General features: G+C 34.4%; 1 pseudogene; it reads left to right on the top strand.

The window, feature by feature from the left end:
* Positions 1-27,432: 27,432 nt before the first annotated feature.
* On the top strand, positions 27,433-29,543 carry LOC123637480 (annotated as a pseudogene).
* The last annotated feature ends 42,546 nt before the right edge of the window (positions 29,544-72,089 follow it).

Here is a 72,089-nt window from a genome sequence, read left to right as displayed (position 1 = left end):
TGAATCCCCCAATCAAACAACCATCTACCAGATGTTCCCCAAAGACATCTAAATCTATACGACAGCATCACTTTAGTTCAAGCTGGGACACGTACACAGAAGCACACATGCAACTATGCACATGCAAATTATGTGCTAAAATCCTGAATTGCCTCATCTCTTACCACAAACAAACAAACAAAAATATCCTTTATGACAAAGAAAGGCAATATCTCATCTTCTCAAGTTTCGGAAAGATCTGTCAGGATCAGGAAATGCAATTAAGTAGTTTCATAATTGCTGATAGCAGTCAACTTGATATCCTTTCAGAACATTTTAACAATCAAATTCACACTCTTAAAATCACCAAATTATTTTTTGTCCCAAATGGCTTGCTATCTTGGTACATTTCTTTAGCTGGCAGTAGATTACAAATGGGATGCTTCTAAAAATTGCACAGACAAGTAAATTGAAAACTCTTGTCTGAAATGTTAACTACTGCCTTTGCCTAGCAACGATAACTTGGCTTTCCACACTTTTTTAACATTTTTATGTACTACAAATTCCTCCTTAGCAGGAAACTGGAATTGACGGGGAATTTCTATGATCCTAGAATGTGCATGTGTCCCTTCCATGACTTACCGCAGGGACTAGTTGTACGAGCTGGAGTAACTTTTCCCAAAGGAAAAACATGAGCTGATGAAGGACAAATAAGGCAGTGCACTAGGCAGTTGTGTGCCCCAACTTAACCGTCATGCAAAAGTTGGGGCTGAATGTCAGCTCTGCCACAAGCTAGCTGTTTGATATTGGACAAGTTACTAGACCTCTCTGATTTTTAAGAGTTTCATAAATGAAATGGACACTACAATAGTGATGTTTTTTTGCATGTTCTATAGAGTTGCTGTGTGAGCATCACAGGAGAAATTTGGCATGGTAACCCAATGTGACACTAGTATAGTAATCTACGGCACAGCGTCGAACGAGGCAAGTGGATGAATCTTCTGGCATGGTGGGCCAGGAAACGTTAAAGCAGTTAAGTTGGAGTATGTAACAGATGATCCTGTTTTCAAAATCTCTATGGCTGCCTTTTTCTTCCAGAAATCCATGTTCTTTCAATTCCTGTGTATTTCCATGGAAAACATTTACTGAAAAAAAATTTTTGTTAAGAGTTTTGTGGACAGGGATCCACTAGATCATTCAATGAATTTGCATTAACTGTCCAGTGTGCTTAGAGCACTGGACAGGAGGCAGAGGACGCTGTGTTGTGCTGAACAAAATGGCCAGAAAACCTGACCTTATGGAGCTTTCAGACTAAGAGTGAGGAAAATATTTTTTCAAATATGATGCAAACATAAAATCATCCAGTAATGTAAGTACTGTGAGGGAAAAAGTATGGGGTACTATAAAAGAATATAATAAAGGGAGGTTAGAAAAGGCTTGTATTAGGAGGTTAGAAAAGGCTTTTCTGTGTGGCCCACCAGATAAGAATAGTTTGTATTTTTAAAATAATAAAAAAATAATCAAAAGAAAAATAATATTCTGGAACACAAGGAAAGTATAAGAAATTTAAACTTCAGCCTTCAAAAATAAAATTTGATTGAAACACAGCCATGCTCATTCATCTATGTCGCATCTGTGGTGGCTTTTACACCACCACAACAGACTTGAGTGGTTATAGCGGAGACCATTTTGCCACGTAAGGTAACATATTCACAGGATTGGGGGTTAGGACATAGACATTTTTCAGGGGCCATTATTCTGTCTACCACATCATCCTACATTTTAATAAATGAAGTGATGAGAGTACGGATCCCATCTTGTGAAAAGTTTCTCATACTAAACTGAAATCTTTCCAAGGCCAATTCCTTCAAGTCAATATAACAAATAATATCATCCTCAAAGTACTAGTTTCTAAAATTTGAAGACTAATGATATTCCCGCAAGTCATCTTCTATCCTCTAAGCTAACCTCCTTTGGACAAGCTATTTTCTTACCGCCAACATAATTTCAAATCACATCCTACTGGTCAGACTCCTTGGAAGTTGCTATCAGTCTGTCTGTGAAACCCAGAACACGTCATCTTCCAAGTGTGAGCTTTCCATCGATACACTAGGAGTATCTCAAATTTGAATTTTATATTGTTTCCTGTTTACTACAGACTTCGAAGTTATTTTATTGGAATCTCAACTAATCTCTCCTCGGCCTTGTTTTTGAATCCTGAATGCTGCATTTATAGCTTTAGTTATTCCTCCAATATTTAGATGACAAATAACAGTACTAGTGTCATAAGACAATTGTGGCAATTAATGGAATATTACATTAATGTATAAATTGCCTAGCATAGTGCCTGCCACACGATAAGCATCCCCAAACATTTGCTTTGCTTTGCTTTTTTTTTTTTTTTTTTTGAGACAGAGGCTCACTCTGTCACCCGGGTAGAGTGCACTGGTGTCATCATGATTCATTACAACCTCAAACTCCTGGGCTCAAGAAATCCTACTGCCTCAGCCTCCTGAGTAGCTGGGACTACAGGTGCACACTACAACACCCAGCTAACTTTTCTGTTTTTAGTAGAGACGGGGTCTCACTCTTGCTCAGGCTGGTCTTGAACTGCTGAGCCCAAGCAATCTGCCCTCCTCGGCCTCCCAGAGTGCTAGGATTACAGGAGTGACCCACAGCACCTAGCCACGTTCTATCTTTTTTATCCTTCAGTGTGAAATATTCACCACTGTAATATGTTTCTAATGTGGCTAAGGAATGAAATAAATTTGTACCTCGAGGGTTAAGAATTTAAATTCCTACAGAAGCCAGTTAGGCAACATTAATGCAGAAAGTTTGGACAGGCTTTAAAATGGCACAGAGCAGCAGGCTTCTGGCAAACTGGAAGCAACTGCACTCAGATGCATGAGTTTCCTGTGGGTCAAGTGGGCATCACAAATCCAGTCGGGCTGCAAACATTGTTTGCTGTCTTAGGCTGAGTTCCCTAGTGTAAAGCCTGAGACAAGGACTCTTGATAAATGGATACATGTGGGTGTGCACTCAGGAAATGAAGAGTGAAAGAAACAGAATAGTGTATTGGATTTAAACTAAGCAATAAGATGGTCTCAGTTGAAAAGTCACTTCAGTCTGATCTAGGCACATCTCTGTTGCAGGGGTCCATGCATGGGATTCGGTTTACCTCAGGACACAGGGTCGACCTTTTACACCACATAACTGTTAGTTATTTCTGAAGCCTGTGTCCTTCTGGGCAGAAGGAAGTATGGGGAGGGATGGGTCACAGCCTCCAGCATGAGGCAGCTTCTGTTTGGCCAAGAACAGTTCACCGTTAACAGGGTTTAGCTCTGAGCTGTTAGCTGCTAACTCTGTCGGGAGGTGGAGGTGGATGCACAAGCCAGACAGTTAGTGAAACTTGGTGGAACATCACATGTCCAATACGCTTTTTACTCTATCCTAAAAGGCTGGCAAGTCTTTTGCAGCAGCAAGAGATTCAGAGTATACAGCTGGACGTGTTTTTTCTTAAGGTGGGAAAGCAAGAAAAATCTAGGGAATGGACTAGTGGGGAGGCTCCTTAAAGAACCCCCCCAGGAATCCTCACATGTCCCCTGTGGGAGACTTAAAATATCACTAACTATTGTACAAAAAGGAGAGGAAGCCATTCAGTGTTAGACAAGAGAAGCAGAAACAATTAAGAAAGATGTCAATGGTAACTTATCCTAAAGAGGTTTTGTCACACCAAATACCCTGTCCTGTCACTTGAAGGAGTCAATGCCCAGGTGAGAAAGTCAAAGGAGATAGATCAGCTAAAAAGTGAGGGACAAGCAAGTCCTCAGTTGCTAAGCCTCAAGCCTGCTGGAAGGACAGAGGATTAAACCAGACACAATATGGGAATTTTAACTGCACAAATGTTTGATTAGACCAAGTAAATTAAAAAAAAAACCAGGAAGTTAAAAAACTTCCAGGAAGGGAGATTTAACTTGGAACATCAGAGATGAGTGAAGGAGAAGAATAAAATCCTCGGTTCTGTATGCTCCACTCAGTTGAGATTGTTCATGCAAATACCATGCCTCATTTACGGTTGGATTTAGAACCACCATGTCGTATGCCTGCCCATGAATTTGAGGGAAGCAAAATTATAATCTTATTAGGCCACAAGTAGGTTTAGGGTGAGAAAAATCCATCTTATAGAGGACGAGTACATGTGGCTTAGGAACACTGGTAAGCACTTCAAAATGCCGTTTTATTTTGTTTTGTTTTTCCCTGGATAGCGTTTTGAAGAAAAATATAGAAGATCTGAAGTCTTAAAGAGAAATAACAGCATGCTGCCAAAAATTTTCTTCCAAAACTGTTCTTGCCATCGGTGGAGAAATTATGTTTTATGTCTTTACATCATTGTATCTCTAGCAACAATCACAGTGCCTGAAACTCAATAAAAGAATAAAGTTTTGATAAATTAATACATTAATTTTTATTTTTTTTAATTTTTCAAATGAGGTCATTTCACTGAGTGTTGTATCACTCATTAAGTGTGAATGGAGAGCTGTTTTTAAGGTAAGCAAGAATTGGACCATTCAAAATGAACTGGTAATAAAATGTGTGTTGCTGCAGTAATGCAGCTATTACAGAACTGTATTTATTATGTATTTTCTTGTTAAAAGTACTAGATAGTGAACTGCTCTAAGGCCACAAAAAAATTGCATATTTACATTTACTGAGTTGCAACCTTTCAATGGAATTTGTAAAGTACTCTATCACATTATTTTATTAAATTCTTATAGAAATCTTTTGCAATTAATGTTATTTACCCATTTCACAGTTGAGAAAACTAAGGCTCAGAGAATTTACATATCATGCTTAATGTGACAGAACTGATAAATGATACAAGCAGAATTCCAACTCAGGTCCATCTGTTATCAAGTATATGAAATCCTTACAAGTCTCTGCTTTTTAGATAAGCATAAAAATCACACACTCCCACACTCTAACTTTCCCGAAGAAACTTCTTGGTTGGTGTGAATTCACAGACTTTCAATTAAATATTTGAATCACATTTTTGACATTTTCTGTATTTTGCGTTACAAAAATAATTCAGTTTTTTAATTATTTACATATAAATAGAACCATTTATTTCAAACCATTCCCAACTTAGGTTTCAGATAGATGTCTTTACCACTGCAAAGATAAGAAACACATTAAGCAAATGTCCTTGGATAATGTCAGCTGGCTGGCTGTCTGGATGGATGGATAGATGGATGGAAGAAAATGCACAATTATACATAGTGCCTGGAAAAGAATCATAAATGTGTGCTACCTAATAAAATTTAGGATGCAGTTATGACACTCACTCCAAATAAAAATAAATAAAACAAAGTTTCTTGGCATGACATGTCTCTTAAAAATGTCTCAGACTCTAGTTGTTTCTTCTACTCAACAACTATGGCTACCAAACTAGGAACTTAATTTCCAATTGGTACAACTGGCTTATTGAGGTTTTTTTTTTTTTTTTTTCACATAAAGATATTTTCTGAAAGCACAAGCTGTCTCTTCAAATAATCTTCTCATTTTTCTCAATGTCTAGGAGAAAAAGCAAGTATTTCTGGGGGAACAAAATGGGAAATCATCCATAGATAGCATCTTCAACAATAATGTTATTTCATTATATCTGCTAATTGGTACACTGAATTTGTCTATCTTTACTGTAGTTACTACTTTTGAAATGTCTGGAAAAAGTTAAGTTGGAAATATATACCATATATCTGATTTTGCTAATTAGGTAATTATGTCTTTTATTTCATGAAATAATTGTTCTGGAAAGACATCATCATTATTTATAAATTTGACACAGATATTTGAGCAAAGTGTATGATCACATTTACTTTTACTTATGTATGTAAATAATCCCTATATATTAAGATTCAATTTCCACAATGCATTAGCAAATCTAGGTTGTGCTATCTTCAAATATACCCAAAATTTATCATTTCACATATTGTTCACCACTGGCTGCCTGAGACCAAGGGACCATAGTCTCTCACTGAGACTACTGGAACAGTCTCTTAATTTTTCCCCCTCCTTCTCCCTTTGCCCATTTGCAGGTGTTCTTCCACACAGAAGTTAGATGGTTTCTTTGAAAATATAAGTCGTATCATTCCTCTTCTCAGCCCAAAGCCTCTAATGGATTCCCAACTTACTCTAAATTCAGAGTATCTCAGATTACAAGCCTCAATGTGACCAGACTCCCATCTAATATCTGACTTTATATTCTAGTACTATCAAGAATAAACACAGCTGGACATTAGTTAAAGCAAGCAGTGAAAATAAATTGACTTCATTCACTACTGATGGGAAGAGCTGAGCTCCATTTCAATTTGTGCTTAGGTGACTGGATGTTTAAAGGGAGAATCAAGACGTAGATAGGAGCAAGAGAAGAATCAGAGCAGTGAAAAGTTACAAAAAGTAGGGAGGAGGAGTTGGGTCCACGTGAAACCCATCTCGATTCACTAATTGGCACTTACTGAACTTAAGCTTGTATCCTCCCATCCCACAGAATCGGGGAAACAGGAATCTCCTCTCTTCAGGTGCTGACGAGAACAGTGAGTAAATTCTTCTGGCAGCCTTGAGTTTTCTCAGGCAGGCACTTTACGGGGCGTGGGGTGGAAGGGGAGAGGCGGGGCAAGATCCTGAGGATGCAGCCTTGAACTGTTGTAAACCATGTTAGTGTTTGTTCAAGTCTTGATAGGCCAGTGTTGAGGCCTCTTTGATAAAAGGCTTCAGAGAAGCCTGGTTCAGAGGAGTTGAGTAAAGGAGAAAATCTTTTTCATTATTCTTGCTATCCTCATTCTCCCACACTGGCCTCCTGGTATTCCTGGAACACGCCTATCATACTACTTTGCCCAAGGTGCTCTCAAGAGGGCATTTGCTCTTTTTCAACCTACTCACAGATACCCACACAGGTTTTCCCCACTCTCATTCAAATTTCTGCTTATTTTCCATCATCTAGAGAAGGTGCTTTGACGAGGACAGGGTCATAGTATCATTTATATCTTTGCTTACATGTTGAAGTTTTGTCCCCCACCCCCACCTTGGAGCCAGAGGGGTCTCTTTGCATAAATGAAATCTATTCATACTCCTCTCCTTCACCTTCTTACTCTCTATCCTTATTCAGATTACATGAATGCATTCTGACTATGTTAAATACTTTTCTTAACTTTATTTTTAATTGACAAATAGTAATTGTACATATTCATGGACTACATAGTGGTGTCTCCATACATATAAAGTCTAGTGATCAGATCAGGATAATTAGCAAATCCATCATCTCAAACATTTATCATTTCTTTGTGTTCAGAATGTTCAATATACTCCTTCTAGTTATTTGAAACCATATATTATTGTTAACTATCGTTATCCTACAGTGGCATAGAACACTAAAACTGGTTCATTCTATCTGTAATTTTGTAAATCTTGTATATTGTGGATTCTAATAGCACCACGTTTTTGTCTTCCTTAGCACACCTAGTCAAAAATGTAATGGAAATTTTCATTAATTTGAAATTTTATATGATTAAGATTAGCTTAATTTTGCTCATATAAAATCCATGAAGATGTGACCATAACTGATTTTTCCTCGTGGAGACCCAGTACACACCTGACTCAACACGCTTTTAACAAGTTAATTAATGAGTAAATATATCTAAATTGTATAGTTATAACATGTACAATATAGTAACCAAACCTGCATCTCTTGGCTCAAATTAAAATACAAGATCAGGAACAATAAAAGGTGCTAGAATAGCATAGGGAAACAACAGGAAAAAATATATATACACACATACTTTGGTGTGGGTATGTGTGTATATATTGAAATGTGTTCCAGTTTTCTAAGAAAAAGGGATATTATGGTTTAATCATATCTGGTTTATCATCTTTAATTGTATCTAAGAAAATATCCTACTTAAAAAGATACATATGTAAGCAACAAAATTATAAAAGCAGTTTATAGATTTTGTTTTATGCAATAACTAAATGATAAAGACATCAAATGGTTCTGACTTCCATCATTTACTTTGAAAGGCAATGACTTCCTGAGGAGTACTTATCTTGCAACTTGTTACTTTGACTTTCCTCACTGGAAAAAAAAAAATGTCATCATACCATGATAATTGGCCTTCCCTGTCTTATCAAATTAATTCTAGGATGTGCCTGAGGCATTTTCACACTTTTTCTTTTCTCAGCCAATAGAAGGCATATGTAGATGATTGCCTAAAATAGGCAGTAAGTACTAGATCTAGAGAAAGAAATGGGGCATGATATGGAACTAGAATAAGAAAAACAGGCAAGAAGAGCTTTTTTTTCTTTTTCAAATTAACTCTTAGTTGTACCAAAATCCATGGAATATACTATAATACCATAAAGTTACATGTGCCTCAAATAATATCCAGATGAATATAGAATTGGCAAACTGCAATGCTTTAAAATTGATGAGAATGTATAGTCAAGCAGTTCTACTTAACATATTTGTTTTAAAAACCTCAGCTAAGATGGCAAGAAGACAAGCGCCTAGCACTGGAGCCAGAGCATGGACATTGGCTTGATTTTATACTCTAATCTGGAATAAAAACTTAATTTTCCTGGAGACCAAACATAGCAAGAAGGAAACACAGCAATGCAAGCTAGGGAAAGACTATGGCCTTTCTTTGGGTTCCTTTGCTCAATTTTTCCCATTGTTATAGTTTACTTTACAATGAGTGCCAGCACCAACTCTGGAGTCTGATGTGTGACCTGAGGCAAATCACTTAAGGTTGGTGTTCTTCTGCCTATTTGTAAAATAAGTGCTGCAACATTAAAGTAGCTCTCTCTTATCTAAGAGGGATGCCTTCTAAGACCCCTAGTGGATGCCTGAAACCAAGGATAGCATGGAACCTTATATATAGTATGTTTTTCCTATAAATACATACCTATAATAAAGTTTAATTTATAAATTAGGCTAAGAGATTAACCATAATAATAATAAAATAGAACAATTATAACAACATGCTGTAATAAAAGTTATGTGAATATGGTCTCTTTCTACCGTGCCATCTCTCCCTGTCTCTCTCTTTCTTTCTCTAAAAATATCTTATTGTACTGTACTCATCTATTTTTGGACCACCATTGACCTCTGGTAACTGAAACCACAGAAAATGAAATTATGGTTAGGAGGGGACTACTGTATATTAAACAAAATCTCAGATTAATAATCTAAACTTTTACCTTAAGAAAAAAGAAAAAAAAAAGAGCAATTTAAACCCAAAGCAAGAAAAAAGGGGAATATAGAGTTTAGATAGGCAAAAAATAAAATTGAGAATAGAACAAAAACAGAAAAAATCAATGAAAACAAAAGTTTGTTAAACAAAATTAGCAAAATTGACAAACTTTTATCTAGCCTTACCAAGACAAAAAGAGGAAGATGCAAATTATAAAAACCACATATGAACAAAGAGACTCACTACAGTTTTACAAAATATAAAGGATTGTAGGGGAATTCTATGAATAATTATATGGCAACAAATTAAATAATGTAGATAAAATGAATAAATTCGTATAAAGACACAAATTGCTAAAACACTCAGAAAAAATAAAAAATCTGAATAGGCATACAGAAGGTAAGAGATTGAATTATTATTCAAAAACCTTTCCGCAAAGAAAAGCCCAGGGGCAGATGCTTTCACTACTGAGTTCTGCCAACTTCCCAACTCATTATATGAGGCTATATTATCCTGAAACCAAAATCAGACAAAGATAGAATAAAAAAAGAAATCTTCACCAAAATCCCCAAGAAAATACCTACAAACTGAGTCTAGCACCATATTAAAAGGATTATAAACCACAACAAAATGGGATATTTCCCGGGAATGCAAGGTTGGTTTTACTTACAAAAAAAAATCCTTGCATTGCACCGTATTATATTATAAAGGGCAAAAACATGATTATATCAATAGGCACAGAAAAGTATTTTGCAAAATCCAGTAAGTTTCATGATTAAAGCCCTCAATAAATTTAGAAAACAAAGTAACTTTCTCAACTTTAAAAAGGACTTCTTTAAAAAATCCATAACCAACATCATAAGGAATAAAGAATAAATACTTTCTCCCAATAATCAGGAAAAAGACAAAGATGGCTGCTCTTGCCACTTTTATTCAATGTTGTAATGGAGGTTCTAGGCAGGGCAATTTGGGGGAAAAATAAAAGTTGAGTATTCTTTATTCCAAAATGTTTAAGACAAGAAGTGTTTTAGATTTTGTAATTTTTTGAATTTTGGACTATTTGCATAAACATAATGAGGTATCTTGGGGTTGAGACCCAGGCCTAAACGTGCCCTCTATTTATGTCTTATGTACACCTTATACACACAATCTGAAAATAATTTTATATAATATTTTAAATATTTTTTTGTGCATGAAGCAAATTTTGTGTACACTGAACCAACAGAAAGCAAAGATGTTACTATCACAGTCACCATGTGAACAATCTAATTTGTTTGGCATCACCATCATTCATGACTCTGAATTTATATGCTACTGATAAGCAATCATTTTCTCACACTTATTCACACATAAGTACTTAACAGTAAAAATATGACACATCATTAATCTAGTGAAAAAATAAAGTGTTCAGAGTAACAGAACAGCATGTAGCATCACGAGAATATCTGTAACAGCTGTTAAACAATGGCAACAAAAATAATGGCAGATTTTTCTATCTCCACCTATAATACTATATTTTGATTAAAAGGTTACAGTACACTGCACTTTTTTTAGGTGAGAAAAAACATTAGAATCAGTTGAGGAACCAGGAAGTAGGTCCTCTAGGGACAAGGAGGTCTTCTACTGGATGGCTTTTTAAAATGTTTCCTCCAGAGTCATTGTCTCGTTAGCATTTTTTGTCTTAGAAGTCTCTTTGATTTTATAAACTGACATGATTTCTTGTTCTGGTATGAATGCATGCTTCAACAAGACCATCACACATTATCAGAATGTTTTCTGTAGGCACCTTATCTGCAATGTTAACAACATCACATTCATTGGCACTATTATCACAATCATCTTGATTCAGAACCATGTCAGCTATGTCACCATCGATCAATGAATGAACTGGAGCTTCATTGTTAAAACTTTTTTGATATCCACTTTTTCCAGATTAGTGATGGACTCTGAAAGTATACTTTTTGCATACATAATGAGGCCAGAGATCATTTTTTTTCTTATTTGACTTATGGAATTCTTCAAATTTACCACATTGTTCATCATCATCACTGAACATAGTTGCAGCCCAGAGGTTGTGCCTGGTGCATTCAGATATGTCTTTAGTCACTGTGTCCCAAGCACTGGAAACAGCATATACAGCACCCTTCATGCTAAACTCCTTTTGAAAACCTTCCACACCCACACCCTTGTTCATTGCTGCTACCATGTTATTCAAGGTAGGGTTTTTATATTTGTTCTTCATTGATCTAAAGATACCCTGGATACAAGGCTGAATTAAGGAAGTTAAATTTGGGGAAAAGTACATGGTATAAACATTATTTTTTATGAGAAAATCATCTAAAGAATGAGCACAACAGTTTTCAAAAAATAACAAAATCTTGCAGTCATCACCCAGTCCAGCTTCCCTACAAAAAGCATGAGCCACTGGTGCAAATGTTTGTGAAATCAATCAAAAAAGATGTCCCTGATGATCTATGCTAATAGATCTAGGCTAATAATGGATTGATAAGAAATTCACTCCTAGAAAACAGCAAGGACATAAGCTTTTGCCTATTATCGCAAGTTTATACTTAGGTACACTTATTGCATTAGCACATTCTAGCACAGTTATTCTATCCTTTGAAACCTTAATTCCTTTAGGGGCTATTTTATCAGCTGTAGTTGGTATCTTTCTGGAGCAATAACATTAAAACAGTGATGTTTAATCAGCATTATAGACTTGCTCTGGCATCAGATTTTTATCAGCAATGACCTTGGCAAACAAGTCAATGAGTTTCTTGGCTGCTGCTTCATGATCAGCAGATGCTTTATCACCACAAATCTTTCAAAATTTAATGTCATGTCTTTTCTTAAATTTCTGAAACCAGCCTGTTAAATATTTACAATTATCTTCAATCTTCAGTCCATCATGATACATCTTTGCTTGTTTCATAATTAGCATATCATTAAATGACACATGTTCATTGCTGTGCTGACAGATTCACACTTTCAATACACAATTGAGATCCTCATTTTTAGTGTTATGTGATGTTCTTCTATTTTTCATTAACTTCTGTTCATCACTTTCAGCATAGAACTTCAACAGTTCATCCCTCTCTTTCTTCAGGTCATATACAGTGGTCATTTCAATGTCACAGTCATCTGTCAGACATTTCAGACTTACTTCAATGACAAGTTTCTTCATAAGCTATGGATTCTTCAGTTTTCTGTGCTATAGATAAACACAACTGTTTCCTTTTTCTTATCACTATTACTCATAGGTAACATAGTGATATATGTAAGTCTTTCGAGACTTTCAATAATATATTTACAACACAGAACAGAAAATAAGCAGAAAACCACAGTGGGTAATGCACATAGGTCTTAGCCCAAAGTGGGGCACCATGGGGAACCTGCCCTTGGCATGTTTGGCCTGCGCACATGCCATTTATTAACGTTTGTGGGTGTGTTTGCATGGTGGAATCTGGGAATGTATGAAAAAGAGGTATCAGAACTCAAGGGGGCTTGGAGTGTCCTTTTTCCCTTGGTGATGCTGAATAAACTGTGTATTGTGCACCTCCGTTTTGACTGTGACCAGTCACATGTGGTCAGGTATGGATTTTTTTCACCTGTCACATAATGCTGGTGCTCAAAAAATCTCAGAGTTTGGAGCATTTTAGATTTTGAATTTTCATGTTAGGGATGCTCAATTTGTAAGAGGAAGTAACATTGGAAAGAAAGAAGTATAACTATTTCTATTCATCTGCAACATATTCTTATATATAAAAAAATTATAATCCACAAAAAATTACTGCTGGATCAACAAAAAATACTATTAGAACTAATAAACAAGTTCAGCAAAATGACAGGATACAAGACCAATGTACAAAAATTAATTTTATTTCTGTAATGTAATAATAAAATTTCTAAAAATTAAATGAAGAAAGCAATTTCATTTATAATACTACTAAAATAATTTAAAAACTTAAGAATAAATTTAACAAAATCAGTGCAGACTAGTACAATGAAAACTATAAAACATCACTGATATAAACTAAAGAAGATCTAAATATATGAAAATAACTTATTAAATATATTCATGAATCAGAAATTTAATACTGTTGATAGCAACTGTCTTAGTTTGGGAAGCTATAACAAAATATCATTACTGAATAGCTTATAAATAAGAGAAATTAATTTCATACAGTTCTGGAAGGCTGGGAGGTCCAATATCAAGATGTCAGCAGATTTAGTGTTTGGTGAGGCCTTTGTTCCTGATTCATAGATTGCAACTTTTCCCTGTGTACTCACAGGGTGTAAGGAACAAAGAAGCTCCCTCACACTTCTTTTATAAGGGCATTAATCCCAATTGTGAGGGTGGAAACCCATGTTCTAATCACCTCCCAAAAGTCCCCACCTCCTATTATTATCTTTGCATTTGGGATTAGGTTTTGAAATATGAATTTTGGGGTAAAGCATACATTCATACCATAGCACAAATACTTCCCAATCTGATCTACAAATTAAACATGTTCCCTCTTAAAATCCCAATAGTCTTTTCTCTCAGAAATGGACAAATTGACTCTAAAATTTATATGACATTTTAAGGAAATCAGAATAGCCAAAATAAATAATCTGGAACAGGAAAATTTGGAAGACTCACTTTTCCCTATTTAAAAATTTACCACAAAGCTATAATAATGAAGACATTGTGGACTCTGTAACAACAGACATATAGATCAAAGGACTGAAATTGAGTATCAAAAAAATAAAAATAAAAACATATCCTCAAAAAAACTTGTACATGAATGTTTGTAGCAACAGCATTATTTATTATAGTTAAAAAGTAGGAAAAAACCAAAATAACCATCAACTGATAAATGAATAAAAAAAGTTCTTTTCCATAAAATGGAGTATTATTATTCCATAAAGGAAAAGAAGGACTGATACATGCTAGGATATGAATGAACCTTGAAAACATCAAGCTAAATGAATGAAGCCATTCGTAAAGACCATATATTGTATGATTCTATTTATATGAAATGTTCAGAATAAGAAAAACCATAGAGAGAAAAAGTAGATTAGTGATTTTGGGGGGCGGTAGGGAATAAAAAATGAAGATTAATTGCAAATTGCTTGGGCTTTACTTTTTGGATGAAAAAGTTTCTAAAATTAGATAATGATAGTGTTTGCACTGTATTTTATACCTCAAAAGGGTTAATTTTATGACATCTGAATTATATCTGAATAAATTTCATGTACATTAATTATATCTGAACAAAACTCTTTTATTTATATATTTTATTAATGGAAAATAGTATAGCTTACATTTGAACACAAGCCTATATGATTCTAAAGTCTTCCAGATTCACACTATCAAATCATCTTACTAGGCTTACAAGGAAAATTACAAAACCCACCTATATTTTGTCAGCACCAAATAATTTATTACATAAAAGTATTCACAGTAGTTGTGCATATATATCCAAACTCCTCAACAGCTATTAATATTTGACACAGAACAATTTTCCAAATAATGATATTAGAAATGGGAGATAAATAAAGGATAAAAAAGGAAAACCAACCCTGTAAGAAAAATCTTTCCTTGTTTTCTATATCAAGCAATTCTCAAAGTATAACAATATATTACAAATGCTACTCTGGCATCCTAATTCAATAACTAAAGTTTCTCATGAAATGCCTTATGTAGAACTAGTGCAGACCAGCAAAATTTGAAATACATATAAATTCTTTGAAACAAATATTTTTCTTGATTTGGTAAGCATTTTTATTAAATATTTCAAGCATTGATGACATTTTAAAGAATAATTTCTTTCTCACTTCACTATCTCTCAATCCATCTTTTTACCCTCTTGTTTCTCTTGTACATGCACACATACACATAATGGAAGGCAACTTTATAATTTTGAAAGTTATTGTAATTATTAGGAAAAGTTATAGAAATTATATAATTGAATGATTGAAGTTGGTATTTGATAAGACTTACCAAAATAGAAAAAAGTAAAAATGTAATCATCATAAACTTTTACTGGATTACAGGAAATAAATAAAAGGATGAAAAATGTCAGAGGTTTGTATATTGATATTTTAATATATAACAGTAATCTCTTTTGGATAAAAACTTAATGAATATGTTTAGCTGTAAGATTAGAACTCTAAAATGAACAGATGTAATAGCATTTTTTTTTTTGTTTTTTTGAGACAGAGTCTTGCTCTGCTGCCCAGGCTAGAGTGAGTACCGTGGCATCAGCCTAGCTCACAGCAACCTCAAACTCCTGGGCTTAAGCAATCCTTCTGCCTCAGCCTCCCGAGTAGCTGGGACTACAGGCATGCGCCACCATGCCCGGCTAATTTTTTGTATATATATTTTTAGTTGTCCAGATAATTTTTATTTCTATTTTTAGTAGAGACAGGGTCTCGCTCAGGCTGGTCTCGAACTCCTGACCTCGAGCGATCCACCCGCCTCGAACTCCCAGAGTGCTAGGATTACAGGCGTGAGCCACTGCGCCCGGCCTGTAATAGCATTTTTGCCAACATTATCTTCAGTACATTTTTTGATAAAATGTTTACTTTAATAGAATAGTTATCAAAAAATTTTCCATTACTCTATCTTCTTTTGAAAATCATCTTTTAATGTCTTTTGCCACATTTTATGGTGTTTTTTAATTTTTTCTTGGTGATTTGCTGGAGTTCTTTGTAGATTCCAGTTATTAGCCCTTTTTCAAATGTATAGCTTGCAAATATTTTCTCCTATTCCGTAGATTGTCTATTTACTCTATTGGTTGTTTCCTTGGATATCCAGAAGCTTTTTAACTTAATCAAGTCCTATTTATTAATTTTTGTTGTTGCTGTGACTGCCTTTGGAGTCTTCTGTATAAATTCTTAGCTAGGACTATAGCTAGAAGAGTTTTTTCCAAAATTTTCTTCTAGAATTCTTATGGTCTCATGCCTTAGGTTTAACTCTATTATCCATCTTGCATTAATTTTTGTTCCCAGTGAGAGGTTAGGGTCCTGTTTCAATCCTCTACATGTGGCTATCTAATTTTCCCAGTACCATTTATTGAATAGGGATTCTTTCCCCCAGCACATGTTGTTGTCTGCTTTGACCAGATGGCAGTATGAGAATGATTTTATATATGAATTCTCTGCTCTGATCCATTGGCCTATGTCTCTGTTTTTATGCCAGTATCATGCTATTTTGGTTATTATAGCCTTGTAGTATAGCTTGAAGTCTGGTAAAATGATGCCTCCTGATTTGTTCCTTTTGCTTAAGGTTGCTTTGGCCATTTGGGCTCTTTTCTTGTTCCATACGAAACAGAATTATTACTAGATCTGTGAAAAATGATGCAGGTATTTTAATGGGAATTGCCTTGAATCTGTAAAGCACTTCTTTGGGTAGTATAGACATTTCAACAATGTTGATTCTGCCAATCTATGAGCATGATATGTTTTTCAATTTGTTTATAACCTCTGCATTTCCTTCCTCAACGAGTCCTAGTTCTCCTTTTAGAGGTCGTTCACCTCCTTGGTTAAATATCTTCCTAGGTATTTTATTTTTTGTTACTATTGCAAAAGAGTGTCAAGTCTTTGATTTGATTCTCTACTTGAGTGTAGTTGGTGTATAGAAATGCTACTGATTTGTGTACATTGATTTTGAGACTTCATTTAAATTTATTTATCAACTCTAGGAATCTTTTGGAAGAATCTTGGTGGTTTTCTAGATATAAGATCATATCATCAGCAAAGAGCCACAGTTTGAACTCTTCTTTCTCTATCTGGATACCCTTGATTTTATCCTCTTGCCTGATTGCTCTGGCTAGGAATTCCAATACTATGTTAAATAGAAGTGGTGATAGTGGGCAACCTTGTCTAGTTCCAGTTCTAAGTGGAAATGCTTTCAATTTTTTTCCTATTTAGTATGATGTTGGCTGTGGGTTTGTCATATATGGCATTTATAATTTTGAAGTTTGTTCCATCTATGATTATTTTCTTAAGAGTTCTTATCATAAAAGGGTGCTGAATATTGTAAATGCTTTTTATGCATCTATTGAGATGATCATAAAGTCTTTGTCTTACTTCTGTTTATGTGTCCAATCACATTTATGGATTTACATATGTTGAAACATCTTTGCATTTCTGGGATGAAGCCCATTTGTTTGTAGTAGGTTATTTTACTTTTAATTTTTTTATGTGCAGCTGAATTCAGTTTGCTAGAATTTTATTGAGAATTTTTTGCCTCTATATTAATAAGGTATATTGGTCTGTAGTTTTCTTTTTTTGTTGTGTCCTTTCCTGGGTTTGGTATCAAGGTGATACTGGCTTCATGGAATGAGTTGGGGAGGATTCCCTCCTTCTCAATGTTATGAAACAATTTCTGCAGTATGAGTACCAATTTTTCTTTGTAGGTCTGGCAAAATTTGGCTGTGAAACCATCTGGTCTGGGACTTTTTTTGTTAGAAGGTTTTTTATTGGTGGTCAATGTCATTACTCAATATTGGTCTGTTCAGGACTTGTATTTCTTACTGATTGAGCCTAGGGAGGTTGTGTGTTTCCAAGAATTTGTCTATTTTCTCAATGTTTTCAAGTTTATGTGCCTAAAGATTTTTATAATATTCAGAAATGATATTTTGTATTTCTGTGGTATCATGATAATATCTCCTTTTTGATTTTTGATTCACCTTATTAGGGTATTTTCTTTTCTGTTTCTGATTAATCTAGTCAGGGGTCTGTTGATTTTGTCTATCTTTTCAAAGAACCAACTTTTTGTTTCATTAATCTTCTTTATACCTCTTTGTTATTGATTTCATTTAATTCTGCTCTGACCTTAATTATTTCTTTTCTTCTGCTGTGGTTGGATTTGGTTTGCTCTTTCTTTTCTAATTCTTTGAGATGATTCATTAGATTGTCAATTTGTGATCTTGCTTTTTAATGCAGGCATTTAGGGCATGAATTTTCCTCTTAGGACTGCTTTTGCCAAATCCCACAGATTTTGATAACTTGTGTCCCTTTGTCATTTAGTACAAGGAATCTTTGGATGTCCATCTTAATTCCTCCTTGACTCAATAATTATTCAGCAATAGGTCATTTAATTACCAGAACTTTGTATAGAATTGAGTGATTCGATTGGAATTTATTTCTAATTATATTTCACTGTGGTCTGAGAAAATATATGGTATAATTTCTATTTTTAAAAAATTTGTTGGCCGGGTGCGGTGGCTCACGCCTGTAATCCTAGCACTCTGGGAGGCCGAGGTGGGTGGATCGCTTGAGGTCGGGAGTTCAAGACCAGCCTGAGCAAGAGCGAGACCCTGTCTCTACTAAAAAAAAAAAAAAAAATAGAAATTATCTGGCCAACTAAAATATATATATATAGAAAAAAATTAGCCAGGCATGGTGGCACCTGCCTGTAGTCCCAGCTACTCGGGAGGCTGAGGCAGTAGGATTGCTTAAGCCCAGGAGTTTGAGGTTGCTGTGAGCTAGGCTGACACCACAGCACTCACTCTAGCCAGGGCAACAAAGCGACACTCTGTCTCAAAAAAAAAAAAAAAAAATTTGTTGAGCCATGTTTGGTGGTCTAAAATATGATCAATCATAGAGAATGTTCCATGTGCTGATGAAAAGCACATATATTCGGTAGCTTTGGGGTAGAATGTTCTGTGAATGTTTGTTAGGCTCATTTGTTCTAGAGCTCCATTTAATTCCAGTGTTTCTTTGTTTATTTTCTGCTTGGAAGATCTGTCCAGTTCTGTCAGTGGAGTGTTGAAGGCTCTAGATATTACGATGCTGCTGTTTATCACTTTGTTTAGATCTAGTATGATTTACTTTGTGAATCTTGATGCATCTGTGTTAGGTGCATAAATATTTAGGATTGTTATGTCTTCTTGTTGAATTGCTCCCTTTACCATAATATAATTACCATTTTTGTGTTTCTTTACTATTTTTGCTTTGAAGTCTGTGTTATCTGATATGACAATGGTTACACCAGCTTTCTTTTTTATTTGCATGGAATATTGTCTCCATTCCTTCACATTGAGTCCAAATGAGTCCTTGAGGGTTAGATGTGTTTCCTGGATACAGAAGATACTTCACTTATTTTTTTTTTTATATATTCAGTCAGCCTATGTCTCTTGAGTAGGGAATCCAAGACAATCACATTTATTGAAAAAATTGATAAATGAGGTAGATTTCTGTTCATCCTGTTGAGTAGGACCTTATTGCTATGTTTTACCAGTTCAGCCATTATGGTATATGGGCTCTGAGCTTTAGCTTTTGGGTGAGTTTACACAGGTGAGTGTCTATTGTGCTGACCAATGTCTAATGAGGGTCTGGGTACTTACTGAAGAGCAGGTCTGGTCTTGACAAATTTCCTCAGTGTTTGCTTGTCTGAGAAAATCTCTATTTCTTCATCATAAAAGAAATTTAGTTTTGCAGTGTACAAAAGTCTAGGATGGCCATTATTCTGTTTGAGAATACTGATAATGGGGCCCCAATCTCTTCTGGCTTATAAGGTCTCAGCTGAGAAGTCTTCTGTTAGTCTGATGGGTTTTACTTTTACTTTGTAAGTTACCTGATATTTTTATCTTATGGTTCATAGGAGTTCCTCCTTCATGTTAACTTTGGACAGTCTGATGAGTCTGTGTCATGGTGATAGCCTCTTTGTGATGAATCTCCTAGGAATCCATTGAGCTTCTTGTACCTGGATATTTAAATTTCTACCAAGACCAGGGAAGTTTTCCTTAATTATTCCCTCAAATAGGTTTTCTAACCCTTTTGTATTATCTTTTTCACCTTTAGAGATGCCTATGATTCTTATGTTAGTCCTCTATACATAATCTTCTATTTCTTGTAGGCATTGTTCCTCTTATTTCTCTGTTCTTTGTCTTTGACTGACTTGTTTAATTCAAGGTTGTTGTCTTCAAACTCTCATCTGCCTGACCTAGCCTGTTAAAGCTTTCCACTTTGTTTTGTATTTCCTTGAATGAATTTTTAATTTCCAGAAGTTCTACTTGATTTTTTTAATGATTAATTTCTTTAATAAATTTTTTCATTCATTTCTTGTGTTGTTTTTGTGGTTTCTTTGTGTTGGGTTCCTTTTCTTTTGTACTTTGTTGAGTTTTCTTATATTCCATATTTGAAATTTTTTATCAGTCATTGTGATATATTATTTTTTGGTTGGTATCCTTTGATAAGGAGTTATTGTTTTCTTTTAGGGATGTCCTTTCACTCAGATTTTTCATGTTTCCAGAGTTCTTTCACTGACTCCTCTCATCTGGCATCTCAATTAAGATGTGGGAGGTGCTAGGCCTGCCTTGAGGGAATGTCTCTGAGTCCCCCAAAACCAATCCCTGATCATGCCAGGCAGAGCAGTCCTGGTCCTGAGTTGCCTACGGCGTGTTCTAGGAGGTTTTAGAAACTGCTGAAGTTACCTCTAACTTGCTGTCTTCACCTCTTCTCAACAGTGTGAAATGAGTTATGTCCTACAACTTAACCTCCAAGATGATAGGTTGTGCTTGTGAGCACAAATCAGCCTCTCTCTATTTGCTTGACTTGGAAGGCATTATGATTGGCTATAGAGTTGTGCCCCTATTATTTGTTGATGTTTATATAGAAGAGCCAGCTGCTGAGATGTTCTTTTGAGCTTGCATTAAGCTCTGGTCCCACAGGTGGGGAACACGAATGCTCCAAGCTTTAGGAGGGAACCTGTAGCTCCCAGCAGGTTACTTGATCTCTACTTTCACTGAGGTTGGGGAAGAACAAGATGGACTGTGGCCAGATTGTGAGAGCCTGAAAGGCTTTGCAAAGCCTTGTTGGGGCTCAGAGTTTGCTTTTATGGCCACTAGGGGAAGCAGCTGGTATGAGGTTTATGGCAAACTCTCCAAACTCTTCAGGGAGGGGTCTAAAAACTTGAGTGCTAATGGCCAATAAACTTATGAAAAAATGCTCAATGTCTCTACTCATCAGGAAAATGCAAATCAAAATCACAATGGGATATCACCTAACTTCAGTGAGAATGGCTTTTATCAAAAAGTCCCAAAACAAGGGGCACTTGTATGGATGCAGAGAAAAAGGAACACTTATATACTGCTGGTGGGACTGCAAACTAGTGCAACCTCTGTGGAAAGTAGTATGGAGATACCTCAAAGAACTAAAAGTAGACCTACCATTTGATCCAGCAGTCCCACTATTAGATATTTACTCAAGGGAAAAAACATCATTTTATCAAAAATGCACTTTATTGCAGTACAATTCACAATTGCAAAGATGTGAAATCAACCCAAGTGTCCATCAATATATGAGTGGATTAACAAAATGTGGTATATGTATACCATAGAGCACTACTTAGCCATTAAAAATGGTAAACTAATAGCTTTTGTTACAACCTGGATGGAACTGGAGACCATTTGTCTAAGTGAAGTATCACAAGAGTGGAAAAACAAATACCACATGTACTAAATACTAAATTGGAACTTACTGATTAACACTTATGTGCACATATGTAAGTAAAACTCAATGGAAATCAAGCAGGTGGCAGGGGGCAGAAGGGGATGGGTAAAATCACCTAACAGGTATAATGCATGCTGTCTGGTGATGGACACACTTGTAATTTTGACTCAAATTGTTCAAAAGCAATTCATGTAGCCAAGACATTTGTACCCCCATAATAATTTGAAATTAAAAAAAAAATTACAGAGGGAAAAGATAGCTATCTACAAGCCAAGGAAAGAAGCCTCAGAAGAAAGCAACCCTGTCAATACCTTGATCTTAGACTACTAGCCTCCAAAATTTAAGAAAGTAAATTCTCTTACTCAAAAAAAAAAAAACTGCTCAATTTAAAATTAAAATAAAAGACTGAACCTCATTCTATCTTCAGAAAATAGCCCATGCAAATACTTAGCTCTCTGCTCAAAATTACCTAGACTGGATGTAGTGGCTCATGCCTGTGATCTCAGCGCATTTGGAGGCCAAGGCAGGAGGATAACTTGATGCCAGGGGTTTGAGACTAGCCTTGACATCATAGTGAGACCCTCTTATCTATAAAAAAAAATTGAAAATTTAGCCAGGCAACATGGCATACCGCTGTAGTCCTAGCTATTCAAGAATCTGAGGAAGGAGGGTCACTTGAGTCCATAAGTTTTAGGTTATACTGAGCCATGATTGTGTCACTGTACTCTAGTCTGGGCAACAGAGTAAGACCTCATCTCTAAATTTTTTTTAAAAAGACCTATATTTCTCAAATTACTGACTTCTCACTCATAAGGAGATTATCTGAGGAGATGAATGTTCACACACAATGTCTAGAAGCAAATATTTTTTCATTTAAATAATAAACAGATAACAATAGAAGATTTTGAGTACTCAGGGAGACAAAAAATAAGCCATTTAGAATACATCACATGGTGTAACACCACAGAACAGGTAAAATAGAAGCTAATATGCTTCTTGATTAACTTACAAATGCAATAATTTGGAGATCTTGAACTAAATCCCTTAGTTGAAGAGAGTGGTATATATAATCTATCATTACATCTTCAAACTTGTTTCAGATTTTGGTACACATTGAAAACATTTGATCAATAATTTATTGAGGAAATGTATGACTACAAGCTCTGCCCAAGAACTTTTTTTTCATTTTTTAAATAAATTATCAACTTTCTGAATTATAGAATTTTCCAATCATTCATGTTTCATTTTGTGAGTTTTAGTAAACTTTGAAGAATTTGTGTTTATTGACATTAAAATGATGTAAAACATAACTTAATAAGTGAGCTGTCATAATTACTTTTATGGCAAATTATGTAAAAAGCTTTATAATTATATTTATCCTAAAACAATTTTAGCAACACTGTTATCCTTGCAAGTATTGCAACTGAACTGCAAACTAGTTCCAATGTATAAGACAAAAGCATGAAAACAATATTTTAATAAATTCCCTAGACTTTAGAAGTAGATTATATATCCTTGGTCCAACAAGCCAGCAGGATTTGAAGAGGTATATTGGGTCATTGGGAAAACAGATGGTATCTGGAGAGACCTAGTATTGAAAGGGAAATAATCCTTGATTGTCAAATGGCCTTTATTTAATCTTGAGTATACCTTTTCTTGTGGAGCTTATTTAATTCCACTTTAAAAAAATCAACTTCATAGAATTTTGTTTAAATGATATCAGGTGAAATATTGGCAATGATAGCCCACAAGACACTCAATCACAAAGGAAATTGTTTGCCCAGGGGTAAAAATGTTGACAGCCTGACTCTATATTATATACTCTTCAATAAAAAATTTAGACTTTTACAAGGATAAAATTGTTTCTTATGTGGAAGTTTTATTTGTAAGTCTTTAGGGCAATCTGTTTTTATTTTCCTTCACCATATTAAAAAAAAAAGGAAAAATTTGATCAATTAAATTGTTATTAAAATGCAAATGGTTTTGTTATAATGGGTTATGGGTTTGTACTTTTTCCAGGTGGAAAAAAATGAATTATATAAAATCACTGTTTAAATTTTAGTGTATGTCTTACTGTGAAACCAACTAAAAAATTCACTTTGACTCCCGATCTGAATATTTCCCTTCCCTCCTTACAATTTTGCCTCAAGAAGAACCAATACATCAGATTCAGCCAACAGTAATCAGTGTCCCACAGGATTTTTTAACATGGCACATATAGAGAACATCAACCAAAGCAGGTTGATGTCAATGGAGATATTTAGTCTAACACCTCTATATTATTTACAGATATAATAAAATTTAGAATAGTAAATATTTATGTAGATAACCCCTACAATAGAAAACCCACTGAGATCTATAATTAGATGATTTAGTCTAAAATATTTTATCACAATAAAAATTATTTTATTTTATCTTTTGAAGAAAAATTATTTTAAAAAACATCTTTAAGGTAAATTTTTCATCCATTTTTAACTCTCCAATTTAATATTCCCTTTTAGAACTGTGATTGCATTCACCTTCTAAATTTCACACTATACATTTTATTCATTGTGTTGCTTCATGAGATAATCACTGTTGATGTAGACAGAAAGAAACGCTTATACACTGTTGGTGAGACTGTAAATTAGTACAACCTCTGGAAAACAGTATGGAGATTCCTCAAAGAAATAAATGTAGACCTACAATTTGATACAGCAATCCCACATCTGGGTATTTATCCAAAGGAAAAGAAGCCTTTTTATGAAAAACAAACAAACAAAAAAAACACCTGCACTCAAATGTTTATCATAGTACAATTTACAATTGCAAAGATGTGGAATCAACATAAGTGCCTGTCAATTCTTCATGAGTGGAATATGAAAATGTGGTCTGTGTGTGTGTGTATATATATGGAGTACTATTTAGCCATAAAGAGGAATGAAATAATGTCATCTGCAGCAACTTGAATGGAACTGGAGAACGTTATCCTAAGTGTAATAACTCAAGAATGGAAAACCAACCACCATATGCTCTCACTAATAAGTGAGAGCTAAATGATGGGTACACATGGGCACAGAGTAATATAGGGGACATAGGAAACCAAGAAAGAGAGGTGGGAGAGGCAGGAGGGATAAATCTTACCTATTGGGTACAATGAACACTATTCTGATGATGGGCACACCAAAAGCCCTGACTTAAGCATTATACAAGTTTATCAAAGCAACAAAAACAATTTTATTCCTTTAATATTTTGAAATTAAAAAATAACAACAACAAAAACAAAAAGGGTCAGGAACTAATGTGATTGTTATTGTGATTGAGGCATTTTTCTCATGTGCTGTCAATATCGCCATAGTATAAAAATTCTCAAAAGTCATAAAGTTAAATTAGTAAGCAGCGTTGAACTTAATAACCTACTTAATACACATGTCAATGCAATAATCCTCCTAATTATTTAATTTATTTTTTGGCTTATGAAACACTATTATTTAGCTCAATGTGTTCTTGAAATTGAACTAAAGTTCTTCTGCTTATATAGAACCACTTTGGGCCATTGAGTGTTGGGGCACTATTAAGGGAAAGGGAACAAGTTAAGCTATGATCGTTTGATGCTATAATCTTATATAGTCATTAATTCTGAGCAGCTTCTCTTTTATCTACTTTCTAAAATAAACATTATATATGGTTTCTTTCAAATATTGTTTTCTACTGCCAGATTAATTTTTTTATATCGGTGTTATTACGCGGATAGAAATGTTTAGTTTACATATATTGCCTTTGCCCCAGCAGGGTCAGAGATTCAAGCATGTCCATCCCCCAGATGGTGTACACTGCATCCATTAGATGTGAATATACCCATGCCCTCCTCCCCCCACCACCTGCCTGACACCCAATGAATAATACTACTATATGTGCGTTTAAGTGTTGGTCAGATAAGTCAGTTAATATTAATTTGATGGTGAGTACATAGGGTGCATGTTTTTCCATTCTTGTGATACTTAACTTAGTAGAATGGGCTCCAACTCTATCCAGGATAATACAAGAGATGCTAGATCACCATCGTTTTTTGTGCCTGAGTAGAACTCCATGGTATACATATACCACATTTTATTAATCCACTCATGTATTGATGGGCACCTGGGTTGTTTCCACATCTTTGCAATTGTGAATTGTGCTACTATAAACATTCGAGTGCACATGTCTTTTTTATAGAATGTCATTTTTTCCTTTGGGTAGATGCCCAGTAATGGGATTGCTGGATCAAATGGTAGTTCTACTTGTAGCTCTTTGAAGTATCTCTATATTACTTTCCACAGAGGTTGTACTAGTTTGCAGTCCCACCAAGAATGTTCCTATCTCTCCGCATCCACACCAACATTTATTGTTTTGGGACTTTTTGATAAAAGCCATTCTCAGTGGAGTTAAGTGATATCTCATTGTGATTTTGATTTGTATTTCCCTGATGATTAGAGATGTTGAGAATTTTTTCATGTGTTTGTTGGCCCTTAGTCTGTCTTCTTTTAAAAAGTTTGTGTTCATGTCCTTTGCCTACTTTTTAATGGAGTTGTTTGATTTTTTCTTGGTGATTTTCCTGAGTTCTATATAGATTCTAGTTATCAGTCCTTTATCAGATGTGTAGCATGCAAATATTTTCTCCCATTCTGTAGGTTGTCTGTTTGCTTTCATGATAGTCCCCTTGGCTGTGCAGAAGCTTTTTAATTTGATCAGGTCCCATTTATTTATTTATTTTTTTATTGCTGTGATTGCCTTTGGGGTCTTCCTCATGTATTCTTTGCCTAGGCCAATGTCTACAAGAGTTTTTTCCAACATTTTCTTCTAGAATTCTTATGGTTTCATGCCTTAGGTTTAAGTCTGTTATCCACTGTGAGTTGATTTTTGTGAGAATTGAGAAGTGCAGATCCTGTTTCAGTCTTCTAGATGTAGCCATCCAGTTTTCCCAGCACCATTTGTTGAATAAGGATTCTTTTCCCCAGCATATATTTTTGTCTGCTTTGTCAAAGATTAGATGGCTATATGAGGATGGTTTTATGTCTGGGTTCTCAGTTCTGTTCCATTGGTCTATGTCTCTGTTCTTGTGCCAGTACCATGCTGTTTTAGTTACTGTAGCCTTGTAGTATACCTTGAATTCTGGTAAATTGATGCTCCCACTTTATTTTATTATTATTATTTTTTTTTGCTTAAGATTGCTTTTGCTATACAGGGTCTAAAATTTAAAAGTTTAGATGTTGGAGAACACACATCATTTATAATATCATTTTATTATACTATATATGTTAACTCACTGCAACTAAATAGCATATTTTAAAAGTTAATTTGAAATGATTTTACTCTAAATTTGCATTCACTTATGTTAGAATTGTATACTTTATTTATAGTCAAATTTGAAATAACAATTGTAATGCCAGTTGACTCATGAGTCAATGGGTTTATTCAATGTGAATCCAAGATTATAGTGAAGAATAAGAACTTTATTTTTTTTCACAACTTCTCATGGACAGCTTGCTAAATTAGGACAAGCCTACTGATATAGATATAATTTCTATGTTTTAAGTGGCAAATAGTAAGACTGATGAACTGATACTTGAAGTTCCAACTGTGTAAATGAAATGCATTCAAAAGTTAGGCAATAAAGAGAAGAAAAATTAAATATTAATTAATTAATGTGAAATTGTATAGTTACTGTAAGGTTGGTGGGTGCCGTGTAGCCCCCTCCCCTGCTACAGACCCCTCTTCCCTAAGCAGTGAGTTAGCTCCACTTTTACACATGGGCCAGGCTCTAGGCTTGAACCGGGACTGCGGCCGATTGCCGGAAGGTTCTTCAGTTTCCCGTCAAAGGGTGAGTCCTCCGTAGTTACCTGACTCAGACAACTGTCTGGAGGCCTCTGCCTCTTTTGGGATCGGGGGACCGCGTCGGAGGCAGTCCCTCGCTCAGGGATAGAGGAATCCGGGGACGCGTGACTTCTTCTCTTCCCTTTCTCACGGCCTGGCCGTCATGGCAGTGTGATCTGTGTGGGGACGCCCCTCAGTTGACATTCGAGCCATTCGACCTCTCTTTTCCGAGTCTGACACTATGGGCAGCCAAATTTCTAAAATTCGTCGCGAGACTCCCCTCAGGTGTCTCCTGGCCAGTTTGAAAGGTCTGGGTTTAGACATTCAACCAAAGTGACGAGTCTTTTACTACAGCACCGCCTGGCTGATGTACAAAAGTGGAGCTGACTCACTGCTTAGGGCAGAGGGGTTGTAGCAGGGGAGGGGGCTACACGGCCCCCCACCAACCTTACAGTAACTGTATTTTGGTTTATGACAAAAATTTTTAAAACTATATATTTTAGGCTTTGAATCAAAGAATCATTTATATCATGTCTTTTTTTTTAATGTTTCACTAATTTTTATTAGTAACGCTTTTAAAAAGTCACAATGACATTCCCCAGACAGTGCGCCTGGCACTCACCATGTAGTTTTACCTCCATCCCCTTCCCCCCCCCACCTCCCCAAGTCAGTACCTTCAAGCATGACCGTTCCCCAGATGGTGCACAACGCACTCATCATGTTGGCATACACAGTGTCTGGGGAAGGGACACGCTTGAAGCTCTGACTCAGGAGGATGGGCGGGACATGGGCAATATATATAACCTGAGTTTTTGTACCCCCATAATAAGCTGAAATTAAAAAAAAGTCACAATGACAAAGGATAGAACTGTGTTCTAGAATGAAATCTCAAAACCATGTGATATCCATGGTGCATATTAAAGTAATGATATAGCTGTAGTTCCGACAAAAGAAAGACAGTCAATATGAAAAAGCTTATTAAATACTAGGTCAAGCAGTCTGTGGGCCAGCTGGGAGGCAGCAGAGGTTGTCGCGGGAAGGCGGGGCAGAGGCAGCAGGGCAGCCTCCTTTCGGCTGCGAGGGGCCGCCTCCGGCCTCTGGTACTGAAGCCCCCAGCCGCCAGCCTTGCAGCGGTGTTTTCTAGGTGAATGGCTTCTAGGACTCCAGTTGGATTTATTGGACTGGGCAACATGGGCAATCCAATGGCAAAAGATCTCATGAAACATGGCTATCCACTTGTTGTTTATCATGTGTTCCCTGATGCATGCAAAGAGTTTCATGATGCGGGTGAACAGGTACTATCTTCCCTAGCAGATGTAGCTGAAAAAGCTGACAGAATTATTACAATGATGCCCACCAGTATCAATGCAATAGAAACTTATTCTGGAGCAAATGGAATTCTAAAAAAGTGAAGAAAGGCTCATTATTAATAGATTCCAGTACTATTGATCCTGCAGTTGCAAAAGAATTGGCAAAAGAAGTTGAGACAATGGGAGCAGTTTTCATGGATGCCCCTGTTTCTGGTGGTGTAGGAGCAGCTCAGTCGGGGAACCTCACATTTATGGTGGGAGGAGTTGAAGATGAATTTGCTGCTGCCCAAGAGTTGCTGGGGTGCATGGGCTCCAGTGTGATATATTGTGGAGCTGCTGGGACTGGGCAGGCTGCAAAGATCTGCAACAACATGCTGTTAGCTATTAGTATGATTGGAACTGCTGAAACTATGAATCTTGGAATCAAGGTAGGGTTTGACCCAAAACTATTGGCTAAAATCCTGATTATGAGGTCAGGATGGTGTTGGTCAAGTGATACTTATAATCCTGTATGTGATGGAAGGAGTTCCCTCAGCTAATAATTATCAGGATGGATTTGGAACAACACTCATGGGTAAGGATCTGGGATTGGCACAAGACTCTGCTACCATCACAGAGTCTAATCCTTCTCGGCAGTCTGGCCCATCAGATCTATGGGATGATATATGCGAAGGGCTACTCAAAGAAAGACTTCTCATCTGTGTTCCAGTTTGTACGAGAAGAGGAGATGTTTTGAGTGTGCCCTTTGGCTGTGGACACTGCTGGGAAATAAACTCTGTCTTGGCGCCTCCTTCTAGCTCACTGTGCAAGTAAATGGATTTAATAATAATAAAAAAAAACAGGGCAAATTAATTTTTTGGTGTGGCAGAAGAAAAATTAAGAACAGTTTAACAATTCTATGAGTTGAAACTTGTAAACACCTATTAATTTTCTACAAAAGCATTTTTGAATTTTATTTTTTTAATTAATTTATTTTTTTAAATTTCAGAATATTATGGGGGTACAAACATTTTGGTTATATATATTGCCTTTGCATCGCTCAAGCCAGAGCTATAAATGTGCCCATCCCCCATACAGTACACTCTTCACCTTTTGGTTAGTTATGAGTTTACCCATTTTTAAATTTTAGAATCAGGAGGTATGGGGTGAAAGAATTGTAGAAAAAGATGAACCTGTCTATGCAAATAAACTTGATTTTTACCATGCACAATAGATTTAGAGTGATGTCATTTTTCTCTAAGGCATTAATTCATCATGTGAAAGCTATGGACTCTTTTCTCTTAAACATGTACAGAAAATAAATATTGTTAATAAATTTCAAAGAATCCTCCCAAGGATCTGGTTTCCAAATGGCCTTATAAAATGAAACTATAGTCAGGAAGTGCAAACATTCTGTTTCAGAAAAACAGTGCTCCTGACCAGTGTGTTTTTTCTTCCAAAGAAGTTGGAAATCCATAGTTTTATGCAAAGCATTCTGATTTTTAAATGTTGGAAACTAAAACAAACATCTGTATGAGCCACAAAAAACAAAAAAAATTCACATCTGTGAACCTAACATATCATGAAAGCCATCAGACTCTGATTTTCTTTAAATTCCCGTCTGTGCAGAAGAATTTTCCTAATGGAAATTTCACAAACATGTTAAGACTATTGTGTTGGCATAATGACCATTTAAAAAACATAAATGATTTGTTGTTTCCCTATCTGTGGCCCCCAGTTTTATAGAGGTTTGCTGCTTTTTTAAGGGAATAATTTTTGACTCCAGCTTTGACTATGTTATTAAAGGTTTAAACACAAGCCTTTTTCTTTCTTTTTCGTTTCTTTCTCTCACTTTCTCTTTCTTTCTTACCTCTCTTTCTTTCTTTCTTTCTTCTAAGTTAAAGAATAGGAATGAAAGACAAATTAGTAACAAACATAATAAGTAAAGAGTTAAAAATATGATTATGTGCTAAAGAACACTCTCAACTGCTTTGTCAAGAATAGTATGGATTAATATAAAACAAACAAAAACAGAATTTCTCATATGTGGTTCTAGTCATAAATACAATTTTTAATTGCATACGACGGCTCATCTTTACCTGGAAGCAACTGAAATGAACTATCAATTTGGCACTTTCAAAACTGGGGATTTTAAGGATGCATCAGTGATATTACTGACTAAAAAATTCTTTTTTAGCCATTAGAAATAAGTCTTAATCCTACTGTTTTAGTGGACATTTTTCATACCTGCTACCAAAGTGAGAAACATTGAAATTAATCTGAAGGGCAAAATGATCCATTTAAATGTATCTTTAAATTAGTTCAAATGAGAGAATTTTTTTGACAGCCTTTACTTAAATTTTACCGATTTTGACCAAGTCGGCTGCATATAAAATAGAGATGTGAAGGAGGACTTTAAATTAATGTCTTTCTATTTCTCTCTGGACCCATGTGGAGCTCAAGAAATGTAACAGAATGCTTTTTGTGGTTTTTTAAACCTTATTTCAGTGCTTTGAATAGGTATTTCTCCAGAGTTCTCTCATCATACATGTGCCATTGGTCGGAACTTAAAGACCATAAAAGGAAGATGAGAAAGTGCACAGTTACTGGAATTTAGGCAGATTCAGGAGTGTCCCAAATATTTTTAAACTTAAAGGTATCTCACAATGGTTATTTAAAATGGTTACTATTTTTCCTGTTGTTGGCCCTGCTTTTGGAGATTGACCCAATATATTTTAAATTATATTTTAACTTTACATTGGAAGCAATTCCTTAAAAAGAATAAAGATATTGGTATGGCTTCAATGTTTTAGTCCCTTCCAAAGTTCATGTTGAAACTTAATCCCGTCCAGAATTCAGGTGTTTCCAATATGATGGTATTAAGAGGTGAGGCCTTTAAGAAAAGATTAGGCCTTGAGAACTCCTTCCTAGCTAATGGATTCAGGCCCTTCTGAAAGAGGCAGTATGCAGCGTTCCGTGAGCTTGCCCTGCTGCCTTCTGCCTTGTAAGGACACTGCAGGAAGGCCCTCACCAGATGCCAGCCCCAATCTTAGCCTCCAGGACTCTGTGAAATACATTCTGTTCGTTATCAATTACACAGTCTTAAGTGTTTTGTTATAACAGTCTGAACAGATTAGGACATATATATTTTCAGCATTTCAAAGATTTTTAAAATTTTTGGATCATACCTTCAGTCTAAATGACATTTCTGTTTACACATGCTCTTTTGACTATTAAGATTAGCTTATTAATTATACACATTAGGTTGTTTTATTTGATTTTTTAAAACAACAATATGAGGCAGAGGTTTGTTTGTGAGATACTGATTTGTTAAATGCTATATATAATTTTACTGGGAAACTAATAATACATTTTAAGTAAATCATTTTAAATGTTTGCTTTTTTATCAGATATTAAATGCCAAGTACTTCTCACATATTGTAATTTTAAAATAAACTTTTCATTTTAAAATAATTTTAGATTTACAGAAAACTTGTGAAGAACTTTGATGGTTCCCATAACCTTCACAAGTTTCCATCAGTAACAGCTTACATTAGTGTGGTATATTTGTGATAGCTAATGAAAAATCTTGATATGTTATTATTAAATGAAGTCTATATTTTCTTAGTTTTTACCTTTTTCTGTTCCACGAGTCCATCCAGGATCCCTTACTGCTTCCAGTCATTGTGCGTAACTTAAGGTCTTCTTGGCTATGACAGTGTCCCAGACTTTCCTTATTTTTGATGTCCTAGACGTTTGGAGGAGTACTGGTTAGGTATTTTGTAGAATTTTCCTCATTTGATATTTCTCTAAAATTGTTCTCATGATTACACTGGGATTATGGAATTGTGGGAAGGAAACTCCAGCAGTAAAGTGCCATTTTTGTGCCATCATATTAAGGGTAGATGCTGTCAACATGACCAATCACAATTCATGTAATCATTGACCATCTGGCTAAAGCAGTATTTATCAGGTTTATCCACTGTAAAGTTACTCTTTCCCCGCTTTGCTTACTCTACCCTGTGGAAGACAGTTGCTATGAGCAGTCCACCCTTAAGAAATGGGGAGTTATGTTCCATCTTTGCAAAGCTGGAGAATCTGCATAAATTATTTGGAATTATGCTGCAAGGGAGATTTATCTATTCTACCTAATTTATTTTTTATTTGTTTTTTTTAGTTCAGGATATTATGGTGGTACAAACATCCTGGCTACATGTAATGCATTTGCCTCACCCAAGCCAGAGCTACAAGCATACAAGTGTGCCCCTCCCCCATACAGCACTCTCCACCTCCATTAGTTGTGGGTTTATCCCCCCTCAACCTCTTCCACCTGACCAGCATCCACTGAATATTACTACCATGTGAGCACCTTAGTGTTGATTGGTTAGTACCAATCTGATGGCGAGTACATGTGGTCCATGTTTTTCCATCCTTGTGATACCTCACTTTGAAGGATGGGCTCAAGCTCTATCCAGGATAATATAAGAAGTGCTAATTCACCGGTGTTTTTTGTAGTTGTAGTATTCCATGGTATACATATATCACATTTTATTCAATAATTTATTTATATCCATATAAACACATGAATGTTTGTTTTATACTTTGGGCAATAATCCAATATTACTCTATTTTGTGGCAAAATTTTTTTTTCACATTTCCTACTGGGCACTTTCAGTTGGCTCCTATATCCTTCCTCCTCCCCACTATAATTGTGTATGTATATTTGAACACTTCCTTACTTTCTGATGTTACAGAGCATGGCAGATTCATCTTACGTATTTCCTGCCCTAATCCTAGCGTCAGCCATTTCTTCAATGATACTTTGTTTCTTTAATTGTGAAATGTTGTTAGAAAGCAAGAATTGGTTGTTAGTTTTGCTCTTTGCTTCTTTGGTTTGTTGGATTCTAGGACCTCTCAGCTGACAAACCAAGGAAATACGTGTTTTTCTACTACCCACCTTGTATACACATACATATAAATAGATCTCTATGTGACCGTCAAGCTAAACATGAATTATACTGATATCTCCAATTCTCATTCATTACCACATGGATCATTCCTGTATTATCTGCTTGCTTATTTGCCCATTCTGGTTCCCACCATCTACCATTGATTTAATTATTTGTTCAGTTTATTATAAATGTGTAAGTGGTTTTAAGTTATAAACCTGTACACTCATGGAAAACAGCCTTAGCAACTAAGTACAACACTTATGTATAGTTTTTCTTGCCTTTGGTCTTATTGACAATCTCTTTACTTTCATTGTGAATCTTTATGTTTAAGCAAGTTTCTTGTAGGCAACACAAAGGTGGATTTTTTTAATTTTTAGCCACTCTGACAAGCTCTGTCTTTAATTGGTATATGTAGAGCTTTCTCATTTAAAATACTTACTGCTATGGTTGGATTAACATGTATCATGTTTGTAAATGTTTTCTGTTCATTGTATTTGTTCTTTGTTTCTTTATTACTCACTTCTTTTCTGCCTTCTCCAGTTTTAATTGAGGATTTTATATAATTCCATTTGATCTCCTTTCTTAGCATAAATATACATTTAAAAAAATTTAGTGGTTGGCCTAGAGTTTATGATATACATTTTTAACTATTCTAAATCCACCTTCAGTTAGCACTGTAGAGTAGGACTAAAACAATATTTTAGTTTGTTTGGTGGTGACTTGTTTTTTGCTCTTAGCTAACAGCCAAATTCCGCTTCTGTACACAAAGCTTGCTTGCTTATTGCTTGATTACGATAAAGAGCTAAAACCATGCTCAAATGCAGTTAAAAAAAAGAAAAAAACTGCACCGCAGGTGGCTTCCTGATAGGGGGGCCGGCTGTGCAGGGCGAGTGTCCTTGGGGAGAGAATCTCCTGGGAGGGAATCTCTTGGGAAAGAGTCTCTTATCAAAAATAACTAGCAACAGACTCCAGCAAAAAAAAGTATAAAAGCTTTGTTTTTACCCCAGGGCGGGGTCCTGGTTCATAAAGAGACCACTGCGTTGGTGCTCTGGGACCTGGACCCTAGCTCGAGCTAGTCAAAATAAAACTCCTTTGCAGCCTCAGTGACTCTGTCTTTCTGTTCCCGGGCCTGAGGGGAACTGGCTCTAACAACACTATACCAATTTCCATGTAGTGCATGTACCTTCTAACACAGTAGTGACAATTCCTCCCTCCTTTCCCTTGTGACATTACTGTCATTCATATGTTCTGATCACCTAATACATTGTTACTATTGCTATTATTGTGTTAACCTATTTGTCATATCAGTTAAGAATGAGGAAAAGAACTGTTTTACTTTCATTTACTCCTTTGATATTCTTCTTTTCTTTCTGTAGGTCCAAGTTTCTGGCTCTTTTTTGACCAATCTTTCTTTCTGCTTGAAGACATTCTTTTTTAAAATTCATTTTTATCATACATTGACAAATTATAATTGTATATATTTATGGGGTTTAAAGTGATACTATGATTTATGAATACAATGTGGAAAAATTAAATCAAGCTAATTAACATATCCATAACCTCAAATATCTGTCAGTTTTATGGTGACAACATTCAAAATTTATTCTTAGTGATTTTGAAATGTAAAAATATTTACCATAGTCATCATGCTGTGCAATAGATCTTTAAAAACAAAAAAGTATACCTCCTTTGTATCTCAGGCTTTGTACACTTTGACAATAATCTGTCCATTTTTCCCACCTACCCTAGTCTCTGTAAACACCATTCTACTCTGTGCTTCTATGAATTTGATTGTTTTAGAGTCCACATATAAGTGAGAATGTCCCCAACACCACTTATTTGTCTTTCTGTGCCTGGATTAATTTACATAGTGTAATATTCCCCAATTCCATTCATGTTGTTGCATATGACAGAATTTTATTCTTTGTTAAGGCTGAATAATATTTTATTGTGTATATATACTGCATTTATTTTATCCATTCATCTGCTGAAGGACACTTAAACTGATTCCATAACTTGGCTATTGTGAATAGTGCTACAATGAACATAGGAGTGCAAACATCTGTTCAATACACTGATTTCATATTTTTAGGATAAATACCCAGAGTTGGGGTCACTGGGTCATATGGTATTTCTATTTTTAGTTTTCTGAGGAATCTCCATACTGCTTTCCATAACGGTTGTACTAATTTACATTCTCACCAACAATGTACAAAGATTTTCTTTTCTCCACATCCTGAAAACACTTGTTATCTATCTTCAAGTGTTTTTTTGATAGTAGCCATTCTGACAGGTATAAGGTGGTATCTCACTGTGGTTTGAATTTGCATTTTCCTAATGATCAGTGATGTTGAGCATTTTTTCATATATCTTTTGGCCATTCTTATATTTTCTTATGAGAAATGTCTCCTCATGATCCTTGCCCATTTTCTAATAGGATTATTTATTTTATTTCTACAAAGTATCTGGAGCTTTTAATATATTGTGGATATTAACCCTTTAACAGATATATAGCTTGAAAATATTTTCACCCAATCAGAAATTGTTTTATTCTGTTATTTCTTTTGCTGTTTAGAAGATTTTATGTAAATTTAATCCTGTCTATTTATTTATAATTTTAGGCCGGGCGCAGTGGCTCACGCCTGTAATCCTAGCACTCTGGGAGGCCGAGGCGGGCGGATCGCTCGAGGTCAGGAGTTCGAGACCAGCCTGAGCGAGACCCCGTCTCTACTAAAAATAGAAAGAAATTATCTGGCCAACTATAATTTTGTTACCTGTGCTTTTGAATCAAATCTAAAAAAATTATTGGCCAGACCAATGTTATTTAGTTTTTCCTCTATTTTTTCTTCTATATGTTTTACAGTTTCAGGTCTTATGTTTCAGTTTTTAATACATTTTGAGTTGATTTTTATATATAGTGTAAAATAAGGGTTCAATTTCATTCTTATGCATATAGATTTCTTTGTTCCCAGCACTATTTATAAAAGAGACTACCATTTTCTCATTGTATATTCTTGAAAACATTGTCAAAAATCAATTGACCATGCATGCTTGAGTTCATTTTTATATTCTCTATTCTATTTCATTGGTTTAGATGTCTATATTTATGCCAGTACTATGCAGTTTTAATTACTGCCACTTTGTAGTATTTTTGAAATAAGGTAGTGTGATGCCTCCAGCTTTGCTCATTTTGTTCATGATTTCCTTGGCTATTAGGGTCTTTCCATGATTCCCTATGAATGTTAGGGTTATTTTTCCTAAATATATGAAAAATGACACCGCAATTTTGATAGGGATTGCATTGAATCTGTGGATTGTTTTGGATAGGATGGACATTTTAATAATAATAATTCTTCTAATCCGTAAACTGGAACATCTTTCCATTTATTTGAATATTCTTCAATATTTTTAATAAACTTTTTATAGATTTTAGTGTAAAGATCTTTCACTCCTGGGTTATATTTATTCCAGAGTATTTTTTTCATTATGTAGCTATTGTAAATGGGATTTTTCTCTTGATTTCTTTATCTGGAAGTTCATTGTTAGTGTGTGGAAACACTACTGATTTTCACATGTTGATTTTGCTTCCTACAATTTTACTGAATTTACTTATTAGTTCTAACATTTTTTTGGTTGTGGTTAATCCTTAGAGTTTTCTATTTACAAGATTATGTTATCAGCACACAGCAACAATTTTACTTCTTCCTTTCTTATTTGGATGCCTTTTGTTTCTTTCTCTTGCTTAACTGTTCTGGCAAGGACTTTAAATATTATGTTGAATATAAGTGGTGAGAGTGGGCATACTTGTTTTGTTCCAGATCTTAAAGGAAAGGGTTTCAATTTTTCACCACTGATTATAGTATTAGCTGTGGGTTTATGACATATTGCCTTTATTGTGTTAAAGTATGTTCCATCTACACCTAAGATTGTGAAAGGATATTGAATTTTGTCAAATGCTTTTTCTGCATCTAATGAGATGATCATAGCTTATTGTCCTTCATTCTGTTAATGTAATGTATCACTTGCATTTATTTACATATTATGTGGACAAGAGTGACTCTATCTTCAATACTTACCTACCATATTCACTTCTGACTAACCCCAAGTCCTGGCATGCCTCCAAGATGTCTATTTGATATATTATACTCTATGTAGATATACTTCTTTACTGTGAGTTACGCTTTTACTCCAAACACCACCCTATTATCTCACAGATCAATAGTCTGTGAAGCCCACAGAATTTGTTTGGTCATCTGCACATTCCTTCCAGAGCATGTATACCTTTCTCCCCTATATATATAACCCCTAGGTCAGAGGGGTTGCAGTGCAGAGATCTACCTGTCTTGTAGCTGCTCAAGACCATACCTCTGTCCATAAATTCCTTTAAGAACTCATCTTTTATTGACAAACTGGATTTGTCTTCCTCATTCTTTGGTTCCTTATCCCCTTCAGTATTTGGAGGTCACTTTGCATATATGGCCCTTTCATAGAACACACATGTTGAACCGTCCTTGCATTCCTGGTATAAATCCTATTTACTCATGGTGAATGATCCTTTTAATGTGCTGTTGAATTCAGGTTGCTGGTATTTTGCTGGGTTTTTTTTCCATTTATGTTCATAAATGTATTAGCCTGTAGGGTTTTTTTTTTCTTGTGTTTTTGTCTGACTTTGATAATAGGGTAATGCTATCCTTATAAAAAGCATTTGGAAGTATTCCCTTCTTTTCAATTTTCTTTGAAAAGTTTATGGAGAATTTGTATTAGTTCACCTTTAAAAGTTTGGTGGAATTCAGCATTGAAGAGATCAGGTACGGGGCTTTTATTTGATTTGAAGTTTTATATTACTGATTCAATCTCTGTGATCATTATTGCTCTATTCAGATTTTCTATTTCTTCATGATTTAATTTTGGTTGATTATATGTATCTAAGAATTTATCCATTTCTTCTAGGTTATCCAATTTGGAGGCACTTAATTTTTCATAATAGTCTTTCATAATTCTTTTAATTCTGTCATATCAGTTTTAATTTCTCCCTTTCATTTTGGATTTTATTTATTTGAGTCTTTTTTCCATAGATAGTCTGGCTAAAGATTGGTGATTTTGTTTATCTTTTCAAAGAAACAGTTTAGCTTTGTTGATCTTTTGAATTGTATTTTTAGTCTCTATTTCATTTGTTTCTGCTCTGATCTTTGTTATTTGTTTTCTTCAGCTAACATTGAGCTTTGATTGTTTTTGTTTTTATATTTCCTTAAGGCATAATATTATGTTGTATACTGAAGATCTTTCTTATTTTGATGTAGGCATTTATTGTTATAAACTTTCCTCTTAGAACTGCTTTTGCTGCATCCTACAAGTTTTGGTACACCATGTTTCTATTTCCATTTATCTCTAGACATTTTTAAATTTCTCTTTTAATTTCTTCTGTGACTCATTGTTTGTTCAGGAGCATGTTTTAAATTTTTATGTGTTTGTAAACTTTTAAACATTCTTCCTGTTAGTGATTTCTAGTTTCAAACCACTGTGGTCAAATGATTTCAATCTTCTTAAATTTGCTAAGACTTGTGTTGTGGAATAGCATATGATCTACTCTGGAAGAAGTTTTGTGTGCACTTAAGGAAAAAAATATGTATTCTGTTGCAGTTCAATTTAATGCTCTATTTATGTTCATCAGGTGTATTAGTTCTGCAGTATTGTAAGTACTATGTTTGCTAATTAATTTTCTGTCTGGATGATCTGTCCACTATTGAAAACAGGGTAACAAAGTCACCTAATATTATTGTATTGTAGTTTATCTCACCCTTCAGATATTTTAAAGTTTACTTTATATATTTAGGTGCTCTGATGTTGAGTTCATATATATTTACAATTGTTATATCTTTGTGATGAATTGTCTGCTTAATTATTATGTAATTCTGATCTTTGTTTCTTTTTACAGTTTTTGATTTAAAGTCTATTTTGTCTGATACAAGTATAGATATTCTTCCTCCTCTCTTTTCATTTCCTTTTGAGTGGAAAATATCTTTTTATAACCCTTCACTTTCAGTCTTATGTGTCCTTAAAAGTGATGTGAGTCTTTAGTAAGCAGCATATAGTTAGTTCTTTGTTTTATTAATTCATTCATTCACCTCATGTCTTTTTATTTAAGAATTTAATACATTTACCTCCAAGGTAATTATTGGTAAATAAGGATTTATACTGTCATTTTGTTAAATATTTCCTAATTATTTTGTGGACACTCATTTCTTTCTTTCTCTCTTTTTTTTCTGGCTTTGTGGTTTGATAGTTTTCTGTAGCAGTATGTTTTGAATCATTTTTACTTTGTTTTTTTTGTTTCTACCATAGATTTTTGCTGTGGTTATCATGAGGCTCATGTGGAACATTTTCTCTTATAACAGTATATTTCAAGCTGATAACAACTTAACTTACTATCTTACTCTCATATATATTTTATGTTTTTAATGTCAGGATTCATATCACTTTGAAATATGTATCCCTTGGCAATTTATTTCAGCCATAGTTATTATAGATAATTTTATCCATTAACCCTTATACCAGGGATCAAATTACATACCATCATTACAGTCCTAGAGTATTGTGAATATGGCTCTGTATTGCTTATACCATTGGGTTTTGTGCTTTCTGAAGTTTTATGTTATTAATTAGCAGCCTTTTGTTTCAGCTTAAATAATTCCCTTTAGCAATTCCTGTAAGGCAGGCCCAGTGGTAATGAACTCGTTTGTTTTACTTTTAGGTAAGATAAGAATGCTGGAGGCTGCTGGAGGCAACTAGAGTGGGAGAAATTCCCATCCCACAGCATAGATAAAACTGAGACAATGTCCTTTCCCTTGGAAAATATGCTTGTGTTATTGAGGAGGCTTTGGGTGTATTTCACAATGCTTATTTTTTCCCTTTCCCCTGCTAAAGCCATGAGGAAATCTTTCTTGGATATCTGTCATGAGAACCTGGTGTGGCTCCTGGAAGTAAAACCCACACAAATAAGATTTTAGCTCCCTGCTTCATCTCACTCTCAGGCTAGTTCACACTCATCCTATAGCAATTAGCCCAAATTACCATTCAAGTGTTTCTATTACTCTAACTCTCCAGAGACTTCTGTTCCACATTGGCAGATTTAGGCTTTCAATCAATAGATGGATCTGTCTCTCCAAATTTCAGGTGGACAGTTTGCCTTCCTACCTCGCTTCTCCGATGAAATAAGAAAAATCATTGGTTATCTGTTTATTTAACTTTTTTTGTTGCTTGTTCTAAAGATGGGAATAATGACTCCCCAGCTCTCTTTTATATGTTGAAGCTTAGAATGTCAAAATGATTACTTTTTGCACATAAAATCCTAATAAACTAATTGTGGGTCACTAACTCCACAATTATTTGTGGGAGCAAAAATAAAAGAATAGGTTATTTACTGATTAAATAAAATGTAGAACTATAAATTTAATAAAAACGCCTCCTATGAAGGTAAGAACGCAAAGTGGAATTTCTCTAGAAAGGGTATAAATTGTCTAATACTTACTTAAAAAAGAGAACACTTTCCTATATAATTGATAAATTTATTTCAAAAGCACATAAATATATATTCACATAACATCAACCTATAGAATTCCCCACACCTGGGAAATGTTGAGTCTGGTAATTTCTACACTAATTAGATTTAACGTTAGGCTAAGGAAAGGACAATTCAATTTTAGCTTTTAGGACATGAGCTGATTTATTCAGGGGTCAAAATGAGAATGTTTCCCTGAAAAGCAATGAATCGACTCAATGCATTCCATATACTATATATTACTTTTTATAGCTAAGGAGTCCTTGATATTTTTAGGATTGCCAATAATTTTTATGTGTTTGTGTTCCTACTTTAGAAATTAGCAAAGAAATGTATGATACTTGGCACTTCAGCCATTTGTCCATTGTGTGTATGTGTGTATACACTGCATATTTTTTCAACTGTGTTTTCAAGATTTAAAAGGATTTCTCATAATGTTTCTGCAACATCAGTAAAATAGGTCAGACAGTATGTGAGCTCAAATGAAAATAACTAAGGAAGACTGCCCACAGACTTCTCATTTTTGGCTTTCTAAACCTATCCACCCTGCTGAATAGAGACTTTCAATAGGAGAAAGAAAATACAGGCTATTGTGTAGGTGTTTAAATTGTGTGCACTGACCTAAACCAAAATTGTTAACATAATTCAGAGTCATAAGTTTTGGCAGATGAGTATGTGAATGAAAAATGCAGACTATGTGGAATACAGGGTGATATATTTTTTTCTCAACTGACTGGTTAAAGCAGCTGTGTCCTGTCTGTCCTATATAAGACTGTTTTAAAATTTTGAAGGAGATATTCCTTTATAAAAACATGAAACATCTTCTGGAATAGTAAAACTTGATATTATACTCTGATATTAAAGTTTAGCTTGTGTTTATTATTGCTTTTGAGAGGAAATCTCAAGATGCAATGCATAATGGGATAAATCAATTACAAATGACTTGTGTATTTTTTTTCCCCTTCTGGGGCACTTTCCTGAGAAATGACTTGTGTATTTTAAACATTGAGTAACCAGTGAATAATGAACCGCTAATAGAGGCAAGAAGATACAGTTACAAAATGGAACATGAGGATTAGTTAAATAAAATACCCCCAACAATGCAAATTTAAGATTAAAATTTATAATCTTGCGATTATTCTACACAGACAATATTATCTTGGACAGTTGAAAATTTATACAGGGAGTCTGCCTATAAAAGAAGGATTCAGATCAATCAGTCAGTGAAATACATCTGAATTCATATTCATGGGCAGAAAAATTTTGTAAATTACTCAAAGGCTTCAAAAATCCTCATTTTCAATGTCATTTGGTCTCCTTGCTCACCTTTAAGTTTGATTTACACTGTGAAATAAATGGCATATATCTTTGTCGCTGTATAAAGGTCACCATCAATAAATAAGTATTTTTAACACTATTTTTTTTCCTTCTTTTTCCAAATTGAAATTTAGAAAGAGGAGGTTTTGGTGGAAAGCCCTGGCCTGCTAAGTCAAAGAATAGATTGGGCCCTAAGGAGGAGGAAGGACATAAAGAGAGAAAAAGGCTTAAAATACCTCCTTCATAAAATCTAGCCAACTATTAAAAAATGGGAGGGAACCCAGAAGATAATGAAGATAAATCATATCCTGAAGCCTTCTTATATTTTACCCTAAGATTTACAACTTGTGATTTTAATATTTGGAAACCACTTCTATGATGCCTGACATTTAGACAATTGTTTAAGAGAAAAAAAATAACTGACAGGAAAAGATTAGCTGGACTGTGCTTTGGACATGGAGGAATGCAAATGAGAGCATGCAATTGTCAAACAGTGCACATCAAAACCACTGTGGAGACAAATAACCAGACTGAGTGACTTTCAAACTAAGAAACTAGGTCAAAAATCAGATAAAGTGTGTGTCTGTAACAGCAGCATTTTGTTATCTAAATTGTTCACGTTTTAATATTGAATATTAGTGTGTTTACTTTTAACTGTATGTGGCTCAAAATGTTATTTGCACGTTAACTTTTTTTCCTAAAATACTTAAGGCGAGTGAATAGCCCAAATAAGCAGTAGTTTTTAGTCACAACTTAATCTCACATTATTCACTCCAGATAATCATCAGAGTTCAATTGCTCATTTGAGAGTCTTTCCCTCAGACCTTAAAAGAATTTTTTGAGACTTCAAAAATAGCCTAATAAAATTGAGTCCCCTGGGAGAAATATCAACATAAAACATTGTTCATCTTTTCTAAACTTAGTTAATATTGATAGTAAATCCTTGTCAAAATAAGACTTGGTAAAGATTTAGATTGGGGTTAAAGAAGATCAGTGATTTCAGGAAGACACAAAGCTGGGTTGGGAAAGAAGTTCATGAGAGAAGTTAGTACCTATATACATACACACACACACACACACACACACACACACACACACGCACACACACGCGTAGTACTTACATCGTGAGCTCATCTTTACATATTATTAAAACTTTCAACATCTATTTATCCAGGGTTAGTTTGAGTCATAAAACAATGAAAATGTTTTATGCACCATTCACTCCAGATTTTTCTAGAGTCATTCTGAATTTACATAGCTTCTTCCATTTTCTCTTTCCATCATGTCCTTGCCCCTTTGCATGCAATTGGCCTGGAAGACCTGATGCTCTCTGTGCCTAACCATCCCAGGTCACCACTCTGCCCAGTGAACCCATCACCCCTGGGTACAAGAAGCATCTTGTTTCAATCTCTGCATCTTACAATCTGTTTTTCTTGCAGGGCTCTTACAGTGAAAGAAAACATTTTGGACTCTGCTGTAACTTCCTGAACTAAGATATGCCTTTCCACTATTCCTCCCTCCTTGAATTCTGTTTCACTCCTTTGACCAGAACTAGCATTTCCAGAGCTGATCATGAGACATTTGCTCTTTTATTGTCTGTTCTGAGAAACTTTCATTGGCATTCTCCTCTTGAACTTCAAGCTAAGCCTTCTATTAATACCTTCCATGCACACATCTCCGTGCACCCATTAAGGACATAAATAAAACATAATTCACATTCATGCTTGTAGGTAGCATATTGTCTTGAATAATGCTGTAATCTGAGACTCTCAATAAACAGTCCTCTTTCTTTTCCTCTCTCCTTCTGCCGTGTCAGACCTGTACCAGATGATAAGCTCATCCACCTTCTTCCCTCTTATGCTTCACAGGCATTTCTCACAATCAGTATTTTCCAAATCTAATCCAGTTTAGTATTGGTCCTTGGAAGACCCAACTTGACACAAGAATAGAATCTCTATGGTTGTTTTCCCAAATATTATGTCCATTAATGGACATAAAGTAGTGAACAATTTTATGGCTGCTCATGTTAGAAGCATCTGAAATAAAATGACAATTCTGTCTAGTACTAGTTGTGTGATTTTAGGCTACCATTTCAAGTCTCAGTTTTCTACTTTGTAAAATAAAAATAATAATAATTATCTTATGCTGGTTTATTGTGTGGAGAAGCAGGATTCTGACATATAGCAAACATCCATTAAGTAGTAACTTTAAAAGTCATGAATGAAGCATCAGAAATCTTTAGGGAATTCATATTAAAAACTTGAAAGAATGAGCATTGAAATGAAATTGTTATATTTCTTTCTAGAACTAGGAAATTTCAGTTTGAATAGAGAGGAAGAAAGATTGACCTGGTCCATGGGATCTCCTGGAATCACCTCTTCAGAGCTAAAGTTTTCTAGAAAATTTTGGGTGGCTAAAGCACTGACATGCTCTTAGGAATCTCAGTAGATCTCATTTTTGATAGGAAAAAATCAAAATTTCATGGAAAATTTAGCATTAGGACCCCTGTAGACCTTGGGAATCTGAACTTTTGAAATTTAAACTTCAACAATGACGTTTTTTGCTTGTACTTGAAGGATTATAGAAATGAACTCCTTATTTCTACATTTCCCTAAATTTTCCCTAAAATTCCTTAAATTTCTCTAAATTTTCTAGTCATGGTTATTCAAGGTAATTGGTACTGTGTCCTCAAGTTACTTAATTCTGAACTGACTAAAGCAAATGACAATAAATATACAGTGATTCAAAATCTTTACACTGTTTAAATATAGTAGATACAGAATTGAAGGAGACTGCAGGTGTTTCAGATAAAATGTTTATCTACAATGCTCTGCTGTATGAGAAAGAATTCATAAGATTGCATTTTGTTTTATTATTAAAGCAGAACCAAGGATATCTAGAACTTTAATATTTTATGCAAAGAAAATGAACCAAATTATTGCAAATTCTACACCATATAGGTAAAGAACAAGATATATAAACATGAAATGCCTTTCTAGTTTAAGAATGCCATGACATGAATGACAAAAGAGAGGTTATAAGGTCAAGGCTGTCATTTCATATAAAGTAACTTATCTAAAGAGCAGATGCTATTGCAAGTCAGTGATAAGAAAGTAATGAGCCATATTTCTTCTGATAATAAGGTTATGCTTCAAGAACCAGTTTGGCTTTTTTTTTTTTAAGTTTATTCACACTTTGGTTAGGAGTTAAAAACAAGATGCCACCCCCTAGATTATTGGTGCAAGAAGGTAGGTCACAAGTGGAAACAACAATTTATAGACCAAAAGTAAAGTGGCCAAACAGAAATTCTTTAATAGATATATTTGCAAATACTTTCTGAGAAATTATATACAAGGAGAGATTCTATCTAAGCAAATGGATATTATTTTAGAAGATTTAATAAATAAGAAATTATCTTGAATATTGTGAGAAAGCAGTTCCAATGGAATAAAGAACGTGGGTTTTCTGAAAAACTGACTAACAACATGATCATGCCACATGTGCATATACAAGAAATTGATAAGTTTAAGAGAATAAACAAAAAGATTGATAGAGAAAAAATAAAATGGCTTTATTATTAAAAAATTTAGAAAGTCATAATCTAATAGTGCATTTGCTAAGAGGGCTGGGCATAAGCACTATACCTAAGAATAATGACAATTTAAAAGAACTTTTTCCCTTAAAACAAGAATTGGCAAGCTTTTCTGTAGAGGCCCCCAGAGTACATAGTTTAGGGTTTGCAGGCCACTTATGGCCTTTGCTCCATACTATTTTTTTAAACAATTTTTAAACTTTGAAAATTTTCCCTAGCTGGGGATAGAGCATACAAAAACAGACCAAGAGTCATATTTGGCCAAAGGACTGTAGTTTGCCTATTCCCGATTAGTATTCTTGAAATAAAATTGTCTACACCCTACACAGGGGGATGCAGCAGATGAGATGGGATAAATGAAATCTCCTGATAAGATAATGAATCCAAAAGAACAGAAAACCCAATCACCGGATTGTAGGATATTACATATTTTTTAAAGAGGAATGAAATACCTGTAAATGAGAAACTTACCTGATTGGACTATCATATGTAAATGCAATCAATACTGTATGTTCATTTCCACATTCTAGCTGATACATTTGATTTTAGGCTTTTGTTCTTTCTTTTGCCTTCCTGCCCATTTCTCTTCTATAGATAAAAATAGTTTATGATTTTTTTAACAGAGATGACTGAGTATCATCTTCTGTCCTGTTTAACATAACAGATTAAGGGGGAAAAGTTGGTAAAGAATTGGTAGTTATGATGTGATTTTTATTTGTTATTTTCCATAGAGAATTATTTGACATGGCTTAAATTGAACATGGCAAAAATGTCTATACTATCTTGCAATTATAAGACTGCTTTACTTTGAGATATTTTAACTAACATAGAATAACAATCTACATAACATCTATAGAAAAAAAGGCAAAGGGTTTTAACTAGTTTTAGCATTTCTACTCTACAAATCAGATGAAAGATTTTTAAAGAGAATAAAGAACATATTTTTGTGGCATTCTGAAACATCCTTATTTGGAATGCTAATTATAATCAGCATACACATTACAGTGTTTCATCTGAAAAGTAATATATTTCACTTTTGACCTTATAGCCTTCTGTGATGTCCTTATGCAAAATTCACATTTCAATGACAAAGGCAGCCAGAAGAGAAGTCTGCTGGTGGATGTCAAGAGCTTCCTGTGGATGCATGTCATAAGTCATAATACTTTTTTGATCACTCTGGGGAGGACGTTTTATGCAAGATGCTCCACTTCAATAGATGTGATTCTAATCCTCAAATGTTTGTGGTTTCCAAACAAACTAAGAAAGAAAGAAAGAAAGGAGGGGAATATGACATATAAGAAGGGAAAAAGATAATTAAAACTTACAGAAGAAAGGGGGGAAAAAAGAAAGAATTAAAGGGCAAGACAGATTTCACCGTGTGTAAAATAAACATTAATATTAATATAAAAGTGGTATAAAATGACAAAAAAAGAAGAAATAAAGTATGGGAAAAAGCAACTTAAAATTTTCCGCTTACCTGAACACTTTGAGCAAACCATTTATTTTATGGTGGCTTTTGATCTGAGAGTAGTAACAACAGTTGAATTGAACCTGCATGTTCAACAAATACACATGGGTATCTTTTGACATTTTAGCAACTTTTATATTGCACTGAAATGACAAATCTTAAAAAATATAATCAGACAACTTAGAACTGGGCTGATCAATGCAGTAGCTACTAGCCACAGTGGCTATTAAGCACTACACATGTGGCAAGTACTACTAAGGAACTGAAATTTTAATTTAATTATTTTTGTTTTCATTTAAGATTAAAAACTGAAGCACTATATAATATTTTTGTACTACACACAATTTTGCCTTTTTCATAGGATTATATTTCATTATAATCATTATTTTAAAAAATAGCATTATTCTATTGTTACTGTGTTGAGCACAAGCATTGTTCCTAGTATTACATGTAAACAGATCACCAATTTGGTAAGTGTAAACTAATTAATTGAGTTCAATTTTTTTATACACAGATGTAAAACTGTAGTGTGTTTTTAAAATATTTTATGAAGGCAGAATGGGTTACAGTGATACTTATAAAAATTGTAATTGATAGTTAAATTGAAATATTGATTAAGTATAACTAAATTCTTTTCCAGATTTGAAAAGTTATTAACAAACTTTAAAATTTAAAATGAACGCATACTACTGATACAGAACACATTGAAACTTATACTGAAACTACCGTAAAAATAAAAACAAAAAAAATAACTGGAAGAAGATATGTGTAAATTTTCTGATTTGTGGAAATTACAATTTGCTACTGTGGAGTAAAGGGAAAAAGCTGCCTGCTTTTTGGGAAAAATAATATTAAATATAATAAGATATAGAACAGCAACAGACATTTTCAGCAAAAAGGTGAACTTCTTGAAACATTTTCTCACAATAGTCAAAAACAATTGATTTTATTTTCCCTGACTGTTGAAAACTTTCGATATGGTTTGAAGGGAGGAAATATATATATGTACTTATTTCAATGTCTTACGACATTATGTGTGTGTGTGTGTGTGTATCTTAAATCATTTCTTTTAAGTAGATGGAATTTTGTTGGTTTATTTTTTCTATTTATTCTAAATAAAATTTAGATGGAAAATTTATTAAAGTTCAAATAGTTCTACATTAATTTCCATAAGTTTAATAACCATTATATATTAACTCAATAATACACACATAATTAATAAACAGTTATGATATGAGTTTAACTGGTGAAACTATTTCAAAGGCTTATAATTTTGAATGTCATTATATTTATGAAATGTAGCTAATTTCAAAAAGCTTTCCATTTTTTTAAACTAAAAACTGTTTCCCAAACTTGCAATAATAATAACACGTGGTGTTGCTATTTTCTCTTGCAGATTCTGGGGGAAACTGACTAGTGTTATATGAACATGTGGTGTATATATTATACACATACACACACACACACACACACACACACACACACAAACCATGGAGTACTACTCAGCCATAAGAAGGAATGAAATAATGTCATTTGCAGCAACTTGAATAGAACTGGAGACCATTATCCTAGGTGAAGTATCTCAGGAATTGAAAACAACTGCCATATATTCTCATTAATAAGTGAGAGCTAAATGATGGGTACATGCAGGCACAGAGAGATGTAAAGGACATGGGAAACCAAGAATGGCGGAGGTTGAGAGGAGGTGAGGAATAAAAATTTTCCAATTGGGTACAATGAACACTATTTTGGTGAAGAAGTACACCAAAAGCTCTGACTTAAGCGTTATACAAGTTTATACATGTAATAAAACCCTTGTACCCTCTTAATATTTTTTTAAAAATGGGCATCTTTCAAATGAAGACATACAAATGAATAACAGCCACATGAAGAAATGTTCAATACCACTATTCTTGGGGAGATGCAAAATAAAACCACAAAGAATAAGAACAGCTGTTATCAAAAAGACAAAATGTAAGTCCTGGTCAGGATGTGGATAAAAGGAAATGCTTTTACACTGTTGGTGGGAATGTAAATTAGTATGACCATTATGGAAAACAGTATGGAGGCTCCTCAGAAAAACTAAAACTAGAAGTACTATATGGCCAGGCAATCCCACTCTGTGTATTTACCTAAAACATATAAAATTTGTTTGTCAAAGAGATGTCTTCACTCTTTTGTTCATTGCAGTGCTATTCACAATAGCCAAGATATGAAATCACCATCTGTCCATCAAGGGATGAATGGATAAAAAAAGTGCTGTGTACACACACACACACACACACACACACACACACACACACACTTGAATATTTTTCAGCCTTAAGGAAGAAATAAATTCTGCCATTAACACCAAAATGGATGGAATTAGAGAACATTATGCTTCTGAAATAAGACAAACACACAAAGACAAATACCACATGTTCTCATTCTCACTTATATGCAGAATCTAAAACAATTGAACCCATGGAAGCAGAGAGCAGAAAGGTGGTTACCAGATGTTGGAGGATAGGGGAAATGGGAAAATGATAGTCAAAGAGTAGAAAACCTCAGTCATTAATAGATAGAAGGAATGAGATTGAATTTTTATTTTTTAATATTTTAGAACAATTATATAGCATAGCTAATAATTGAGTACTGTACATTTAAATTACACTAAGAGAGTAAGTTTCACATGTTCTTATCACAAAAGTGTTAAATATTTGTGTTATTAAGTATGTTGATTAGCTTGATTTAACCATTTTACATTGCATTCAAAAATCAAAATACTACTTTGTACCCCATAAATATAGGCACCTCTAATTTGTCAATTAATTAAAAAATAATATCAGTAAAAGAATATATTTTAAAAAACATCAAAAAATTCTATCACTAACTAAAATACACTTGTGCCTCTGTATGTGTAGGGGATTGGTTTCCAGGTCCTCTGCAGATACCAAAATCCAACGATGCTCAAGTTCCTTATATAAAATGAGATAGTATTTCCATATAACCTATAGGCATCCTCCTGTATACATGAAATCATCTCTACATTACCTGTAATGCCTATATAATTTAAATACTTGTTATACAGTTTTTTATTTGTATTATTTTATTGTTGTACTGTTATTTTTTATTTCCCTTTTTTCCCATATATTTTCAATCCACAGTTGGTTGAATCCACAGATGTAGAACCTGTGCATATGCAGGGCCAACTGTTTAGTATCTATTGAGTATTTTCCATGTGTTTGACACCAGAATAACCTTAGATGGATTGTCTTTGGTAATATTTACAAATTAATTTTGAATCCAATTTTTAAAGTAAGGAAACTCTGGCTCACAATTAAACTTGTTTAATATGACCTTGGCTTCCATGAGGCATAGATGGTGAGGCAGTTCAAAAATGTTTTGATAGTTCACCTCCTATACTCTACTGATTGAGGAGTGTAAGGCACAGAAGGCTTCCTCATTTGCTTCAATAAAGGAAGAAATAATAAATCATGCTGAAACTCATTTTAAAGTTCAGATATTATATAACTGCATCCTGTTTTCAGCATTATAGTAAACCTAACAACATAATTGTGCAAACATGTAGCTCTCTAACAAAGGCGAGATTTTTTAAATTTATTCATTTTGTTGAAACTGGTCAATATCATGCTACACAAATCATTATAATAGATTAGAGAAGCAGGATATTACTTAGCAGTGTTTTTAGCACAATATAAACAATAACCACAAACAATAGCCCAAATAAATAGACTGCCCACAACTCAATGAACAAATTCTACCAACAGCTTTAATTTGCATCATAAAGCCAAATTATTTTTAAAGTCTATAGTAATGTTGAAAATAAGTAGAACCTTGAATAATAATTTTTCATTTAAGAGAATAATCACAAATTTACATATCATAAACGTTATGTATTTTTCTGAAATTATATGTTATACCATAATACGTTTGTCTGGTAAGGTGTTGCTTACAGTGTACAGAAATGCTAAAGAAAGTTTAGTAAGAATTTATATAATAAAATATAGGATTTTGGTCATATCTATATCTGACTCATTTAGTTTTTTTCATTTTTCTCATCTGACATCACTCAGAACACTTTCTTAAAATCCCATAAATCTTAAAATCTTAAAATACAGAATTCCTCTTTATGCTATTCTGCTAATTTCACAATTTTTAAAAAAAATTTATGACTTTCCTCATATAAACCATATTTTTTCCTTTGTATATTCTCCTTTCTATGTCTTTTCCAGTCTAATCTTAAACTCTTCATAACAATATCAGATTTGTCAAAAAATAATAAATGCCCCTTTCTGAACTTTGGATAATATCAATACAAGGATATCAGTTTAATGGCCTTGTAAAAATATCTGGGGAAAAAAGTGAATGCAATGAAAAAATTTTAGGTCCTGGGTCAGAAAACACTAAGACACCTGGCCTCCATTAGACTACAAGGAAAAACAATGACCCAAAGTTGTAAATGAATGTTCAAAGGAGATTAAGTCAAGTGTTTCTAATAAACTGGAATAGCTCTTTGTTTGTCATGAAGCAAGTAGAGACTCTGAAGAAATTTGCTGCTTTTTTGGGAGCATATGCATTTTTCTTAATATGATAAATGCTAGGACACTTTTAGATAGGTAAAAGGAGATCCTGGACCTCTAAATTATTCCCTGGCTTTTGGACCTTATCTTTGCCTTTCCTTTAGAATTTTAGCACAGTCAACAGCCTCATACACCTCTGTCATTCTTCAACAAAGCTTGTCCTTTGTTTTGTCTGAAGGATAAGCTGCTATGGAAAAATTAAATGTGCCTTTATTTTACCCACTAATTTTCACTCTTGCTTGAAATTTAAGTTACTAATAACAATTTGAAATATCTTTGCTAGATAGTGTAAAAGGACAACAACCCATATGTGTAGATAGATGGATATATACTTTATCTATTCAAGCTTATATAGATATTCCATGATTTATTTACTTATTTATTTATTTATTTGTTTTTGTTTGCCTTTCTTTTTTATTTTTAATTATTATGGGTGCATAATAGTTACATAACTTTATAGGACATATATGATGTTTCAATACAGGCATACATAAATTTTCTACCCCATTCTCTCTATCTACCTCCTCTTTAAGGCTAATTACTCTTAGATTTGCGCTTTTGAGGCTATCTTCTAGATCCAGGAGTTTTTTTGTATTCTTTTTTCTTTTCTGACTACGTATTTTCAAGTTGCCTGTCTTCAAGCTCACTAATTCTTCTTCTGCTTGCTTGATTCTGCTGTTGAGAGACTCTGATGCATTTCTTAGTTTGTCAATTGAATTCTTAAGCTCCACAATTTCTGGTTAATTTTTTTTTTTTCCAATCTCTCTGTTAACTTTCTCTGATAGGCTTCTAAATCCCTTCTTTGTGTTGTCTTGAAGTTCCTAGAGTTTCTTTAGGACAAGTATTTTGAATCCTTTTCCTGAGAGACCACATATCTCCATCACTCCAAGACTGGTCACTGGTAACTTGTTTAGTTTGTTTGGGGAGGTCATGTTTTCCTGGGTGTTCTTGACGCTTGGGATGTTCATGAATGTCTGGACATGAAGAATTAAGTATTTGTTTTAATCTTCACAATCTATCTTGTTTGAACCCATCCTTCTTGAGAAAGCTTTCCAGATATTCAAAAGGAATTGAGTGTTGTGATCTAAGTCTTTGGTCACTGAAGCCATGTTAGCACTGGAAGTGCCCCAGCACAGTAACGCTGTGACTCTCGCAGACTCCTGGTGGTACCACCTTTGTGGACCTGAGTAAGACAAGGGAGAATGCCCTGGATTACCAGGCAGAGGCCCACTTTCTTCCCTCACTCTCTGTGCTGGCCTGCTGGAACTGGGAAAAGAGTGACATGGACACTCCCTAGTGGCTACCAGCACCAGTTCACACCTGAAGCCAGTCCAGTCTCACTCAATCCTGTGGTGACTATTCCCTGGCTACCTCTAATGTTTCTTTAAGGCCCAAGGGCTCTTTAGTCAGCAAGTGGTGAATCCTGCCAGGACTGGGTCCTTCCCTCCAGGCAACATGTTTCCTTCTGGCCCAGGGTGGGTCCAGAAATGTCATCCAGGAATTAAAGCCTGGACTCAGGGGCTTCAGAATTCAGCTTGGTACTTTATTTTACTATGGCTGAGCAGCTACCCAAATTGCAAAACAAAGTCTCTGATCTCTCCCCTTCCCTTTTTTCAGGTGAAAGAGGACTCTCTCTGAGCCTCCTTGTCTGTGTTTGGGGGAGGGGTGACACTGGCCTGCCTGTTGCTGCTGGTGTCTCACTAGGTCCTTGCACCCCAAGTGCACTGGCTCTGAGCCAGCACAGCTGCAGGAATTACCCAAGGACTGCAGCTTTTGTGTCCTGACTGTCTTAGAAATTTATTCCAGGCCCCAGGCTGTTTTTTTCAGCCTGTGGTAGAGCTAGTGGGGAATTCAGGCTTGGGAGGAGAGGATTTCCCTCCGGCTAGGCCGGTCTAAATGCTCCCTCCATGAGCACCAGCAGAATTCTGCCCTGTGCTGTGTTCCTGTGTGCAGGGTGACCCTGAGTTTCAATGCAAAGTCCCACAATCACTTCACTGTCCCTCCCCTGGGCACACAGATTCTCTCTCCACTTGGTGTGCTGATGGGGCACTTCTGGGGGATGGGGAAAGGGTGGCATAGGCAATGCAAGATTGTCTTTTCAGCCCTCTTCAGTGCTGCTTTCCTTGATATAATGTTAAAACCAGGTAGTATGATTGCTCTCCTGATTGTTCATTCTTCTGACGGTGCTTGCTTGTGTGGATAGTTGTTATATTTGGTGTTTATGCGGAGTGATGATCACTGGAGGCTTCTATTTGGCCATCGTGCTCCATCTGCCTGTCTCTCTTTTTCCAATATTCCATCATTTAAAGAAGTGAAAGCAGAAGTAAATTAGGATAGATACATAGAATTATACATGTGTTGCATAGCTCTTTCCTCCCTTTGACTAGACAAGCCCTCATACATTAAAGCAGGATAAAATATTTTTGTAAGTCATTAGTGTTGCAATGCACAGCATTATTATTAACAAATAATACTACTAAATGTAAAATCCATGTGGTCCATCACACATGACCAAAGAACAGAATTTGGATTTGTCCCTGTAATGTAAGCTTCAAATTTTCTAACTTTGTTCTATTAAATTTGCAAGCCTAATGTTGCATTAACTTTTACTTAAGCTAATTCTTACCTCTTTTTCCCATTTGTATTCAAAAAGCTCTTAGTGTTGAAATTCTATCCCTATTAAGCAAATCTCTTCCAATAAAACTACTCCCCTGAATTGGATTATTTGCCATACAGCGCTTTATTTTCTCTTCCTAAATATTTGATATACATTATCTGGAACCAATTAACACATTGATCATTTCAATGTTTATTAAAACCCTCTTAATGATTTTTAAAGAAGAAATATGGTTGTCTTTACAAACATTATATACTGCATTAATCTAGGACATCATGCAGAGAGAAAAAGACATTGAAGACATAATTCATTGGCTGTATAAAACAGGATTTTGTTAGCAGTTTGTTGAAATATTTTCAAAATACTGTTATAAATATAGTAACAATTTTCTGGTAGAGAAATCAAGACAGCTTAGGGAATTGGTAAGGAGTTATGGGTGAAATTCTCAAAGGGTGCTATGAAGGCCCCAAGAAAGGGCTTAAATGCACTGGACCGAGGTAAGCAGCTGCAATTGATTTAGCAAGTAATAATGCAGAACACCAGGAAGAAAAGAGCAGAGGAACATGAAGCATTTTTGTCCTGGCTTCAGCCTTTTTCTGAAGGCTAAGGACATACTTCTGCTTAACTTTTGAAATGATCTTTCTTCTTAAAAACTATCATTTTACTTTTTGACTATTAAGTATGTGTCAGTTTTAATGCAACCACTTGATTGCTGCTCTCAGAAGGGCATGAGATTATCTTGTTTAAATGGAAACTCAAAACTTGCCTCTCCCTTTCTTGCCACACATTAAGAAATGATTTTCATCTTCTGCCTCACCTTCTCAAGGATGAAGACGCTCAAGTCAACCATTTTGTTCAGGAGCTTCTGGATGGATCTTGATGGTGACAGGATTAGAAAGAAGCCATGATATGAGCCGTAGTTAAGGCTCTTACCTTTGCTCTCAGAGACAGTTATAAGTGGTGTACCTGACAACACGCAGCATTACTTTAAAGCCCCATATGTTAAGGATGATTTTATGCAGTCATTTAAGCAGAACCACACTTGGCTGCCTGGAACTCAGCAGGGATTGTTTCAGGAACTGGAAAGTCAGTTCTTCAGGTGCAGACAGCTACGGTGACCTCTTTGAATACCTCACAAAGATTGGGCTGTCACACCTTGTCAGGTGTTTTATGCTTTCAGAGTTTTATCCTTTTAAAAGATTTAAAGTGTTCTTGTTGTAGGATTTCTTCCTTCACATCTTCCAGCTTTAATTTCCACTCTTCCCATCTTATGGGCTTTCCCCCACCAAACAGAATCTGTCACTGTTCGCAGACAGTTTGCAGCATCGCACTGCAGCTCCCCTGTCCCTGCTGTCTGCTTAGACTGCAACACTGCCGTCCCCATATCAACTCCTCCCTCCACCTCAGCCCATCAAAATCTTGCTTATCATGTAAAGTTCAATCCATATAACACCTTTAAAAACCCTGTTGGGGGACTAGAACTAATCTTAATTGTATTAGATATATCATATATATTAGATTTCTTTTTTTACGTGTATCAGTTAAAAGAGGCAATATATCACTATGGTTAAGTTGGGGTCTGGAATCCAAACACATGCATTCAAATACTGGCTGCTAAACCTGGTATACATATGATATGATCTTGAAAAGTTATTTAATATCTGCACTGCAGTTTCTTCATATATAAAATCCAAATAACAATCCCTAATATAAACAATTTTTAAGATTATTAAACTGGAATGATATGCATAGGTATCTTGAAGCATATTTAGTACAATCTAAATGCTCTATAATTTTAGAAATCCCTATTATTGTTATTGGAACTTAAAATCTTGGATATAGTGATTATATATAATGTACTTGGCAATTATATAAAGCATTCTATTTGTTGAATGAAGCATTCTATTATGTTGTTATGTCTTCTACAACATTTAATATATTTCTTTGTACACATTGGCCCTTCAACAAACATGACAAATTCAGTTCATTATGAAACAGGCTCAGGTAGTTTAATTTTGAGCACTTTGGGAGTGGAAAGTATCTCTTCTCTATAACTCCCAGTATGTTTTTATTATAAATAATCAATAAGTGATGTTTGAATGAATAATTGAAAATATTAAAGAATAAATAAATATTGCTATTCAATGTTTATCATATGCCTTCTTTGTCCCAACATATTTGTCTTGCAAAAATATAGCACATATGTAATATCAAGTTAAACCGGTGTTTGGAGAGGTAACTAGGGGCCATCTGTGATGTCAAGGAAAATTCTTCCTATTGAATCAATGGAATTGATGGAATCTGGAGAAGAGGCTTAGAGAGATGCATCATGGGGAAATTATTAATTAGTAAACATTCTCTATGATTTAGCTTACCTATGAAAATTAATTTTAATATTTCTTGGGGCTTTCAGTATTTTCAAACTAAGAAATTTCAAAATGAAATTTAATACAAATAAGTCAAGTTCAGTCAACAGGAAGAAAAAACAAGCACAGTTTAATAAGAAGTTAATGGTGATGTCTGATTATGTACATGGTTACAGGTAAAGTAAGGTATTTTTAAATTGGCTCTCAAATAGTTTAACCTACATACTGCATTTAAAAAAATCTCACTTTATCCTACTTATAACTCTGCAAGGTCAGTTTTATTGTTCCTATTTCACAGATGAGAAAATTGTAGTCAAAGAGATAAAGTCAAGGTCACCTGATCATAAGTGACAACACAGGGTGTCAAATCAGAGTTTGAGCCGCAAAGCCTGTACAATTTTCTATTATGTCACATTTAGAAATGACTTATAGAAAGTGCTTTGGTTCACAGGAATGATTTAAGTGAAGAAAACTTAGAGAACATATTGTCTATGCTACTCCAGTTCATTCGAACTAACCACTTTATAGCAGCGATTTAAGTAATAGTGAAATATGGCAGTAGCAATAGTCGATCCTTTGAGGGTAGAAAATACCACCCAAACGGCTCTTTTTAAAAATGAGGGTTTGGGATTTGAAACCTCATAAATTCTACTACAAACTCTTTTATTGCTCAGATGTGCTAAAGGTTATTCTGTTTTGAGACCCTCTTAATAGCTTTACCTGCTCTTAGCAAGTAGTAATAATTACTGTTTAAGAATACATTAACTGCATGTACTGAATAATCATCATGACACGCAGGGAGCCTCTGCAACTAACAGTTAACACATTGGCACAGTTTATTCTAGTATATACTTTTGCACTGTATTAAACAATTTATAAATTGAGAAAGTGAGAAAGAGGGTGGAGGGCAGAGGGTCGGCAGGAAGAAGGAGCAAAGAAGAAAATACGGATATGAAGAAATAGAACTAGCGTGAAGGGCTGGGGGTGGATGAGGCAGACTGGTAAAAAGAAAGGGGAAGCATGGGAGGAAGAGAGATGGGAAAGGTTCTAAACCTCTGAATCCCTTAGAGACCAAAACCTTTCCGAGCACATTTTAAAGAATTTCCAGGTCTCGACGCACTCATATTTCTGGAAGTAACAAAAACAGAAGCTATAATTTCACAGGTCAGCAATGTTGAGATTATCAGACCAAGAGAGGTTCTCTAAGAATTTCGTCTTTAGTCCCTTGTTTTATCTCTTGCCTAATCTGCTTCTTCAAATATGGTTTTTCTTTCCCTCTTTGCTGCTCTCTTAGATTCCTCACAGCCTCTGCTGCTCCTGCTGCCTGTCTTCTCTGTGGTGCCTCTCTTCTCTTGCTTTCAGCAGTTTCAGTTTTGTGTTTTCCCTGTTTACCTAATACTCACAAATCCCCTAGCACAGAGCATCCATATATGATAGAGTTTCCATGCCTGGGTATAAAGCCAAAGTGTTAGCGCTAAAAGGACGCTGAAGATAATTGTGTCTTTTTCCTATGACTGAAAAGATACTTCAGGGCCTGCAAGTGCCACACAGTCATCTTCAAATGTATTAATTATCTTTCCTATTATTTGTAATTTATTTCTTTCTCATAAAAGTCAAGTGAGAAGATAAATTAATGAGTTGAGGTTTCCAGTAACTCAGACTTCAGATAAATTAAAATGTATTGTAATTGTGTGCATTGCAATTGAAGTAAAAATCATTTTCTCAGATATAAGATTAGAGTAAACGACCTCTTACTTTCTGCCTAATTCCAATTCTAAGAGTTCCATGATCCACACAAATACAGATCAGAGTTTCTCCCTTATTGATGATTGCTTTTGTACCGTCACATTTAAAACGTGGATTTCCTCTCCTGTATCAAATACCTGGGTTAATCAAGAACTTGAAAGATGATTCTAATATTTTTAATTCATATAAAAGTAAGTCTGAAGGATTTTCTTTAAACTCTGGTGAGTCCTTGAAGACTCTATAATCACCAAGAGAATATATTAATTCTAATTTCATTTTCTGTTCTAGTAACCAAGAGAACTTCAAACTACTCTACATACTATATGTATTTTTTTGGCCCAGATTTTCTTTTTTGTGGAGTGATATCAGGCTGCTAATTGTGAATATCAAAAGCATTTTACAGAAAATAGAAAACATACACAGTTCCATTTAATATCGGAACATGGTTTCATTGCTTAATGTCTTTTTTTTAATTATCTAAGGCACGCCCAGCACTGTTCTAGGTCCCTAGGATACACTAGCAAATGGAATAATTCCTGTCTTTAAGGAGTTTATATTTTGGTTACCTTCATGAAATGCTAAGTCTTCAAAGTAAGTAAACATTTCATTTCTGGACCATTATTTTTTAGAGGCTCTTTTATGATATTCATTGTTTTGTTTTTGTTTTCACATTTTGAGTCAAGTATCATGGAAATTATGTCAATTATTTACTAGAAACAATTGGAATATTTCATCTACTTTATAAAAACCACTGAACTTTGGACCCTTTAAACCTGTAAGTAAACCGAGGTTGGGCAAAATAGCAATATATAGACTTTTATGCTGTTTTCAAATTTAATATTTACTCAAAGGATAAAGGAAGTAGTGTAGAAAAAGCTTTTCATAGCAATTTTCAGATTAGTTGAAAGATTATAAAATAGCTGATATACAATGAACCCAGAACAAATAAACTATTTGCACTGGCCGTTATGAAAGAAAATAAAACGTTTTTGCTTTCTCTCTGGAATAAAGAGAGTATATAGCAAGTATTTGTAGCTGTGCTGTAATTGATTTCACTTGAGAGCAAAGACCTTTATTACTCACTGGTGACTTTGGTTGTGGCTGAATTATAAGGTTTTCCCATTGCTTACATAAAGCACTTGATACTCTGCCTACCAGTGACTGGTCCCTCTAACATGTACACATTCACCCCTGACTCTGCTATGGTTAAGCTGTTTTTATTCTGGCCACATACTAATGTTTGAGAATTTTGCCTCTGCCTGATAGAATTCTTAACCTAAAATATAGCTATTCATTACCTAGTAAATCAGATAAAGAGACTTCACTCAAACAGTACAGTAAATTAAGCGTGGTCTTAACCAATGTAATTTTGGAGATAGTAAGAAAAAAAGTTCTTAGAAAATACATATAGTTATGATTTTATATCACTATTAATAGACCCTGTATTTTTATAACCTAACATTCTACAGAATGATGAATAAGACAAGGCAGGGTGAGAATAATAACTACAATCCCTCAGCTTTTTGTTTCTAGTTTCTTCTCAAACTTGGACCAGTTTACCAATTTGAACAGATGGTTATTATGATTCTTGTTAATTACTGTGCATACACAAAACACATATTCCTATACATAACTTAGATAAGAGTTTTAAGTAAATGTCAAATAAAAAATTAACTATTAGCAATAGTTTCCAAATCATTATTACACAAAGTCAGCGATAGTTCAGTGTTGATGTAGTCAATTGAAATTTCTTCCTTTTCTACTTGCTAATTGATTTGATTAATAATCATTTGATTAATAGAATAATATCAATCTATAGAATGCTTCCTTTATGATATTTGGATTTGGATTTTAGTGATATTTAGATGAGAAGATCTTAAAAATTTTAAAGATATCTGTTCAATAGATTGTAAATCAAAGCTATGCTCATTTTCTATGGGATTTTTTTTCTCTATGAACAGCTTGGAACTTGGATCTCTAGAGGTAATATTTCCAAATGTGCTCTTTGGTATGCTTGAAGCTCTGACTTGTATATTGCAAGGGCAATATATATAACCTAAACTTTTGCACCCCCATAATATGCTGGAAAAAAAAAAAAAGAAAAACTTAAGTATTCAGCAAGCATGCTGGCACCACCACAACCTGGTGCTAACAACCAGTTGTTAACTGACATGACTGCTAACAATTGACTAATTATTTAAATATAGAATAACCTCCACTTTAAATACGGTACTATGAGGTGGCTATAGAAGACCTAAGTGGGGATGTTCAGTGAGTAACCAAAGGGCTAAATAAATAAATAAGGAAATCTTGTTTGGAAACAGCTCTGAGAATCATAAACATATACACAACAATTTAAATTATTAGAATGGATAGAATGTCCAGGGTTGTATTGAGGACTAAGATGAGTTTAAAGACCATGGATTTATGCTTACAAGCCTGCTTCTTTGGTAGTACTCCATAGACTACAACCGACAACTTAAACAGTTGGATTCACCCAGAGTTAGGTTTTCTCCAGGTGGTTCTTAGGAAAAGGATACAAATAATCAATAACAAGAGAGGAGTGACTGAGGTAATGAAATTTTCAGAGAAGGATGTGAAGATGGAACAGAGTTGTTAAAAGAGGAAGAAAGTAGAGGAGCCAAGGGCCAGAGGTATCAGTGATTGTACAAACCAGGTATTTTGAGAGTCACTGGGTAAAAAAGAAAAAACTATTTGAGTTTATGGTCAGATTACTGTTTGCAAAATGTATAACCTTGGAGGTGATACACTTAAGTGTGATGACAAGGACCAGGTAGAATTAATTGTTCATGTACCTGCATTCTCATAATGGCTTGCACTTAATTCTACTCTAGCACTTGTATAGTATAGTACAGTATAGTATAATATACCATGTATATAATTGTATAGTAGTTGGTTTTATGTGCCTTTCTTCTTGACACCAATTACCGCAGGAGAGTAGGAAAAATAACTTAATTATATCTATTTGTGGGACATGGAAGGATGTCTGGTATACAATGGATGCCCAATATGTACTTCAATTGCTTAAATTTAATTAATGAGCTATCAACTCTTAAATATAACACTATGATGTGGGTGTAGAGGTATATGTGTATCATGCACACACATGTGTATATTTTAATAATGAGTGGCATTAAATATAGCTAAATTTATTTCCTTTAAATATGGACCATATTTTTACACTTTAAGGTAGGCGTCATATGCTTTCTAGTTCTACATGAAAAGCACTTTAAACCACTAGTCACTTGGTGGAAATTTCTGACAATCTTATATGCAATCTTCTCTGCATAAACTTGGGTAATCATTGTATAAAAGCTTTCCTTCCTTTGTTATTTTCTTGTATTTTCCAATTAGGCAGTATTTTTCTAACTTTAGATTTTATATTTCATCCTGTGAGCCTTCAAGCTTTTACATAGAAGAAAAACATGACTCTCATCCATTCATTGAGAAAAAAGTATGCTTATATTTTGATTTTTAACACATTCTATTATCAATAGTTCTTATTGGAATTTAATTATCACAAGAGTGAATATGGAAAGTTTTACTTTAAATATATAAATTATAGTTTGTTACATCTATGGGAAATATTCTAAGAGAGTGAAATAGAAGGACAAAATAAGGTAAAATTTTAATTCTCCACATTTTAGGCTTAATCAGCCAATTGCTATTTCCAAAGTATAAAAAGCTGGAAAATATTTGAAAATTTTGTTCTCTTATTTTCATGAGTTAGATTTTATTCAGCATTAAAATCTTAGTGGGAAGTATTTTTATAATTATCAACTTTAGAGATAAATTAATTCTCTCATATAACTAATAACAAATTAAATGTCTAAAAACTCTTTTTGTGTACATTGTTGCATAAACTAAAGAGTAATTTCAGGCTTTTTTGTATTTCTAGTTCACCAAACATCCCATAAAAATGAAAAATTCAGCAAATCAAGTGACTGGTTTGCCAAAGGCTTACAAATGAGGTAAATATATGATTTCACTGTTTGGAACAATGAGTTTGTCATTGTATGAATAGAAAACTAATGTCTTAGGGTCAAGTGATGATTGTTTATTGACATGACCTTTTAAAGAACAATCTGTAAGGATAACTGCATTGGGTTGGCTCCATGTTGACCCTATATTAATATTAATAGAATGTTCCTAAAATTGTGCATTTTAGATGTATTTCCTAATATCGAATGAGAGTTGTAACTAACTATGAATAGCTAGGTTATATTTATGACATCTGTGTAGGGACTTGATGCATGATTCAGCAAATATATTTACTTTCCTTATAGAATATATTATTATTCATAATTTGAATTTTAAATAGACCATTTTTCACACAATATGCAGATTAGATACCAAAAATTGTTGCCAGAGAAGGATTAGGTAGAATTATTGAGTGTTGGATGTAGCAGGTAAACAAGAAAATTGTGTGTGTGTGTGTGTGTGTGTGTGTGTGTGTGTGTGGTTTGTGTGTATAATGTTGGAAGAATTTGTTATTTATTGGGGTGATGATATTTATGCCTCTTCCAAAAGTTAAAAAATACAGTATATATGATCATAATCTATGAAATGATGCAAAGTGGATAACTTGGCCCCAGAATTACAGTGTTCCATTAGTTTGAATAGTGTGCATACATCTGGCATTAGTTTCTGAAAGTTTAATTTCAGTATTACCTGAAGCTTAAAAATATGGATCATCTTTTGTTTCTATTTGCTTTCATTAATGGACTTCCTGTGATGCTCCTTCCCAGATATTAAAATGAGCTGTTGGAAAGTGAAAAATTTTGTTAATTCAATAATCATGTTAAGGTACACAACACAGCTCTTTTCTTTCTTGGAACTTCACCTTTCCTCCCACCACTCACCATATACACAAACACACATACCCTCTCAGTCATTGCCTCTCTCTCTCACACACACACACACACACACTCATACACACTTACCTATTTATCTCAGGCCATGGTTTAGAGGACTAAGACTGACAGTACCATATAAAAAAAAATTTTAATCTCTTAACACAATTACTTGTGTCACAGCAGGTCCTGTGACAATACAGATTATATGTCCCTTTCCCAGTTCTCTATACATATGTCTGTCCTTGCCCACCCTCACCACTCTGGTACTACTTAGAGTATTTGCAGGTATTCAGAGGTGGGTCCCTGGTCATGGCATTGACTTTCTCTTGAGTGTCAGTATCAACACTGAGGTTTCTTCTAGATTTACCATGGAAAGTGGACTTTGGAAGTGGATTCCCTAAATGGAAAGAAAGAATGGGTGACACCACAATGGATTGATTTGTGATCACTTATAAACTATAACTTTTGGATTCTCAGAGGTAATTGAAAGGCGTTTTCCCAAGAGACAGCAGAGGTTCCAGCGTGAGAAGACAACTGGGTAGCACTTACATTGCCCCAAGAGATATTTCCTGTTAGCAGCAAATGCTCATCATACCTAGGCTTCTTATTTTTATCATCATTGATTTACAGTTTCATATTGGATAAGTCCAAGTGCATTCATTTACATCTTTCACATTTTTTATATCTCCAATTCTTACAAGTACAGTTAAAACATAATTTTCCCCCATTAAGTACCACTATTTTTTCTTGACTTATACTCCACACTAGCTTCACGGGAAGGTAAAAGAGAAAGAAAGTCCTCACTCTCCCTTTTTCCAAATAAGCATGTCTCAAAACTTTATTCCCTTCCTCCATTGTTTTACCATTTAAAAGGTAAAATAAGCAAAAACAAAAATAGTAAATAATTATTGATTTTTGAAATCTCAAAGAATATAAGAGTATAATATTGGTTTCTTTTTAACAGAAAATTAGAAGAAAATAATTTTCTGAATACTTATGCCCTGCCATGCTAAAAAATTCTAAACAAATATATTAATAACAAAAAGCTGTTATGAAGACTTAAGCGAGGTGGTAAGCTTATTTGTTGATGGGCCTGTGTCTGTGAATAGACCACAATTTAAAGAGATCATTTGCCAGGCAGAGAGCGGAAATGGAGTAGCCAAGTTGTTCTAAAGAAACCCTGTTACTTCATATCATTTACACTCAAGTTTTCATATGAAAATAGCATAATCATTGTAACAGCATAAAACAAAATGTTGTTACTAGGGAATCTGAATTGAGTTATTCTGAAAGCAAGGGAAACATTTATATTTGTACCCATATTCCAATAATAATTTATATAGATTTTGATAAATATGTCAATTTTACTTTACTTCTCAAATATGATGTATGAAATTGGATTTAATAGTATTAATAGTAAACTTTTGTATGCTTATTACTATGGTTTATGAAATACAAGCAGTACTAGATAATTAGTTTAAAATCATTCAACAACACAAATATTCTTCTAAATATGATACATAATAGACCTCATTCAGCAAAGATTACAGTGCAGCTAGATCATTATTTCTGACATTCAGCAGTCAACATCCAACTTCATTGCTGAAGATGCTTTTCACAGTAGCTAAACACTTGAAAATGACAATTGTGGTATCAGAGCAGTCATGAATAACACATGAAGTTGGAATTTACATTTCTCATTAGTAAAACTGCCTGTTTTCTTCTAAAGAATATTGTTTATTTAGGTAAATAATACAAAGCCATGGCTTTTATATGATTCCTGTGCAACTGGAAAGTTTCAGTAATTAACTCCTTAGCCAGTGGATATGAAAATTTAGATGCCCAGATTACCACCTGGTAGCACCCTTTCTTCTCCAAAAATAATTGTTAAAAATAAAAAGAACAAAAGGAAAGTTCCTGTCAGTTAAGATTTTATATAGACACATTTTTTAGTATGGACTGCACAAATACCCCACTGAGATATACTCTCTTCTCTTGCATTTCCTAATGTGATCAAGCACCAACAAGGACAGAATATTTTTTCATGGCGCCTGCTAGCTCTATGTGTAATTGGAGAAATTCATGAATATTTATAAGTAAAAATAATGAACAACAACAAGTAAAGCCACAATACTTCAATGTTAATCAGAAATTTCACAATACTTTCTGTGACATTTACTTGTCTCCTTACATTCCTTCCACCAGAAACGTTCACAAATGGCTCCTTATTCTGCCAAAATCAAGCATCATACTAAGTCTCTTTCCTGATTAGTCTTTGTCTTTTGGATGTTTTATAATAAGAATTGATTTTCTGTTCCAAAGACCACTCCCAAAGTAAAAATAATTAAACAATCCTCAAATAAGGCCTTTGTGACAATAGTGTATATTTACGGGATTGAAGAAAACTACTTTTCCATAGCAGTTACCCTTGCGTTTTAAAATATCAGTTGATACTTAACACTCTTATGCTTGGAAGCAGTAAATGACTCACCTCTTCTGCAAGATAGAATCTCCCTAGTCTGTCATAGAAATGTTTCCTCCATTTGTCCCTAGTCTACATCTCAAGATTGTTTCTTAACATTTTCTTCTATAATAATAAAAATAATGGTTGACCATTATTTATCAACTTACTCTGTGCCAGACGTTTTTCTAGTATTTTTATGTATTGTTTCTCTTATGCTTACAATGCACTACGCAGAGTTTCTCAACCTTGGTACTGTTGACATTTTGGGTAAGTTAGTTGTTTGTTGTAATGAACTATCCTGTAGTATCTACCTGCTAAATGTCAGTAATATCCTTCCCCAAGTTGTGACAATGGAAAATGTCTCCAAACATTGTTAAATGTCTTCTGGAGAGAAAATCACCCCCATTTGAGAACCACTGATCTAAAGTGATAGATATTATTATCATTCCCATTTTACAGATGAGTAAACTGAAAGAGATGTTAATTAATAACTTGTTGTCACCAGGCCAAAAGAATCAGGACTCAAATCATGACACTTTTCTTCAGAGTCTATTCTCTTAACTGTTACTGTACTTTGATACTTCCAAATTTAATCTGGTTGACTTAGAGTTATGTTGTAGTCCCTCATAGTTCTGGGCTTATTGAACAAGTTTATTTTAAGTGACTTAAACCTTTAACCTTAAGTGGTCTAAGAAAGAAATTAAATGTATACTTTCCCTGGTTTGCAAATGAAAGATTAGATCTCATCAGCCATATTATTTAAAAAATCAATACGAGAAAATATACAAATATCAAAATAAAAGATAAATGTGTATGTATATTTTAATTCTAAATTAGATAATTAGATAAATATTAACTGCCCAATAGAATAAATGATGCAAAATAACTGCTCAGTAAATATTATTCTCTCTGAATGCATGAGTATCACTTTCTTCCCTACTAAAGTCTATTCTAGCTGTTTCCTATGTAGCTATTCTTTCCAGAATTGCCCAAAATTTATCCCAATTTGAATGACAACAATATTAATAATGAGGTAGTTTAGCCTAAGGGGTTAAAACACAAAGTCTGGGTTTCAAATCCAGCTTTCCTATTTATTAGCATCATGACTATGCGCAGGTAAATCAACTTACTTAAACTCTCTGTACTTCTGCTTTACTATCTGTATGGTGGAAAGGAAAATCATGTCAATCTGGGGATTGCCATTGGGAATAAATGATTTAATAAGTCCCATATAAGTGTTTGTTTATATACACATTTCAGTTACATAGTTATGCTATGTTATCTTTTAAGATCATAGCTTAGGATTTGTTCTCATTATATGAATTAAATATAAACAAACCTAAGCATAAATACATATGTGCACACACACACATATATATGTATAAATAAACACATGTATGCATTTTAACCATGCAGTTGGGTTGTTTTATCATTCAGGAACACCACAGCCTAAAATTTCTGTGTCTTTATGTTAATATTTTCCTTAGGTAACCAATGTTACTGAGTTTCAAAAAATTCTGAGGCTTTTTCAGTACTTACCATCCCAGAAGGCATCCCTTTGTAGTATCTGTTTGTTTCTGTCTCTTAATTTTAAGTTATTTAAGGGCAAGATCAGGTGTTATTTACCTTTATGTACCTTTTGTTCAGAACACCAAGTCATACAAATTTTAAAAATCGTCATTGAATTAATGTTATTTGGGGCCATAATTTGTCAGTATTGAAGAGTGTTTGCGAGGTTCCCTTTGAGAAAATACTTATAGCATATAGAAAAGTGAACTTTTCACAATTAAATAAATTCCACTTATATCAATTTTCTGAGAAGTAGTGTGTAAGGGTATCAGTATGGTATGAAAAGATAGGGATCTCCGAAAATATTTCTGAATCATTGGCACAGGACTTGTTTTCTTACAAATTCAATAAAATATCTTGCTGGTTGACATCTCTGAAGTTAACAACATCATCTCTAAAAGTGAGGGATAACTAACTGAATGTAATATTAAGTGAATGTTCACTGAGTTAAATCATAGCTGTCACACTCAAGAGAGACATAAGTGGTCTGTCTGAGAGCTTCTCGTATAAGAAAAAGTTTATATTATGCAGGATTATGCAAACTAAACGTAGAATCCAAAGATTACTAGCATCTGTCTGAACTTAACATTTTAACATTTTGAAAATATAAAAAAGGTATTGAGAAGTCCGAGTAATGAAGCTAGCAATGAGTTTATTCACAATAATCCTTTGTAGATAGAAAGTGCACACACGTAGAATCAATAGTCACACCTTTTGCTTGCTCCACTATAAACTTCAATACATGGCATGTTAAATTGCAAATGAACTGTTCTTGAACTGTCTTAATAAAATGTCAAATGAATTCTCCATGTGTTTTCTTAATCTTCAGCAATATTTTCAGTTTTTACGATTATAAACTACTTGATAGATGGCAACTTTTAAATAAAAAGAAAATATTATTTAGAACTGTCATATTTTACAGAAACACATTATGTCATCTCATTTCTTAAAAACATGTGGCATAGGTATTTATTATCAAGCATGTGAGAAACTATTACAAATTCTATTTATCACTATCAATTCGATTTTTCAATTAAAATGACAACCTTTGATTAACCTAAATCCCTATTATTATAAATGAACAATAAATTCAATATTCCATGTTGTCATTTTAATATTAATTATACTCACATTTTTACACAAAAGAAATAAACATATGTTAAAGATTCATTTACTCTTTTTAATTAAAAATTCTCAACCCAATACATAGAGGGAAAGAAACGATTAAATAATTAACTTTTTTTTCTTTGGAGATCCCTGTGCATTTTAATTTACATGTTGATTATGTAGCCAGGAAAAGTCTCCCATGTTAAATTTGATTAAACACAGCAGAAAGTGCCTTAAAATGAATAGATAGCTGAAACTGGAGAAAGTATTTTGTCTAATTGTGTTAATGAACTACCCTGATGAGACTTGTTTAGTACAAAAGGCCCCCTGACCTTTTTATTGACTGTAAAACAGAATACTTCTAATATCTACAGAGTTTTACTCCATTTCACGTTTTTTTTAAAAAAAAGCTAAACACTCAGACCACTTAAATACTTGAGAAAATAGCGGAATGGGTAAAAGATCTGAGCACTTGTCAGCTCAGCTGTGAAACCAGTGCTGCTTGTTTATTGGAAAACTCTTTCCTTGAGGCCACAAGTGTTTTTTAATTACTTCCTTTCTATCCAAGACTAAAATAGACAAGTGTGGTAAAATGCACAAAAATTACAAATTATGTAACCCATATGCTTATATATAAGGGCTAGAGCTTATGCACCAGAAAAAAAAAGCAATATCTGATGATAAGTTGGAATAGTATAACCTAACAGGTGTGGCATTTATAAATGCCATAGTGTTCAAAAAAGACATTGATGGTTTGAATATGACTCCTCTCATATGGGAAGTGTGTTGCCTGTCAATGCAATGAATAGCTTTCCTGTGTGTCACTATATTTAAATTTTACTCATCTGATCATCCAATGCATTGAAAGGATAGTTTAGCTATTTAATACTAATAACTATTGAAATTAATTTATTTTGGCTGAAGTCATTAAGGAAGTCTTCATGGCTAGGTAGTGACTTAAAAGAGTGTGTGTGTGCATGTGTGTGTGTGTGTGTGTGTGTGTGTGTGTGTTTAAATTTTTAAATATTTAAAGAAACGGAACCTTCCACATGGCTAGAAAATAGAACCGTTGTAATATTTTGGCAAGAAGTCAAGCCATTCTATTCCAATTTCATTGGGAGGGTTTGCCCTGACATAAGTTCTAGTACATGCAAAAGATAACTTGTTATAATTTTAAGTAAAAACAGTAGTCATGGACACCAGTATGTTATTAAGTTGCCATTAAAATGAAGAACATCAGAAAAGAAGGAAAATATTTTGATGTAATTTTTGATGTTGAAAAAAATGCTGTACACAGTGCAATGGCAAGCTTATAAAACCAAAATAATTTATGTATTTAACTATTAGAAAGCACACCCAAACTTCAGCAGTAGTAATCTTTGACTAATAGGATTACAAAATTATTTTTTGTATCTTCTTCTGTATATTTTTCTGTATGTTCTAAAATTTCTATAATGTACCTTATTTTATTACATTTATGTAAATATATATTTTTAAATCAATACATCTTCTTGGTAAAATAGTCGATTTTTTAATCGGTTTGTTTAAAAAATGGTACATGGGAGAGTGTTTTGGGAGCCCCCAGCTAAATTGGGTCTCCAGTAGTAGAGAGGCTAGCAGAACTTTCCTTGTGGGAAACGGAGGGTAGTTAGACATGGTGTTTACAGTGTGCCTTTCATGGGAAACTTCTTGTACCTGGTGGACAGACTGGGTCATCAGCTGGCAACCAGGAGGTCTTTCACATGGGAGAACTGTTTACACTGGCAGACACCCTAATGGCTCTTGTCTGTCCAGTTTATTCCTGCCTGAGGACTGCTGTGGTGCTGGGAGCCCAATCTTGTGTTCCCCCTGGTGTCCTAGGGAAAACCTTGGCTGAAGTAGCCCCTAGTTCTTCAGATGAAAGGTGTAAATTTGGCATTACCACAACAGGAAATAAATCTAAAGATTTTTACTTAGCAGATCCTGGGCAAAGAGAGTCCAATAAGTCAGAAGGGCAGTCCTCTGTCCCTGGGTGACACGAGACAGGAATGAAGAGTCAGGCAGAGATAGACAGAGAAAAGCATGTGATAACTTGCAGTATATATAAGGGCACAGGGTGTGGGTCACTAAGTTTGCAAGCGAATACTTGAATAGTCCCTTTAAAGGAAGCAGGGGGAAAGCGGGGAGCCCAGTCAGCCAGGTGGGAGGAATGCCTCTGAGTTTTTATCTCTGGCCACCTGCTTGAGCCATTTTGGTGCAGTACAGAACTGGAAACTGTGACAGGTGACCATGTCTGGTATGAAAAAGTTAAACTTGTATTCAAAATTGGATGCCAAGGCAACATAAAATTATTCACTACAAGAGGCAATTATTTGAGTCTCTCTCTAAAATTGATAATTGTGCTCACTGAACACAGAAGATAATATATATGATACATTCCTGAATACTATTTTTCCTTAACATCCATTTATTTTAATATTGATAATAATTATTAAAAAACTTCATATTCCCATGTTTGAAGCATACTACCCCCTCTTAATGCCTGCATATCTTTTTTATCTTCAAAATTTTCATTCTTTTATTTTACAATAAACTAGACGCTTCAGTGATCTTTGAATGTATTTCCGGAGAATGAAAAATGCCATAATCTCCTCCATCCCATCTCAACTCAAACCAAAACTTCCAAATATACTGTCTAGTCACAGTTTAACAGAAGAATATAATGCAAATATTGGGATATAGAATGGAACTTCAACAGTCTCTGGTATTCAAGCACATGCTGAAGGCATAGAAAGGATGTAGCTAACATATAATTGTTAGCAATGCGGTACCTAAAAAAAGAGAAAAAATATTTTCCATGAAGATACTGGTAGCCAGCTTGTTACCCTGAAACAAATTAAGAACAGTAAGGAGAGGATAGATGTATTATTATCTTAATATTGCAATTAGAAAGATTAAGTACTGTTACCAGCTCTGTGAACAAATTTCTATAACCTCTATATGATTTTTATAATCCTCTCTCTTAACTACCTGAACTTTTGAGTTGTTTCCCAGAAAAGATGGGTTTTCTACAAAACAAAGGAGCTGCAATTCTGAAGTCCCCTG

Source organism: Lemur catta, chromosome 4 (assembly GCF_020740605.2).
Source record: "Lemur catta isolate mLemCat1 chromosome 4, mLemCat1.pri, whole genome shotgun sequence".
Lineage (NCBI taxonomy): Eukaryota > Metazoa > Chordata > Mammalia > Primates > Lemuridae > Lemur > Lemur catta.
The sequence above is the reverse complement of the archived record's forward strand: the minus strand, read 5'-3'. Positions and strand labels throughout refer to the sequence as shown.